The 72,089-nt window shown below is 42.4% G+C and overlaps 2 long non-coding RNA genes across 2 annotated transcripts; both read right to left on the bottom strand.

Annotated features, from left to right (window-relative positions):
- Window positions 1-37,370: 37,370 nt before the first annotated feature.
- Window positions 37,371-39,824, bottom strand: LOC139578980 (uncharacterized). The gene is made up of 3 exons (XR_011675661.1): window positions 38,400-39,824; window positions 37,650-38,291; window positions 37,371-37,504 (listed from the first exon to the last, which is right to left on the bottom strand). It is a non-coding gene; the product is annotated as an uncharacterized lncRNA (long non-coding RNA).
- Window positions 39,825-55,077: 15,253 nt separating this feature from the next.
- LOC139578979 (uncharacterized) lies at window positions 55,078-56,773 on the bottom strand. Its single transcript, XR_011675660.1, has 2 exons — window positions 56,295-56,773; window positions 55,078-55,891 (listed from the first exon to the last, which is right to left on the bottom strand). It is a non-coding gene; the product is annotated as an uncharacterized lncRNA (long non-coding RNA).
- Between the last annotated feature and the right edge of the window lie 15,316 nt (window positions 56,774-72,089).

Raw genomic sequence — 72,089 nt, 5'->3', positions numbered from 1 at the left:
ATAAAACTTTATTTTCGCTTTGTCATTATGCGGTATTTTGTGTAGATTGATGAGGAACATGTTCAATTTCATAAATTTTAGTATAAGGCTGTAAAGTAACAAAATGTGAAAAAAGTCAAGGGATCTGACGTGCACTGTCGAATGCACTGTATATCTCCATTACCCTACAGTAGGCTACATAGTGCACCCTATGTACAATGAATCTGTCACGATTGTTATAAGGAGTGGACCAAGATGCAGCGTGGTATATTTCCGTCATTTTATTATGGAAGAGAAACTCAAAAAGCAAAAACAATAAAGCGAAAAAACTAAACGTGAAGCTCAAAGTAGTACTCGCAGGCAGCTAAACCTAGACAAGATCTCACAAAGCACAATGGGGAAATGGCTGCCTAAATATGATCCCCAATCAGAGACAACGATAAACAGCTGCCTCTGATTGGGAACCATACCAAGCCAACATAGATCATTAATCACCTAGATAACCCACCCTAGTCAATGCCAACCAACATAGAGAATAAACAGCTCTCTATGGTCAGGGCGTGACAGAATCCTTCAAATTGGCAAATGCCCAAACTTGTAAAATGAGATTCTGCCAAAAACGACAGTCAAACTGCACATTAATTTTGCCTTATAAAAAGAGAAACATGTAGAATATTTGTAAACTGTCTTGCTATATCTCCATTTTACGTTTCATTGGAAAGTACAGTAAAGGCTTTAGATAGACTGCTGTTCATGCACATAGCCCCTGAAAAACCAAATGAACCACGCACAATTTTTAAGCCTAATTGAATAGGTTAATATTAAAATGATCCTCTGATTTTTTCTCCTCTCAAATAGCCTTTTTGTTGTTGATCTCTTTATTTAACCTTTATTTAACTAGGCAAGTCAGTTAAGAACACATTCTTATTTACATTGACGGCCTACCCTGGCCAAACCTGGACTGGGCCAATTGTACGCCGCCCTATGGGACTCCCAATCATGGCCGGACGTGATACAGCCTGATCTAACAGCAAGGCTGAGTACCTGGCCCCGTGCCATGATAAACACAGGTAGCACACATAGCAACTAGGATGTAATGAGAAGGTAATCAGTTGCTCACTCACTCATCCATTGTTCTTCCTTGTTTTTATTTTGTGTTGATTTTCCAATGCACACTATAGCCAATTAAAAGATTGCAGCCAAACAGGCTGACTTCCATGTCTTCAGGTGCGGGCAGCGATCGGTTGAAGAGCATGCATTGAGTTTTACTTGCATTTAAGAGCAGTTGGAGGCCAAGGAAGGAGAGTTGTATGGCATTGAAGCTTGTCTGCAGGTTAGTTAATAACACAGTGTCCAAAGAAGGGCCAGAAGTATACAGAATGGTTTTGTCTGCGTAGAGGTGGATCAGAGAATCAACAGCACCAAGAGCGACATCATTGAAATATACAGAGAAGAGTCGGCCCGAGAATTTAACCCTATGGCACCCCCATAGAGACTGCCAGAGGTCCAGACAACAGGCCCTCCGATTTGACACAGTGAACTCTATCTGAGAACCAGGCGAACCAGTCATTTGAGAAACCAAGGCTGTTGAATCTGCCAATAAGAATGTGGTGATTGACAGAGTCGAAAGCCTTGGCCAGGTCGATGAATACAGCTGCACAGTATTGTCTCTTATCGATGGAGGTTATGATATCATTTAGGACCTTGAGCGTGGCTGAGGTACACCCATGACCAGCTCGGAAACCAGATTGCATAGCGGAGAAGGTACGGTGGGATTCGAAATGGTTGGTGATCTGTTTGTTAACTTGGCTTTCGAAGACCTTAGAAAGGGAGGGTAGGATAGATATAGGTCTGTAGCAGTTTGCGTCTGGAGTGTCTCCCCCTTTGAAGAGGGGGATGACCGCGGCAGCTTTCCAATCTTTGGGGATCTCAGACGATACGAAAGAGAGGTTGAACGGGTCCAGATTGTCTAGCTCGGCTGATTTGGAGCGGTCCAGATCAGCTATCTTGATTTGGGTGAAGGAGAAATGGGGGAGGCTTGGGCAAGTTGCTGTGGTGGGTGCAGGGCTGTTGACCAGGGTATGGGTAGCCAGGTGGAAAGCATGGCCAGCTGTAGAAAAATGCTTATTGAAATTCTCAATTATTGTGGATTTATCGGTGGTGACCGTGTTTCCTAGTCTCAGTGCAGTAGGCAGCTGGAGGAGGTGCTCTTATTCTCCATGGACTTTACAGTGTCACAGAACTTTTTGAGTTTGTGCTACAGGATACAAATTTCTGTTTGAAAACCTAGCCTTTGCTTTCCTAACTGCCTGTGTATAATGGTTCCTAACTTCCCTGAAAAGTGGCATATCACGGGGGCTATTCTATGCTAATCCAGTACGCCACAGGATGTTTTAGTGCTGGTCAAGGGCAGTCAGGTCTGGAGTAAACCAAGGGCTATATCTGTTCCTGGTTCAAAATTTTTTGAATGGGGCATGCTTATTTAAGATGGTGAGGAAAGCACTTTAAAGATTAACCAGGCATCCTCTACTGATGGGATGAGGTCAATATCCTTCCAGGATACCCGGGCCAGGTCGATTAGAAAGGCCTGCTCGCTGAAGAGTTTTACGGAGTGTTTGACAGTGATGAGGGGTGGTCGCATGACCGCAGACCCATTACAGACTCAGGCAATGAGGCATTGTTCGCTGAGATCTTGGTTGAAGAAAGCAGAGGTGTATTTGGAGGGCAAGTTGGTTAGGATGATATCTATGAGGGTGCCCGTGTTTACGGATTTGGGGTTGTACCTGGTAGGTTCATTGATAGTTTGTGTGAGATTGAGGGCATCAAGCTTAGATTGTAGGATTGCCGGGGTGTTAAGCATGTCCCAGTTTAGGTAACCTAACAGCACAAGCTCTCAAATTATATGGGGGCAATAAATTCACACATGGTGTCCAGGGCACAGCTGGGGGCAGAAGGTGCTCTATAGCAAGCGGCAACGGTGAGAGACTTGTTTCTGGGAAGGTGGATTTTTAAAAGTAGAAGCTCAAATTGTTTGGGCACAGACCTGGATAGCAAAACAGAACTCTGCAGACTATCTCTGCAGTAGATTGCAACTCCGCCCCCTTTGGCAGTTCTATCTTGTCGAAAATGTTGGGGTTTTCGGTGTTCTTCCTAAGCCAGGATTCAAATACGGCTAGGACATCCGAGTTGGCAGAGTGTGCTAAAGCAGTAAATAAATCAAACTTAGAGAGGAGGCTTCTAATGTTAACATTCATGAAACCAAGGCTTTTACGGTTACAGAAGTAAACAAATGAGAGCACCTGGGGAATGGGAGTGGAGCTAGGCACTGCAGGGCCTGGATTAACCTCTACACCACCAGAGGAACAGAGGAGGAGTAGGATAAGGGTACGGCTAAAGGCTATAAGAACTGGTCGTCTAGAATGATGAGAACTGAGTGTAAAAGGAGCAGGTTTCTGGGCGCAAAGATTCAAGGCATAATGTACAGACAAAGTTATGGTAGGATGTGAATACAGTGGATGTAAACCTAGGCAATGAGTGACGATGAGAGAGATATTGTCTCTAGAAACATCATTTAAACCAGGTAAGGTCACTGCATGTGTGGGAGGTGGAACCAAAGGGTTAGCTAAGGCATATTGAGCAGGGATAGAGGCTCTACAATGAATTAAGACAATCACTAACCACAACAGCAATGGACAAGGCATATTGACATTAGGGAGACGCATGAGCAGCCGAGTGATCATTGGGGTCCAGTGAGTAGTTAGGCTGGCTGGAGACACGGCGATTCAGACAGCTAGCGGGTCGGGGAAAGCAAGCTAGCAGATGGGCCTAAGAGGGACGTCGCGATGGAAGAAGTCTGTTGAAGCCTCCTCGTTCGGTTACCACGGCAGACCAGTCATGATGGATTAGCAGGGCTCCGTGTAGTAAAGGGGTCCAGGACAGTTAGCAAAATAGGTATAGTGGCCCATGAAATTGGCTGATGGACCTCCTCAGCTAACAGTCCGATATGCTCTAGACAGCTAGCGGGTGATGGCTAGCAGGCTAGCAGCAGATGGGTATTCAGGGGACGTCGCGATGGAGGAGCCTGTTGAAAAACTCCCTCGGGCAGATAACATTGCCAGTCCAGTCATGATGGATCGGCGGGGCTCCGTATATGCAGTTAAAGGGGTCCAGGACAATTGGTAAAATAGGTATTGTAGCCCAAGGAGTGGCTGGTGGACGTCTTCAGCTACCCGGGAGATGGGCCTAGCATGGGCTAGCTCCAGACTAATTGGGGACAGAGACGTTAGCAGCTAGCTAGCTATGATGATCCAGGTGAAAAGGTTCAGAGCTTGCGGTTGGAATCCGGGGATATGGAGAAAAAAAAGTCTGGTATGCTCTTGTTTGAATTGCATTGTGCAGACTGGCATGAGTTGTCCGGGCTAAAGGTTAGCTGATGACCGCTAGCAGTGGCTAGCTGACTACTAGCTAGTAACTTGTTAACTGGCTAGCTTCTGTTGGGGTTCCCGGTTCTAAAGTTTAAAAAAATTGCAGATCTATACCACATTGGGTGAGGCGGGTTGCAGGAGAGTATTTTGAAGTTGAGATTAAGAAAAAAAATATATATATATATGCGAAGAAAAAAGATATAACAAGATATATACACGGGACACGACAAGACGAAGACAAAGACGTCTGACTGAGCCCTTTGCCTGTAACCTGGTTGCGCAAGTTTTTTTTATTTGTACTGACATTGGGTGTTTGTGAGACAATAGGGGGGCTTTTTAGGAGCATCCATCTGAACATTGTCTCTTCGCCTCTTTGGGCTGTACTCTGTGACCAGCAACCTGGGCCCTGTACGCCAGTGTGGGAACTTGCACCCTGGAACAGGCTCAGGGTTGGAGGTGGGGATAGAACAGCGCTTGGGGAGACTGCTCTCCCCTCTCGGGCGATCGGGACATCATTAGGCCATTCGCTTCTTCCTCCATACCCCCTGGGTGGGGTTAGGAGCAGGCTGGCCCCTTGGTGCCATGGGTGGGATGGGGGTCTTCTTAGACCAAGAGCCCTTAGGGTCCAAAGTTCTCTGCTGCCCTGGGTTCGCAGCCTGGGCATCTGGGGATCTTAAAGGTTGAGGGTGGTCGGCATGTTGCAGCCTGGCGAAGGTGCGGCGAGGCACGGCAGATGCACTGGGTTGTGTCTTTCTGGGCAGACAAAGCTGGAGGGCTTCACCCTCCCTCTTTTTCTACTCGCACCGTTTCTGCATCCTCTCAAAGGTGGGACAGAAAAGGCCTTTAGGGTCTACTGGAGCATCCAGGATGTTCAGCTTCTCACTATCAGACACCGAGGATAGGTTGAGCCATCAAGCTCTCTCCTTGGATATCATGAGTCCCATGGCTCTCCCTGATGCCTGGACAGCAGCTTTGAGCAGATGCAGATTAAGGTCTATGGTAATACAGATCTCATCCCATAGCCGGGCTCCGGTGTGACCGCTAGCTCCTCCTGTAGCTCAGCTTGGTATGCCGAGAGCATGGAGGCGGTACTGAGAGCCCTCACCCCTGTTGCGAGCGACCTGTAGACCTTCTCCGTCACAGAGGACTGGAAGCGCTCATACTTGGTTGGTAAGGTGGGGCCAGTCAAGGTCATGGAGGACTTCTGGCTGGGGTGTAGATGAAAAGACACCTGGGGTTCTATGGGGGAAACGTGGGCCAGCCCAATCCCCTTCATATCAACACATTCCAACATTGATCCACCTTGGACAGTTCTTGGAGGAGACAGGTGTACTCCAGGTATGGGTAACCTCCTCCAGGCATTCTGGGAAGAATGGTAGTAATGGCCTGGCTGCCCATTTTGACTTTGGGTAGCATCTTACCCTCGTAGCGGGACATGGTGGTCTCTGTTACTGCATTGGACCATGGAATCACCAGTTTTGCAGTGTATTTGCTCATGTCCTGCAGGTCCACACCGAGAGTTCGGTGTTCAGTTTTGGATTCCTCGGCAGGAGGCTTGGTGGCCTGGTCTGAGGGGATGAAGGAATATTCGTCTTCACCGATGATTCCATCTCCAATCAGGAAGCCTGGCAGGGGGGTCGCGAGGTTGTTGCTGGAATCTTCCAACAGCGGGGCAATGGCGTCGAGCTGTTCACCCCAGCTAGCGCTAGCCATCGCTCCACGTTCTCCCGTTGGGATATCCATCCCCTCTGGTGAGCCATCGGGGACGCCGGCCCCAATGTTAGGGTCCTGTAGACTGAGGCTAGCTTGGCGCACTAGCGTGCGAAGAAGGCACAGTGTGGATAGGAGCCGGGGGAGGCTAATGCTTCCTGGGTATGTAGCAGCCCAAGGCAAGTGGAGCACATCAAGTGTGTCCTTGGCCGATATCTTATTTCCACAGGAGCAGATTGAGGCCGGGAGCTTCTACTCGTTTGGGTTTGGAGATGCTTTTTTTCGCCATAGCTTGGATGCTATGTTTTTAGCTGCCAGAAAAAAACTAGCTTGGTAGGCTAGTCTGATAGCTAGCGATTAGCGTGGGTTATTTCCGACGGTGGCACTCGGTGAGTTGGCCGGATACCGTTTCCAAAAGGACAGGTTAGTAAAGATAGTTTGGTGTAGCTAGTAAAAACGTTTCTTGTCGAAGTAAAAAAAACTAAAGCTAGCTGGCGTGGTGGCTAGCTTTCCGACGACTAGTCACTGTTTGGATATAGCTAACTTGGTCGTGAACGAATTAGCCGTGTCACAGCTGTACCCGTTCCTCCCTCAAACAATTTTTCTCTAGCTATGGTGAAGGGAAAGGAAAATTGTCACCACCGCACAATCCCAAGAATAGTGCCCGGCGAGTTAGTTGTAAGCTCACGTCTGTGGACAGTTTAGCTATTTCAGGGCAGTCGTGTCAAGTAAGCTTTATGATGAAAAGCGAGAAGAGGTGTTTGAATTACTTATAGTAGCTGCGTTTGGCCCTTTATAGGGTAGGAAGGACACCCTTCCCCAATCCACACGTCTCGACATCCATGGCATAATGTAGTAATGTAATGTAGTAAGGCTTCTGATGAATACGCTGTGTAATAAGTGAAATACCAAAACTAATATTTGAAAGAGGACCTATTTCATGAAGCTCCCGACAAACAGTTATGCTTGTAGAAGCAGTTTGGAACTTGGTAGTGAGTGTTGAAGCCGATGACAGACGATTTTTACTCGCTATGCTTTAGCACTCGGCGGTCCCGTTCTGTGAGCTTGTGTGGCCTACCACTTTGTGGCTGAGCCATTGTTGCTCCTAGATGTTTCCACTATACATGTAAAAGCACTTAACAGTTAACCGGAATAGCTCTAGCAGGGCAGAAATTTGGCGAACTGATTTGTTTAGAAATCCTATGACGGTGCCACGTTGAAAGTCACTAAACTCTTCAGTACGGGACATTCTACTGCCAATGTTTGTCTATGGAGATTGCATGGCTGTGTCCTCGATTTCATACACCTGTCAGCAACCGGTGTGGCTGAAATAGACAAAACCACTAATTTGAATCGGTGTCCACATACTTTTGGTCATGCAGTGTACATTGGTGGTGGTGAAGCCATTGCGAGAATAAAAACGGAAGTGGGGGGCCAAATTAATCAAATGTCTTAGACTTAAATGAACTGCTTGAGAAAGAGAATTGTGGCATTACATTATATGGTCCATATTTATCAAATTACTAACTTGTTTTTTAAAATAACTATCTTGTGACAAATAGGACATTCCCATAGTGTATATAAGATGTTGGCTATGTTACTATAGGTAGACTATGTTACAAATGCATGGATGACTCAGGAGCTTATAATGTTCTGAACATGAATGACACTGACTCACCCCTTAATTAAAGAAGATGCTTGACAGCAGCACCATTGTACTTGTGACTGATCTTGACGGGCCGGATTCCATTAAATTCACCTACACCCCAAAATGATATTCTTCTTTCAAAAACAACATTACAATTGCATATTAATTGTGCATTGTAAAACCAGAAAAATCTACACTGAGCATACAAAACATGAAGAGGACCTGCGCTTTCCATGCCATACTGACAAGGTGAATCCAGCTGACAGCTATGATCCCTTATTGAGGTAACTTCCAATCAGTGTAGATGAAGGGGAGGAGACAGGAAAGCTAGCTGTCGACAACATCCGGTGAAATTGGAGGGCCCGCAAATTCAAATAAATAATCGTAATATTAAACATTTATGAACATTCAAGTATCTTATATCGGTTATAAGCTTAAATTCATGTTAATCTAACTGCATTGTACGATTTACAATAGGCTTTACAGCGAAAGCATACCATGCGATTGTTTGAGGACGGCGCCCCACATCAACATATTTTTCAACCAGCACAGGCTTCATAAAATCACAAATACTGATGAAATAATCACATACTTTTTGAAAATATTCCTCTGTTTGCAATCCAAAGGGTCCCAGCCACAACATGCATGGTTGTTTTGTGAGATAAAATCCTTCTTTAAATGCCAAAAAGTGAGTTTAGTTGGCGCCATCGATTTCAGTAATCCACTTGTTCAAATTGCAGACAAAGGAATCCAAAAAGCTACCGCTAAACTTTGTTAAAAGAAGTCAAACTACATTTCTATTTAGTCCTCAGGTACCCTAAAATTTAAATAAACTATAATATTTCAATAGAAAAGTTAATAGTTCAATAGAAAAGTACGATTAGCAAGTGCGCGTCCTCTTCGTCACGTGCCCACAGACTGATTTCCAACTGTGACTCTCAGTGCCAAAACTCCAAATTCTTCCTTGTTTGGGAAGAAACAAGCCTGAAACCTTGAACAAAGACTGTTGACATCTAGTTGAAGTCCTAGGAATTGCAATCTGGGAGCTGGAATTGCATAGCTTTCCATTATAAGAGTATGGGATCTCCAAAATAATTATTCTGGTTGGTTTTTCTTTGGATTTTGTCCTACCATTGTCACGTTCCTGACCTTATTTTTCCTTTGTTTAACTTTGTTTAGTTGGTCAGGACGTGAGCTGGGTGGGTAGTCTATGTTTTGTGTTTCTATGTTGGGGTTAATGTGTTGCCTGATATGGTTCTCAATTAGAGGCAGGTGTTTGATGTTTCCTCTGATTGAGAACCATATTAATGTAGGGTGTTCTCACTGTTTGTTTGTGGGTGGTTGTCTCCTGTGTCTGTATGTTCGTACCACACGGGACTGTATCGTTTGTTTGTAGTCTATACCTGTTCGTGCGTTCTTCGTTATATGTAAGTTCTCAAGTCCAGGTCTGTCTACATCGTTTATTTGTTTTGTATTTCTCTAGTGTTATTCGTGTTTCGTCGTTTTCATTTAATAAATTATGTCTACTTTCAACGCTGCGCTTTGGTCCAATCCCTACTCCTCCTCTTCAGACGAAGAGGAGGAGAACGACCGTTACAACCATATCAATTGTGTTATAGTCTCATATTTTTTTAAACATTTCTACAAACTTCAAAGTGTTTTCTATCCAATGCTACCAATTATATGCATATAATGGGCCTGAGTAACAGGCAGTTTACTTTGGGCATGTCAGTCAGGCGGAAATGGAGAAAAATAGACCCTATCCTGAAGAAATTTTAAAGAAGGATTGTTAAGCCTTAAGACAATTGAGACAATTCACACAATATTAGGAATGTGTTCCTGATGTTTGGTATACTCAGTGTATATCTCCATTTAATCACAATATAAGGCCTAGAAGTCACACCATTTAATAGCCTTTAGCCTACACTATAGGAGGCTATAGCCTACCATGTCCAATCATTTTAATTTCCCTCAGGTGGACTCCAATCAAGTAGAAACATCTCAAGGATGATCAATGGAAACAGAATGCGTACTTTGTAATTATGGGGTATTGTGTGTAGATTGACTATTTTTATTTAATCTATTTTAGAATAAGGCTGTAACGTAACAAAATAAGAAAAAAGTCAAGGGGTCTGAATACTTTCTGAATAAACTGTATATCACCAATACCCTTCAGAAGGCTACATAGTGCACCCTATGTACAATTAATCGATCAAATTGGTACAAGCCCAAGCTTGTAAAATTATATCCTGTCAAAAACAACATTACAACTGCACAATAATTGTAAATGTATTGTCCAGTACTGAAATGCTTCACTGGATCAATCTGAAACTTAACTGCAATAATACCTAAACTGCAATAATACATTATTGCCTTTCTCTTGCCTTTCAAGGAATTGTAATCAGCCAGAAGTCCTCCATTTGTTTTACCAGCTCTAATGTGTTATATTCTCCTACATTAATTTCACATTTCCACTAACTTCAAAGTGTTTCCTTTCAAATGTTATCAAGAATATGCATATCCTTGCTCCAGGTCCTGAGCTACAGCCAGTTAGATTTGGCTATGTCATTTTAGGCGAAAATTTAAAAAAAGGGTCCAATCCTTTAAAACATACACTCTACCTGAAGTGACGTCGCTCAACATTTACCCGAACCAGCAACCTCTCGGTCACGTCCCAAACTCACAACCTCCAGGCCACTAACCATCCAAGATCCCCCCACAGTTCCCCCGAGAGCTGCCACTCAACCATCCGAGACCCTACCACAGCCCCCCCCCCTCAACTCACCACCCCCAAATTCGATGCCATTAAGGGCTTTATAGAAGAGAAAGGGAATGTTATAGTCAATTATTTGAGGAACAGGAGTTTAACAAGGATAGCAGTTGATGATGTGGGTAGACTTTGTTGTTTGTGTTAGAATCTTTGCGGCACTCATTTGGATGAGCTGTAGTTTATTAATTTAATTTACAGGCAGGTGCCCAAGTACTGTGTTCCCAAAATCAATTCTGGAGAAAATGAATATATGGATTAGCTTTTCTGCATCATATTTGGTAAGAGAGGATGTTAGCCGGTAGATGTTGTTCAGGTGAAAGATTTATGTTTTACAGACCGGACTAATGTGGCCATTGAAGGAGAGATACGGAGTGGGGCTAAGGTTGGAAGATACAGTGTTCTGTCGGATGGTGTTGATTTTTAACCTTTCAAACTCGGCAAATCTGTAGGGTGGAGGAGGTGACTGATAGTGAAAAAAGTAAGGTCTTGGGTTTTCCTCGGGTCCAATTATGCCTGGCGAAAACCAAACACTGCATTCCACAGTAAGAACCTTATACTAACGGTCAAGCATGGTGGTGGATTGGTTGGTTTGTGGGATAGTTTGGGACTGCTTTGCTGCCTCAGGACCTGGACGACATGCCTTAATAGAAGGAACCATGAATTCTGCTCTGTATCAGAGTATTCTACAGGAGAATGTCAGGCCATCCGTCTGTGAGCTGAAGAGCAGCTTGGTCATGCAGCAAGACAATGATCCAAAACAAACAATCAAGTCTACATGAAAATGGTTAAAAAGCAACACATTTGAAGTTTTGGAATGGCCTAGTCAAAGTGCAGACCTAATCCCAATTGAGGTGTTGTGGCAGGACTTGAAACGAGCAGTTCATGCTTGAAAACCCACAAATGTTTTGCACAGAAGAGTGGGCCAAAATTCCTCCAGATTGATGTGAGAGACTGATCAACAACTATAGGAAGTATTTGGTTAGAGTCATTGCAGCTAAAGGTGCCACAACCAGTTATTGAGTGTAAGGGGGCAATTACTTTTTAACTTAACACAGGGGCATTGGGTGTTGCATAACTTAGTTTTTGAAAAAAATGAAATAAGTATGTAATTGTTGTGTTATTTGTTCACTCGGGTTCCCTTTTTCTAATATTAGGTTTTGGTTGAAGATCTGAAGATCACTCAGTATTTGAAATTGGGCAAATACTTTTTCACAGCACTGTATAAATAGAGATAAAGTGACTAGGCAACAGGATAGATAATAAACAGTAACAGCAGCGTATGTGAAAAGTAAAAAAAGTCCAGGTAGTTATTTGGTTAACTTTTTAACTAACTATTTAGCAGTCTTATGGCTTGGGGGTAGAAGCTGTTCAGGGTCTTGTTAATTCTAGACTTGGTGCATCAGTACCCCTTGCCATGCGGTAGCAGAGAAAACAGTCCTTGACTTGGGTGGCTGGAGTCTTTGACAGTATTTAGGGCATTCGACACTGCCTGGTATAGACGTCATGGATGGCAGGGAGCTCCGCCTCAGTGATGTGCTGAGCCATACACACCACCTTCTGTAGAGCCCTGCAATCAGAGGCCAGTCAGTTGCCATACCATAGGGGTGATGCAGCCAGTCAAAATGCTCTCAATGGTGCAGCTGGAGAACTTTTTGAAAATCTGAAGGTCGATGCCAAATTTTTCCAGCCTCCTGATGGGAAAGAGGCATTGTCATGACTTCTTGACGACTGTGTTGGTGTGTGTAATGTGGACATAGAGGAACTTGAAGCTCTTGACTGTCTCCACTACAGCCCCTTCGATGTTGATGGGGGCCTGCTCTGCCCTCCGTGTCCTTTAGTCCATGATCAGCTCTTTGTCTTGCTGACGTTAATGGAAAGGTTGTTGTCCTGGCACCACACTGCCAGGTCAATGACCTCCTCCTTATAGGGTATCTCATCGTCATTTGGGGTGGCAGCGTAGCCTAGTGTTTAGAGCATTGGACTAGTAACCGAAAGGTTGCAAGTTTGAATCCCTGAGCTGACAAGGTACAAATCCGTCGTTCTGCTCCTGAACAAGGCAGTTAACCTTGTTCCTAGGCTGTCATTGAAAAAAACGATGTGTTCTTAACTGACTTGCCTAGTTAAATAAAGGTTAAAAAAAAAAATATATATGTGATCAGGCCAACCACCATGATGTCGTCAGCAAAATTAATAATGGTGTTGGAGTCATGTGTGGCCACACAGTCGTGGGTGAACAGGGATTACAGGAAGGAATGGTTAGTGTGGCCGGGTTGATGGTCAGCGTGGCGGAGGTGATGTTGCCTACCCTCACCACATGGGGTCAGCCCGTCAGGAAGTCCCGGATACAGTTGCAGAGGTACGGGTTCAGTCCCTGATCAGCAGATCAGATCAGGTTGTAGCGAGACTTCTTGTACTCTGTTCAGTCCGAACAGGGCATACTGGACCCTGGAGGCGCACAGTAGGCCTGGTGCGTGGTGCCGGAACTGGTGGTACCGGACTGGGAACACGCACCTCTGGGCGAGTGCGCGGAGCAGGAACAGGAGGCCTGGTACGTGGTGCCGGCACCGGAGGGCTGGTGCGAGGGGCTGCCACAGAAGAGCTGGTACGTGGGGCTGCCACAGGAGAGCTGGTGCGCTGAGCTGACACAGGACGTGCAGGGCTAGGGAGGCGCACAGGAGGCCTGGTGCGTGGGGCTGGCACAGTCTTCACCAGACGGCTAGTACGCACCGCAGGACGAGTATGGAGAGCTGACTCAGGTGACATCAAATCCCCGACACGCTCCGTCGGGCGGATGTCGTGCCTCATGCACCAACACAGCACCTCCCTCATAACTCGCTCCTCCAATCTCCCCATTAACTCCTTCACTGTCTCTGCTTCGCTCACCTCCAATACCGCCCTGACCGGCTCTGGTTCCATCCTTGGCTCCTTACGGTAAGCAGGGGGAGTTGGCTCAGGTCAGATTCCTGACTCTGCCACACTCCCCGTGTGCTCCCCCTAGACATTTTTGGGGCTGCCTCTCGGGCTTCCAGCCGCGCTGCCGAGCTAGCTCCTCATAATGCCGCCTCTCGGCTTTCGCTGCCTCCAGCTCTGCCTTGGGGCGGCGATATTCACCCGGCTGTTCCCATGGTCCCTTGCCATCTAATATTTCCTCCCAAGTCCATCTCTCCAGGTATCGCTGCCTCTCCTGCTGCTGCTGCCTGTTACCACGCTGCTTGGTCCTTTGGTGGTGGATGTTTCTATAACGGCTGTCCTCCTCATCTGAGGAAGAGATGTTTGAAGGATCGGAGGACCAATGCGCAGCGTGGTAAGTGTCCATAACGTTTATTTTAAAACATAAACGGAACACTATGAACTACAAAACAATAAATGTGAACATGAACGAAACCGAAACAGTACCGTGTGGCAACAAACACTCACACGGAAACAAACACCCACAACCCCAACAGAAAACAGGCTACCTAAATATGGCTCCCAATCAGAGACAATGACAAACACCTGCCTCTGATTGAGAACCATATCAGGCCAAACGAAAACCCCACATAGAAACAGAAAACATAGATCCCACCCAACTCACGTCCTGACCAACACTAAAACAAAGAAAATACAAAAGAACTAGGGTCAGAACGTGACAATAGCTTCGTACAGTTCACTAAATTATATTTGTTATATTTCTTGTCGTGACATGGAATGTATACTACAGTCACAATAACAGCTGAAAACTCCCTTGGGAGGTATAATGTTCATCATTTGACCATTAGGTATTCCAAAATGGGTGAACAATGGTTTGAGACTACCACTGCACACTATCTGTTGTTGATGAAGAGGCAAACCCCTCCCTCTCTCACTTTCTCTGACTCTACTGCCCTGTCTTCTCGATTAATGGCGAATCAATCGAGCTGGATAGACATGGGCGGTATCTTGTCCGAAAGCCATGTTTCAGAAAAGCATTTAATATTGTAGTTATAGGGTCTTGTTGGTAGCAAATCTACGGTCGGAGGTCATCCATCAGGACTTCCCCTCTTCTGCCTCTGTGACGCCGGTGTGTCCTCTTGCATAACCAGAAAACTGGGTTGAAATTACAGAAAGAGCCCAGGGCAGGTGAGACAAAGTCTAAGTTGAAGACGGAATTGGGGTATGTAACTGATGTTCAAAAGATCTTTTTGGTTATAATAAATTATAGCAGATACATTTTGTGAAATTAAAGTATAGATAAATAAATAAATTAACCTGTTAAAGTTCTTTCTCACATTGGCTACATAAAGCGAGATCACACATTGTCCATAACAGCTGGTTTGAGATCATTCAGAACAGCTGGTGCTCTCATGCATGGTTCAGTGTCGCTTGCCTCGAAGCGAGCATTTAGCTTGTCTGCATTTAGCTTGTAATCCGTGACAGTTTGCAAGCCCTGCCACATTCGACAAGCATCCTGGCACATCCGACAAGCGTCAGAGCTGGAGCAGTAGGATTCGATCTTAGTCCTGTATTAAAGCTTTGCCTGTTTGATGGCTGGTCGTTCTGGATATTTTATAAGCTTTCAGATAAGGTTGAGCGGGCTGCTTTTAGTGCTTTGAAATAGCAAGCCAGGAGGACAGTTAGGCCAGTACTTCTCCATAATGCTCTAAATTGTGGCCATGGGTATTCATGATGCACAGCTCCTCTGTGAACCATGGGGAGGACTGTTCTACATTGTAGAATAAGAGCGAAGGCATCAAAACTCTGGAGCAGGTTTTCATCAAGGATCTCTCTGTACTTTGATCTGTTGATCTTTCCCTCGATGGTGCAAGGTTTCAAAATATTTAAATCTTGGTTTCATAAGACAAGAGAATCTTGTTTCTCATGGTCTGAGAGTCCTTTAGGTGCCTTTTGGCAAACTCCAAGCGGGCTGTCATGTGCCTTTTACTGAGGAGTGGTTTCCACCTGGCCCCTCTACCATAAAGACCTGATTGGTGGAGTGCTGCAGAGATGGTTGTCCTTCTGGAAGGTTCTCCCGTCTCCACAGAGGAACTCTGGAGCTCTGTCAGTGTGACCATTGGGATCTTCGGCACATTCCTGATCAAGGCACTTCTCCCCCAATTGCTCAGTTTGGCCGGGCGGCCAGCTCTAGAAAAATTATTGGTGGTTCCAAACTTCTTCCATTTAAGATTGCTGGAGGCCACTGTGTTTTTGGGGACCTTCAATGTGCAGAACTGTTTTGGTAACCTTCCACAGATCTTTGCCTCGACTCAATCCTATCTCGGAGCTCTAAGGACAATTCCTTCGACCTCATGGCTTGGTTTTTGCTCAGACATGCACTGTCAACTATGGGACCTTACAGTACATAGACAGGTGTGTACCTTTCAAATCATTTACCACAGGTGGACTCCAATGAAGTTGTAGAAACCAAAAGCACTCACAAACTTCTACAGATGCACAATCGAGAGCATCCTGTCGGGCTGTATCACCGCCTGGTACGGCAACTGTTCCGCCCACAACTGTAAGGCTCTCCAGAGGGTAGTGAGGTCTGCACAACGCATCACCGGGGGCAAACTACCTGCCCTCCAGGACACCTACACCACCCGATGTCACAGGAAGGCCATAAAGATCATCAAGGACAACAACCACCCGAGCCACTGCCTGTTCACCCCGCTATCATCCAGAAGGCGAGGTCAGTACAGGTGCATCAAGGCAGGGACCGAGAGACTGAAAAACAGCTTCTATCTCAAGACCATCAGACTGTTAAACAGCCACCACTAACATTTAGTGGCTGCTGCCAACATACTGACTCAACTCTAGCCACTTTAATAATGGGAATTGATGGAAATGTATGTAAAAATGTATCACTAGCCACTTTAAACAATGCCACTTAATATAATGTTTACATACCCTACATTACTCATCTCATATGTATATACTGTACTCTATACCATCTACTGCATCTTGTCTATGCCGTTCTGTACCATCACTCATTCGTATATCTTTATGTATATATTCTTTTTCCCTTTTCACTTGTGTGTATAAGGTAGTAGTTGTGGAATTGTTAGGTTAGATTACTCGTTGGTTATTACTGCATTGTCGGAACTAGAAGCACAAGCATTTCGCTACACTCGCATTAACATCTGCTAACCATGTGTATGTGACAAATAAAATTTGATTTGATTTGATCTTCTTTCATTGAAATGTGTAGGTTACCAATAGGGCTAGTCATAGCCGCGGGAAGTCGGCGCGCTGAGGGTGCTGCATCATCACACCAATTTTTTTATATTTATGGTTCTTAAAAAAACCACATTGTTTTCCTTTTTGCACAAAAGTTGTGTACTTTGCCTTTACTAGTCCTGTATTAGCGACTGATATAGCCGTCTGTAGCGCAGATATGTTATAAATGAGGCCCAGGGCCCTCTTTTGACACCCGTTATGACATGATCCTATGAACATCACATTGCTGCTCATGGGTCCTTCACAAGGAAATCCCTTTGTTATCCTGATATTTTTGCATTTTGGAAGGGAAGTAAAGGGCCATAGGCCTACTACTTATATTTTTTGTCGATTTACAAGTCGTGACAAATTAGAGGCTGAGGCTACAGTCTGAAACATAGGCAAATGTTATTCCAGAAGCTAAAGAAATAAGTACAAGGCTGGGACAAGAAAGTTGATGAACTCTTTTGCTGACTTTTTGTCCTGTCAAATAGCCTATCCAATGTAAATCTAACAGCAAGGCTGAGCCCCCATGCCATGAGACACAGGAGTAGTACGCATTGTGACTGGGATGTTATGAGATAGTAATTGCTCACTCACTCATTCCATCCAATCAATCAATCAAATGTATTTATAAAGCCCTTCTTACATCAGCTGATAAAGTGCTGTACAGAAATCCAGCCTAAAACCCCAAACAGCAAGCAATACAGGTGTAGAAGCACGATGGCTTGGAAAAGCTCCCTAGAAAGGGAAGAACCTATGAAGAAACCTAGAGAGGAACCAGGCTATGAGGGGTCCTCTTCTGGCTGTGCCGGGTGGAGATCATAAAATGACATGGCCAAGATGTTCAAATGTTCACAGGTGACCAGCAGGGTCAGATTATAATAATTACAGTAGTTTTAGAGGGTGCAACAGGTCAGCACCTCAGGAGTAAATGTCAGTTGACATTTTCATAGCCGATCATTCAGATCGAGAGTGTCTCTATCCATTGTGTCTTTTTTTCTTGTTTCTATTTTTATTTTGTGTTCATTACAAAGCACACTATAGCCAATGAAAGGATTGCCGCCAAACAGGTTGGCTTCCGTGCCTCAATGCCGCTGTCACGGAGCCTTTTTGTGTTCACAATTACAAAGGGCTTTCATAGGCTAATGACGCATTTGAAGCAGGGAAAATAGATATCATACACGCCTGCTATTGACGTTGCAGGTACAGGTTATACAATCAAATGTTATTGCAACCATGCACTTAACAGACATTAAGCTTTTGAAACTATGGTAAAAAAAATATCACAAAACGTGTTACTTACAACAAAGTTGATTGCGCTGAAACAATAATATATTATACTAAAATCTGGGTAAATAATATTTCCATTGTAGCTAGGTGTTGTTACCATGTTACGTGTAATTTAGTATTACCATGTAGTTACGACTTTGACCCATACTGTAATGTAAAGTGTTACGTCTTTTGGTCTTTACCAATAGGCTAATGTTTAAATGTGGAAGTGTGGCGAACTGTTTACATAGGGCTCTGAAGTGTACAATGAGCATAAGTAACACATTACAATAACTATCTTCAGGCTAGATCCCTGTGATTTCAATGACTTTCTGACTGCACCCTTCTGATTTGAACAAAACCTTCCAACCATGGTAGAAGTGGTGAGAAAGTGACTTTTTGGACCTGAATGCCAAAACATATAAGAGCGACGGAACACACCGATTCCTCATGTGTTTCTCTGTTGCTCATTAAGAAAAACAAGAGATCAGTCTTTGTGTTGTTTGATGTGGCAGTTAGTGATGTTTGTCCCCCATGAGACACCGTAGGATCAAAGCCAGTATCACTTCCAACAAATAATCAGAATGAATAACTAATAGTAATAGTAACTCATTTGGATATTTTTGGTTTTAGTCGCACAATTTTACATCTAGCTAAGGTGTTTGGTGCTGTATTTCTCAAGCAAAAAAATGCTCAAAGTGTTGTCTTGTGTAAAAAATGTCTGATCAGCTGTGCTGCTGGGCATTCTGTGTCACTGCCGGTGTGTTCTGCCCATACCATAATCTAACAACCACCATGGGGCACTCTGTTCACAACGTTGACATTAGCAAACCGCACGCCTACACAACACCATACACACTGTCTGCCATCTGCCCAGTACAGTTGAAACCGGGATTCATTAGGTGAAGAATACACTCAGTGTGCCAGTGGCCATCGAAGGTGAGCATTTGCCCACTGAAGTCGGTTACGATTCCGAACTGCAGTCAGGTTTAGTCCCTGGTGAAGATGATGAGCACACAGAAGAGCTTCCCTGAGACGGTTTCTGACAGTTTGTGTAGAAATTCTTTGGTTGTGCAAACCCACAGTTTCATCAGCTGTATATTTGACGATCCCGCTGGTGAAGAAGCCAAATGTGGAGGTCCTGGGCTGGCATGGTTACACGTGGTTGTGAGGCTGGTTGGATGTACTGCCAAATTCTAGAGAGAAATTCTAATTCTATTCTCTGTCAACAGCTCTGTGGGACATTGCTGCAGTCAGCATGCCAATTGCACTCTCCCTCAAAACTTGAGACATCTGTGGCATTGTGTTCTGTGACAAAACTGCACATTTAGAGTGGCCTTTAATTGTCCACAACACAAGGTGCACATGTGTAATGATCATGCTGTTTAATCAGCTTCTTGCCCCACCTATCAGGTGGATGTATTATCTGGGCAAACAAATAAATGCTCATTAACAGGGATGTAAAAATTGTGCGCACAACATTTGAAAACATTACGCTTTTTGAGGGTATGGAAAAATACTGGGATTTTCTATTTCAGCTCATGAAACATGGGACAAAAACTTTCGAAGTTGTGTTTATTTTTGTTCAGTATATTCCCACAATATGAAGTTTGAATAATACTGTGAAATTGTGGATAACGCCCTTTTAGTGTGAGAAGTAATTTAGTCATTTACCAGACGCTCTTATCCTGAGCGACTTACAGGAGCAATTAGGGTTAAAGGAACAGCGACAGACTTCTCACTTAGTCTGCTCGAGTTTCAAACCAGTGAACTTTCAGTTACTTGCCTGACGTTGTAAACTGCAAGGCTACCAGCCGTCTCTAAAAGACCGCCTGTTTAGGTGGGAGGGAGTTTTAGCTAACAGACCAATAAGAAAGAGAGTTCCAAACCTCTCAGTCAATAACAGCTAGTTTTCAGTTTTACCCTCCACACTCCCAGACAGACTTAGCAAAATTCTTCCTTGAGAAATGTCTCTTTGCTTAGTAGCTATTTTATTTTTTATTTTTTTATTTAAACAAATCAAAGTTCTTAATTGTTACACAGAATTTATTCGATGTTGAGATAAAAATGGCTGCAACTATTTTTCAAGAAATTATAAAATAGTTTGACAACCTTGTTTAAATGGCTGCAATCCCGGTAACGGGATGATATGACAACAGCCAGTGAAAGTGCAGGGCGCCAAATTCAAAACAACAGAAATCTCCTAATTAAAATTCCTCAGACATACATTTTTCTTATACCATTTTAAAGGTACTTGTTGTTAATACCACCATAGTGTCCGATTACAAATATGCTTTTCAGCGAAAGCACTACAAACGATTATGTTAGGTCACACCAAACACCAATAAGCACAGCCAATTTTCCAGCGAAAGATAGCAGTCACAAAAAGCAGAAATATAGCTAAAATTGATCACTAACCTTTGAGGATCTTCATCAGATGACACTTATAGGACTTCATGTTACACAATACATGCATGTTTTGTTTGATAAAGTTCATATTTATGTAAAAAAAATCTGAGTTTACATTGGCGCGTTACATTCACTAGTTCCAAAAACATCAAGTAATTTTGCATAGCCACATCGTTTCAACAGAAATACTAATCATAAATGTAGATGATAATAGAAGTTATACACATGGAATTATAGATATAATCTCCTTAATGCAACCGCTGTGTCAGATTTCAAAAAAACTTTACGGAAAAAGCAAACAATGCAATAATCTGAGACAGAGCTCAGAACAAGAGTCAAATTAGCCGCCATGTTGGAGTCAACAGAAACCAGAAATTACATGATAAATATTCCCTTACCTTTGATGATCTTCATCACAATGCACTCCCAGGAATCCCAGGTCCACAATAAATGCTTGATTTGTTCAATAATGTCCGTTGTTTATGTCCAATTAGCTACTTTGGTTAGCGCGTTTGGTAAACAATTCCAACTTCACAAAGCGCGTTCACTAAAACGTGACGAAATGTCCAAAGGTTCCGTAACAGTCAGTAGAAACATGTCAAACGATGTATTGAATCAATCTTTAGAATGTTGTTAACATACATCTTGAACCGGATAATTACATTGACTTCAGTTGAGCGATGGAACGGAGCTGCCTCTCACGTGAACGCGCGTGGTCAAAGCGTGGTCACCTCATGGCAGTGGTTACTCATTCCTGTCTCCTTCGGCCCCCCTTCACAGTAGAGTCATCAGACAAAAATCTATTGACTGGTGACATCTAGTGGAAGCCGTAGGAAGTGAAAACTCATCCATATCTTGCTGTAATTTCAATGGGAGCTTGGTTGAAAATCTACCAGCCTCAGAAAAAATCCAAACAGGAATTGGAACTTCTCAGGTTTTTGCCTTCCATATGAGTTCTGTTATACTCACAGACATAATTCAAACAGTTTTAGAAACTTCGGAGTGTTTTCTATCCAATACTAATAATAATATGCATATATTAGCAACTATGACTGAGGAGCAGGCCATTTACTCTGGAGACCTCTCTGCACCTTTCATCCAAGCTACTCAATACTGGCCCTGCAGCCATAAGAAGTTAAACACTTTCAAATGAAATTAAACTCAACCAAACCCAATCTTTTCAGTAATGAAGACATATATGTCTCATGGTAGGGTGGGGTGTGTAAAATGGGTGAACTTTGAATCAGTCACAATCTGACCATTTCTACCATGGGCAAACTTATTGAAGGTTACGTTCAAATCAAAAGGGGTTCAGTCAGAAAGAGATTTAATTCATATAGAACGACCATAAACAATAATACGCTTTTAAAAATAGTTATTTGTGTAAATGTTTAAATATTTGCAAACATGTATTAACCTGTCTAGCCCCCCACACATTCCACTGAAAAGGCAGCGCGCGAAATTCAAAAAATATTTTTTAGAAATATTTAACTTTCACACATTAACAAGTCCAATACAGCAAATGAAAGATAAACATCTTGTGAATCCAGCCAACATGTCCGATTCTTTAAATGTTTTACAGCGAAAACACCACGTATATTTATGTTAGCTCACCACCAAATACAAAAAAGCACAGACATTTCTTTCACAGCACAGGTAGCTTGCACAAAACCCCCAAATAGAGATAGAATTAGTCACTAACCAAGAAACAACTTCATCAGATGACAGTCTTATAACATGTTATACAATAAATCTATGTTTTGTTTGAAAAATGTGCATATTTCAGGTATAAATCATAGTTTTACATTGCAGCTACAATCACAAATATCACCAAAGCAGCTAGAATAACTACAGAGAGCAACGTGAAATACCTAAATACTCATCATAAAACATTTATGAAAAATACATGGTGTACAGCAAATGAAAGACGAACATCTTGTGAATCCAGCCAATATTTCAGATTTTTTAAGTGTTTTACAGCGAAAACACAATATAGCATTATATTAGCTTACCACAATAGCCAAAAACACAACCCATTTATCAGCAGCAAAAGTTAGCGATCGCAAAAAAACAGCAAAAGATATGTAATTTTTCACTAACCTTGACAAACCTCATCAGATGACAGTCCTATAACATCAGGTTATACAGTACACATGTGTTTTGTTCGAAAATGTGCATATTTAGAGCTGAAATCCGTGGTTATACATTGTGAAAACGTAGCAACTTTTTCCCAGAATCTCCGGATATATTTCTGACACTCACCTAATCTGACCAAATAACTCATCATAAACTTTACTAAAAAATACATGTTGTACAGCAAATGAAAGATACACTAGTTCCTAATGCAATCGCCGTGTTAGAATTCTAAAAATAACTTTAGTACGACATACAGCTTACGTTATAGCGAGACAGCGCCTGCAATGAGGGCGGAAAATAGTACTAAACATTTTCCACAGAAATACGAAATAACATCATAAATGGTTCCTACTTTTGCTGAGCTTCCATCAGAATCTTGTACAAGGGGTCCTTTGTCCAGAACAATCGTTGTTTGGTTTTAGAATGTCCTTTTCTCCTGTCGAATTAGCAACCAAAGCTAGCCAAGTGGCGCGAAGCTGTCCATCTTCACCAAACGCAGAGAACGGAGCACGCCAAAACTCCCGATAAACTTTCAATAATCTGATAAAACTATATTGAAAAAACATACTTTACGATGATATTATCACATGTATCAAATAAAATCAAAGCCGGAGATATTAGCCGTCTATAACGAAAGCTTTTCAGAAGGCAATCCAGGGTTCCTTTCCGCGCCTTGCTGAACAAAGGAAATTTGGGGTCACGTCATTCCAAGAGCTCTCGTTTGACCTCAGATCAAGCTATACACCCCATTTAATCTCTCACTGCCTGTTGACATCTAGTGGAAGGCGTATGACGTGCATGTATATCCATAGATTTCAAGCAAATGAATAGGAAGGCCCTGGAACAGGGCCTCGATTTCAGATTTTTCACTTCCTAACAGGAAGTTTGCTGCAAAATGAGTTCTGTTTTACTCACAGATATAATTCAAACGGTTTTAGAAACTTGAGAGTGTTTTCTATCCAATAGTAATAATAATATGCATATTGTACGATCTAGAATAGAGTACGAGGCCATTTAAATTGGGCACGATTTTATCCCAAAGTGAAAATAGCGCACCCTATCCCAAAGAAGTTCATTACAATTCATAAGCAACATTTTCTAAAATACATTAAACATTTATAAGTATTGATGGAAGTTTACATACACCTTAGACAAATACATTTAAAACACATTTAAACTCAGTTTTTGACAATTCCTGACATTTAATCCGAGTACAAATTCCCTGTCTTAGGTCAGTTAGGAAAACAACTTTATTTTAAGAATGTGAAATGTCAGAATAATAGTAGAGAGAATGATTTATTTCAGCTTGTATTTCTTTTATCACATTCCCAGTTGGTCAGAAGTTTACATACACTCAATTAGTATTTGTTAGCATTGCCTTTAAATTGTTTAAATTGTTTAACTTGGGTCAAACTTTTCGGGTAGTTTTCCACAAGCTTCCCACAATAAGTTGGGTGAATTTTGGCCTATTCCTTCTGACAGATCTGATGTAACTGAGTCAGTTTTGTAGGCCTCCTGTCACGCCCTGACCATAGAGAGCTCTTGGTTCTCTATGGTGTTGTAGGTCAGGGCGTGACTAGGGGGTGTTCTAGTCTTTTCATTTCTATGTTGGTGCTCTTAGTATGGTTCCCAATTAGAGGCAGCTGATGTTTGTTGTCTCTAATTGGGGATCATACTAAAGGTGTCCATGTTCCCACCTGCATTTGTGGGATATTGTTTTGTTGAGTGCTGAGGTGCGCTCTGTTGGTTCACGATCGGTGTTTGTTTAGTTTAGTGTTTGTTGTAGTTTCACTTTGGATTAAAAGTATGTGGAACTCAAATCACGATTGTGACAGAATATCCCAACCAATCAAGGACCAAGCAGCGTGTCATGGAGGAGAAGGTGAGTTGGACCTGGGAGGAGATCAGGAGTGGATGCGAGACCCTTCATTGGAGGGAGTCGCAGAAAGATCGGGAAGGACAGCGACGACGCCGGGGACCGCGTCCACAGAAACCCAAAGGTTTTGGGGGGGGGGCACATGGGGTGGTCGACTGAGCAGCGGGGAGTGCCAGAGCCTGTTTGGGAGTCGGTGGAGGAATTCAATGAAAGATACCGGAGAGAGGTGGTAGCGAGGAATATGCTGCAGCGCAGGCGTGCTGAAGAGCGTGACACCAGTCCGGTGCCATCTGCACCGGCTCCACGCACCAGGCCTCCAGTGTGCCTTCTCAGCCCGGTATGCCCTGTGCCGGTTCCTCGCACTCACCCTGAATAGCGGGTCATCAGTCCGGTGCCATCTGTGCCAATAATCTGTGCCGCAATCGCCCTGAAGAGCCAGAGACGGTCAGGGAGGAGATAGAAAAGTTGGGAGAGAGAGAGAGGAGAGAGATGTTGGTCAAGTGTTTTCTGCTCAACATTCGACCTGAAGAGACTGTCAGCACTCTGGTGAAGTCTGTGCCGGCTCCACGCATCTAGCCTCCAGTGCGCCTCCCCAGTCCAGTACGTCCTGTGCCAGTTCCCCGCACTCGCCCTGAAGTGCGTGTCACCAGTCCGGTGCCACCTGTGCCGTCTCCAAGCACCAGGCCACCAGTGCGCCTCCCCAGCCCGGTACGTCCTGTGCTTGCTCCCAGCACTCGCCCTGAAGTGTGTGTTAACAGTCCGGTGCCACCTGTGCCAGCTCCACGCACCAGGCCTCCAGTGCGCCTCCCCAGCCCGGTACATCCTGTGCCGGCTCCCCGCACTCGTCCTGAAGTGCGTGTCAATAATCTGGTGCCACCTGTACCGGTTCCACACACTAGGCCTCCAGTGCGCATCCCCAGCCCGGTACGTCCTGTGCTTGCTCCCAGCACTCGCCCTGAGGAGCGTGTCATCAGTCCGGTGCAACCTGCGCCGGTGCACAGTCCAGGCACAGCGACCAGTCCCACTCCAAGGCCGGTGCCTTCCTCTGCGCCGGTGCCCAGTCCAGGCACGGTGTCCAGTCCCGCTCCATGGCAGGATCCTTCGTCTGCAACGATGCCCAGTCCAGGAACACCGTCCAGTCCCGCTCCAAGGCCGGAGCCTTCCTCTGCGCCGGTGCCCAGTCCTGCTCCATGGCAGGAGCCTTCCTCTGCGCCGGCGCCTAGTCCAGGCACGGCGTCCAACCCAGCTCCATGGCCGGAGCCCTCCTCTGCGCCGGTGCCCGGTCCAGTTATGGCATCCAGTACCGCTCCAAGGCCGGAGCCTTCTTCTGCACCGGTGCCCAGTCCAGGCACAGCGTCCAGTCCCGCTCCATGGCAGGAGCCTTCCTCTGCGCCGGTGCCCAGTCCAGGCACGGCGTCCAGTCCCGCTCCAAGGCCAGAGCCTTCCTCTGCGCCGGTGCCCAGTCCAGGCACGGTGTTCAGTCCCGCTCCATGGCAGGATCCTTCCTCTGCGACGGTGCCCAGTCTAGGAACGGCGTCCAGTCCCGCTCCAAGGCCGGAGCCTTCCTCTGCGCCGGCGCCCAGTCCAGGCACAGCATCCAACCCAGCTCCATGGCCGGAGCCCTCCTCTGCGCCGGTGCCCAGTCCAGTTACGGCATCCAGTACCGCTCCAAGGCAGCTGGCAAACGTACAAAATCAGCAGGGGACCAAATACTTTCCCCCCTCACTGTAGTATGGTTCCCAATTAGAGGCAACTGATGTTTGTTGTCTCTAATTGGGGATCATACTTAAGGTGTCCCTGTTCCCACCTGCATTTGTGGGATATTATTTTGTTGAGTGCTGAGGTGCGCTGTCTTTGTTCACGGTCGGTGTTTGTTTATTGTTTGTTGAAGTTTCACTTTGGATTAAAAGTACGTGGAACTGCGCCTTGGTCCGTCTTTCATCACGATCGTGACACCTCCTTGCTCGCACACGCTTTTTCAGTTCTGCCTACAAATTTTCTATAGGATTGAGGTTAGGGCTTGTGATGGCCACTCCAATACCTTGACTTTATTATTTTGATTAAGCCATTTTGACACAGCTTTGGAAGTATGCTTGGGGTCATTGTTCATTTGAAAGACCCATTTGCGACCAAGCTTTAACTTCCTGACTGATGTCTTGAGATGTTGCTTCAATATATATACATAATTTTCCTGCATCATGATGCCATCTATTTTGTGAAGTGCACCAGTCCCTCCTGCAGCAAAGCACCCCCACAACATGATGCTGCCACCCCCGTGCCACCCCGTGCTTCACGGTTGGGATGGTGTTCTTTGGCTTGCAAGCCTCCCTCTTTATCCTCCAAACATGACGATGGTCATTAAGGCCAAACAGTTCTATTTTTGTTTCATCAGACCAGAGGACATTTCTCCAAAAAGTACGATCTTTGTCCCCATTTTCAGTTGCAAACCATAGTCTGGCTTTCTTATGGCAGTTTTGGAGCAGTGGCTTCTTCCTTGCTCAGAGGACTTTCAGGTTATGTCGATATGGGACTCGTTTTACTGTGGATATAGATGTTTTATACCTGTTTCCTCCAGCATCTTCACAAGGTCTTTTGCTGTTGTTCTGGGATTGATTTGCACTTTTCGCACCAAAGTGCGTTCATCTCTAGGAGACTGAACACGTCTCCTTCCTGAGCGGTATGATGGCTGCGTGATCCCATGGTATTTATACATGCGTACTATTGTTTGTACAGATAAACGTGGTACCTTCAGGTATTTGGATATTTCTCCCAAGGGTGAACCAGACTTGTGGAGGTCTACACTTTCTTTTCTGAGGTCTTGGCTAATTTCTTTTGATTTTCCCATGATGTCAAGCAAAGAGGCACTGCGTTTGAAGGTGGGCCTTGAAATACATCCACAGGTACACCTCCAATTGACTGAAATGATGTCAATTAGCCTATCAGAAGCTTCTAATGCCATGACATAATTTTCTGGAATTTTCCAAGCTGTTTAAAGGCACAGTCAATTTAGTGTATGTAAACTTTACATGTAACATGTAATGTGTAGGTCCTATGTTTCATGAGCTGAAATAAAAGATCCCAAAAATGTTCCATATGTACTTCTCTCAAATTGTGTGCACAAATGTGTTTACATCCCTGTTAGTGAGCATTTCTCTTTTGCCAAGATATTCTATGCACCTGACAGGTGTGACATATCAATAAGATGATTAAACAGCATGATTATTACACAGGTACACCTTGTGCTGGGGACAATATGCCACTTTAAAATGTGCAGTTTTGTCACACAACACATTGTCTCAAGTATTAAGGGAGTGTGCAGTTGGCTTGCTGACTGCAGGAATGTCCACCAGAGCTGTTGCCAGATCATTTCATATTACTTTCTCTACCATAAGCCGCTTCCAACATTGTTGCAGAGAATGCACAGCTCGTTATGTAAGGATCTGTAAACAATTCCTGGAAGCTGAAAATGTTGGGGGCCAAGACTAAGGTGGAGTGGGGTGTACGTCCCGCACCAGAGCCGCCACCGCGGTGAAATGCCCACCCAGACCCTCCCCTATTGGTTCAGGTTTTGCGGCCGGAGTCCGCACCTTTGGGGGGGGGGGTACTTTCACGCCCTGACCGTAGATTGCTTTGTATGTTTTTGGTCAGGGTGTGATGTGGGTGGGTATTCTATGTTGTAGGTCTAGGTTTTCTGTTTCTATGTGTTTGGCCTGGTATGGTTCTCAATCAGACGCAGCTGTCTATCGTTGTCTCTGATTGAGAGCCATACTTAGGTAGCCTGTTTTCCCACTTGTGTTTGTGGGTGGTTATTTTCTGGTTAGTGTTTGTTGCACCTGTCAGAACTGTTCATTGGTGGTTTTGTTGTTTTTTGTTCGTGTATTCATTTTTGATTGAATGTATTATGGATACGTACCACGCTGCACTTTGGTGCTCTCCTTCTCCCGACGACTTTCGTTACAGTAGGCCTTACTCAGGTTTGGTTAACAAAGGATTTTATGTCTTTTCATATTAAAATGCGGGATTATAATATCATAGATTGTACCTTTTTTAAATGCAGATTAAACACACAGTAGTTCACAGATATTTGAAGTAATTTCAGTGAAACTGAATAATCTTAGGTTTTGATTGAACTGGGAACTGGGACAGATCCAGGAATTGTGTACAGATCCTTGTGACATGGGGCTGTGCATCATCATGCTGAACCATGAGATGATGGGACAAATTGCACGATAAGATTTTGTCACGGTATCTCTGCACATTAAAATTACCATTGATAAAATGCAATTGTGTTCATTGACCGTAGCTTTTGCCTGCCCATACCATAACCCCACCACAATGGGGCACTCTGTTTACAATGTTGACATTAGCCACCCGTCTGCCCCACGACGCCATAAACATGGTCTGCATTTATGAGACCCAGTTGGACGTATTGCCAAATTCTCTAATTTTGACACAGATTATGGAAGAGAAATTAACATTACATTCTCTGGCAACAGCTCTGGTGGACATTCCTGCAGTCAGAATGCCAAATGCACGCTCCCTCAAAACTTGAGACATCTGTGGCATTGTGTTGTGTGACAAAACCGCATATTTTAGATTGGCCTTTTATTGTCCCCAGCACAAGGTGCATCTGTGGAATGATCATGCTGTTTAATCAGCTTCTTGATATGCCACACCTGTCAGGTGCATGGATTATACTTGTTAAGGAGAAATGCTCACTAACAGGGATGTAAACACATTTCTGCACACAACAAGGGAAATAAGCTTTTTGTGCTTATGGAACATTTCTGGGATCTTTTAGACGGGGGACGCAAAAATCATCATACCATTCAGCATATCGGGACAAGAATCCAAGAAAGACGGTGACGACAAAAGCAAGCCAGCACAACAGAATACGTTGCTATGGTGATTCAGTAAAAAAAACTGTGCATATCAACATCCTGTGCAAATCAATGCTTTGGCAAGATGGCAAAAGTTTAAATATTTGAACTCTGGCGGCAAGTCAGAGTTTACAATTGGCTCATTCATCCCCCTCCTCTCCCCTGTAACTATTCCCCAGGTCGTTGCTGCAAATGAGAACGTGTTCTCAGTCAACTTACCTGGTAAAATAACGGTAAAAAAAAAAAAAAAAAAAAAAGAAAAGTCCAGTCTTCCGTGGTGGCTGACGGCATTTACCGTTGTGCTCTCATTTTTCTGTCTAGCATCTACCTCGTAACTCTCAAAATAAATAAAGTCACACAGTCCACGTATAATCTCCAAGCAATTTAATGGGTATTTACCCATTAAATTGCAGGGAGATAATACATGTGCGACTTTCTATATTTTGATAGTTTATTGTTTATTCGCCGTTAGTCAGCACCTCCACACAAACTATTATTCTGGGTGTGCGCCAGCTTATGTTTTTTTACCATCTACCACGTACATGTCAACGCAGCATGTCTACTGCTGCACTTTGACCTGCTGTCTGTTCTGCCCTCTCCACCTCATTCACTGCTTTCTGCTAACGCTCAACCTGCTCAACCTGCTCTCTTTTTGGAATATGTTCTGAATGTCCATATTTGGTCTGTGTTATGCTTCAGGCTCTGTCTAAGTGTTAGGAGAGAATTATATGTTAATTGAATGATTAGAATATTCAGTATAACATGAATTGTTTTGTATTCTTGACTTTAGAACGTTCCCGTGAATAAACCTTTTTGACTATTTAGCTGGGACTCCGTCTGTTTCATTCGACCAGGATCTTACAAATCCTGGTTTGCAGATTGAGTAATATAATTAAATTGGGTTATGAACCTGGAGAACAAAATTCTCTTATCACTAAGTGGCAGGCGTTTTGCTGAGTGATGACATTGACATCTAACTAGCGCTGTAGGAGTGGGGGAGGGGCCAAGGGACATTGACATGTCCAGTGCGTTGTGAAATCTCGACAAATCACAGCAGGCACCGCATTACTCCATGGGCTTCTTGCAGTGCCTGCTACTGCCTAGCGCAGGATAGTGTACTGTTACATTTTGTGATAAAAATGTGTCAACAACATTTTTTTTTTTTAAAGTGCATCATGCAAGTGACTGAAATTAATAAAATAAAATGTACTGTATTCTTTTTTATTGTACCATCAAAAGGTTTGGGGCTGACACCCAGGAAATCCAGGCCTAGTGACACCATTTCATTTTTGAAACCCACAAGTTATCTAATGCAACAACTATGCTGTGACTACTTAAAAGGAAAATTAAGCAACTAGGTAATGCTAAAATAACGTATCTTGGAAACCTGTGGTGATTATGAACATGCAATTACAGCACCCTTATGGGTTATGAGAACTAATAGGTAAAGTGTATGTACAATATGCATGACTATAAGTCGTTTTGGATAAAAGCATTTGCTAAATCTCATATGTTACACAACATATCAAAAGTATGTGGACACCTGCTCGTCAAACATCTCATTCCAAAATCATGGGCATTAATATGGAGTTTGTCCCCCCCTTTTTGCTATAACAGCCTCCATTCTTCTGGGAAGGGTTTCCACCAGTTGTTGGGACATCGATGCGGGGATTGGCTTCCATTCATCCACAAGAGCATTAGTGAGGTCGAGCACTGATGTTGTGCAATTAGGACTTGCTCGCAGTTGGCATTCCAATTCATCCCAAAGGTGTTCGATGGGGTTGAGGTCAGGGCTCTGTGCATACCAGTCAAGTTCTTCCACACCGATCTCGACAAAGCATTTCTGTATGGACTTTGCTTTGTGCATGTGGGCATTGTCATGCTGAAACAGGAAAGGTCCTTCCCCAAACTGTTGCCACAGAGTTGGAAGCACACAATCGTCTAGAATCTCATTGTATGCTGTAGCATTAAGATTTCCCTTCACTTGAACTAAGAGGCTTAGACCAAACCATGAAAAACAGCCCCAGACCATTATCCTTCTTCACCAAACTTTACAGTTGGCTCTAAGCATTCAGGCAGGTAGCGTTCTCCTGGCCTCTGCCAAACCAAGATTAGTCTGTTGGACTGCCAGATGTTGAAGTGAGATCATCACTCCAGAGAAACACGTTTCCACTGCTCCAGAGTCCAATGGTGGCATGCTTTACACCATTCCAGCCGACGCCAGGCATTGCACATGGTGATATTAGGCTTGTGTGTGGCTGCTCGGCCATGGAAACCCATTTCATAAAGCTCCCGACGAACAGTTATTGTGCTGACGTTGCTTCGAAAGGCAGTTTGGAACTCTGCAGTGAGCGTTGCAATCGAGGACAGATGATTTTTTCACACTACTCACTTTAGCACTCGACGGTTCCGTTCTGTGAGGTTCTGTGGCCTACCACTTTGCGGCTGAGCCGTTGTTGCTCCTAGATGTTTCCACTTCACAATAACAGCACTTACAGTTGACCGGGGCAGCTCTAGCTGGGGAGAAATTTGACGAACTGACTTGTTGGAAAGGTGACATTCTATGACATTGTCATGTTGAAAGTCACTGATCTCTTCAGTAAGGCCATTCTGCTGCCAATGTTTGTCTATGGAGACTGCAAGGGTGTGGCTTAAATAGGCAAATCTACTAACTTGAATGGGTGTCAAAATACTTTTGAATATATATTGTATTTTATTATATTGTATGAAAGAATGCATTGTGTACTCCTCTGCATGATACATTTGCACACGTGTCTCTGAGAAAACAATTATCTGTGACTTGTGGTATAACCGGCAAGGTAAATCATTCTGATACCTCTTTTGCAATCAGACAATGAACAAAAACAACATTTAGGCGGATGGCACTGATGATGTATTTGCACATTGGGGCAGGGTAAATTAATTTTCCGGGGTGGAGTAATGTTTAGAACATTCTAAAAACACAAAAGGGCTGACATTGAGGCCACCCAACCAGTGGATCAGCAATTGCAATATTAAGGCTGTAAATAAATAAATATATAAATATGATCTGAGATTCATATTGAGCATACCTGTGTTCTCCTGCCATACTGACAATAACAATCGTGAGGTGAAAGAGTGAGGAGTTGCGCTGCTTTTTGGACCTGTATACCTGGCTGACAATAACTTTGTGACCCTTTGGGAGTATAATTTTAAGTGGACTTTATTTATTATTTCAAGAAGTTCAGGTGAGTGGAAATTGGCATGCAAGATACAGAATTTTTTTTATGATTTAGATTTTATAGCATTACTTTATAGAGTTATCTATCATTATCCAACTAATTTCATTGTCATGATAGTATTTGTGCATTTCATCATTTTAAACGCAATTGTTTTTTAAGTGCAAACTTTATATACACAAATCTGAACTTCAAAACTAACAGTTTCACATTTCAAATCCATCCAACACAAAATATTAACACAATTAAACGATATGTACAAAATTCTTTATATCAATATATTTTGTAATATTGTCTTCAATATAGATATTTGACAATTTCATGTGAAATTACAAAACAGTAATAAAGACTCAAGCATCATATTCCTCTCCAAAAAACGGTGTTAATCCACCAGTTTAGAGAAATGTTTCCTAATCCAATAATATCACATTAAATGATCTTGTCACCAAGTTATCTTGTAACCAGAATATCCTTGATGTTTATCTACCAAATCAATCAAGAAGGCTACCAAGTGAAAGCAAGAAAGGACATCAGACAGCAGGATTCTTTAATTACAGAATGCCAAGAATGTCTTCACACCCTTTGCAAGCTTTGACATTGTGCAGCCTTAAATTAACGTCTTAAAAATCAATTAATCAAATGAACCTACGCCACACTTTGTAAGTAAAATAAAATGTGCTTTAATAAAAAATATAAAATCAATATAGTTATATATTGATTGTGTAGGTATGCACACCCTTGATGTGGCACATCTAAGTAGGTCTACTGGCCTGTATGACTCTGGCCTCCATTCCAAATCATCATTTTTGTTTGCAACAAGGCCATTGTGTATTACTGTATTATACAACGGTGGGTCTTGTCCTGAATGCCGATTGGTTAAAATCTCATTCCAGACAGTGTCTATTCCACAAATTACCGCTGGCTAAATCTATAACCTTAAAATGCCTATTTACTCTGTTCCATCTGACTGCGCCATCCACTGTCTCTTCAGTCCAGCCAAGCAATTGACAAACTTGATCTCCACTATAAAAAAACATCTAGACATTATCTCACATTTCTTTTAGACTACCATTTCGTTTTCAACAGCGGAGATTTGTATAAACCTTGCTCTCTGTCTCTCCGACATTTGCAACATTGTTTCAATATTCAAATTCGATCTCCAGCTGTCCAATAATAATGAACGTGTCGGGAGTAGGGACGAGACGGACAGACAGGCAGCGTTTCTCAGCCAGTCAAAATCATTTTATGGATATATATACCAAGAAATGTCAATTGAAAAAGGTAAAACGAAACTAAGTGCAGCTAGTTTGCAGTCTGTCCAGCTTCAGTTTGAAGTGATTATGTTAGCTGTGTTGTTCAATAGCTCCTCTGAACAACAGTGTCCTAACGACTAAGCACATTTTCTTTGCCAGGCAAAATCACACCTCATTAGCTCATTGTTATGAATGTCTGCAAATAAATGTCAGTAGAAAAACAATTTAAACAAATGTAAATACTTTGCTGGTATTCTGTCTGCACTTTTTGACGTGACTGTAGGTTAGCCATAGTTGGCTAGCTAGCAAGCAAGGGATAAGAACGTTGTCAGCGAGTATAACAATGGAACATTTAGAATGAATGACTGGGTTGTGTCTATACACTTCACAAAATCCCAATTTTGTTTATTGTTAGATTTTAATTTAAGAGAGAACATTTTTTAAACTGTGCGAAGGGTGTGAAAACATTCACTAGGCACCGTACAACGCATATTCTTTCATATCTTCTTCGGGATCGGTGTCCCATCCACAGGACGGTTGAGCTAACGTAGGCTAATGCGATTAGCATGAGGTTGTAAGTTAGAAGAACATTTCCCAGGACAAATACATATCTGATATTGGGAGAAAGCTTAAATTATTGTTAATCTATTTGCACTTTCCAATTTACAGTAGCTATTACAGTGAAAGAATAGCATGCTATTGTCTTCATAAGGCTCCTATTTTCTCCACTTCCTGTCTGGATATGCATATAATTGGTAGCATTGGATAGAAAACACTTTGAAGTTTGTAGAAGTGTTAAAATAATGCATGAGACTATAACACAATTGATATGGTAGGACAAAATCCAAAGAAAAACCAACCGGAATGTTTTTGTTGTTGAGATCCTATACTCTTCCATTAGAACATATAGGGACACTGTTAAATCCGGCTCCCAGATTGCAATTCCTATGGCACCCACTAGATGTCAACAGTCTTTGTTCAAGGTTTCAGGCTTGTTTCTTCCCAAACGAGGCAGAATTGAGTTTTGGCACTGGGAGTCACAGTTGGAAATCAGTCTGTGGGCGCTTGACGAAGAGAACGCGCACTTGCTAATTTTACTTTCCTATTGAACATACTTCTTTCAGTACGAAATATTATAGTTTAATTACATTTTAGGGTACATGAGGATTAAATAGAAACGTAGTTTGACTTGTTTTAACAAAGTTTAGCGGTAGTTGTTTAGATTCCTTTGTCTGCATGTTGAACGAGAGGATTACTCAAATCGATGGCTTCCAACTAAACAGACTTTTTGGGATCTAACAAAATGACCATGCATGTTGTAGCTGGGAACCTTTGGATTGCAAACAGAGGAAGATTTTCAAAAAAGAACGTGATTATTTAATCGCTGTTTGTGATTTTATGAAGCCTGTGCTGGTTGAAAAATATGTTGATGTGGGGCGCCGTCCTCAAACAATCGCATGGTATGCTTTCGCTGTAAAGCCTATTGTAATCGGACAATGCCTTTAGATTAAATACATATGAGAATTCACAAAATATTGTTTTACATCTCTCTTATTCAACTTGTGTATCATAATATCAATGTTGCTTAAGTAATGCTATTGGAGTATAGGTGCAGAGTTATGCAATTACTAGTAACTTACGAGAATTGAATGATCCTACACCTTAGGTAGTTTATTATTATGTATACACGATTTACCTGAAATAAAAAAAGTACATTAGTGTCAATAATTCCATCCTTTATTTCAACTGTGAAACCACAGACACATTCTTGTTCAAAGAAGGAAGGGTTGCTCACCTCTTCGGTCACATTTGCTGCCAATTCCTGAAATGCGATTGTGGACTAGTCCAAATAGTCACTTAGGAATGTACGGATCATTCTGAATCGTGATCCCAGTGACCCCTCATTTGCTGTCATTGCTGCTGTTGAGTCTGTAGTTGTGGTTGTGGTGGTTGTGGGAGAAAATGTAGATGTTGTTGCGACTGTTGTAGGAGCAGCTGTTGTGGTAGTGGAACCAGCTAAGGTCGTCGTAGCAGCAGCTGTGTTTGTTGTTGCTGCAGCTGTGGTTGTTGTGTGTACAGCTGTGGTTTTTGTGTTTGATTTGGCAGTAGCTGTTGTTGTGGCAGCAGTTGTGGTTTTTGTAGGTGCAGCTGTGTTTTTTTTGGGCCGCAGCTGTGGTTGCTGTAGCTTCAGCTGAGGTTGTTGTAGGGGCAGCTGTTGTTGTTATAGCTGCCGCTCTGGTTGTTGTGGGTGCAGCTGTGTTTGTCATAGCAGCGCCTGTGGTTGTTGTGGGTGCAGCTGTGGTTGTATTTGGTGCAGCTGTAGTTATTGTGGGAGAAGCTGTGGTTAATGTGGGTGTAGCTATTGTTGTCCTGTCAGCCACTGTGTTTGTTGTAGGTGCAGATTTGGTTGTTGTGGTAGCAGCTATAGTTGTGGGAGCCACTGTGGTTGTTGTGGGAAAAGCTTTTGTTGTCATACCTGCAGCTGTAGTTGTTCTAGCTTGTGTTTTGGATGTTATGTGGGTGCATCTGTATTTGTTGTAGCTGTGCCTGTGGTTGTTGTGGGTGCAGCTGTGATTGCAATTGGTGCAGCTGTAGTTATTGTGGGTGCATCTGTGGATGATGTGGTAGTAGCTGTTGTAGTCGTGGCAGCAGCTGTAGTTGTTGTAGGTGCAGCTGTGGATGTCATGACAGCAGCTGTGGATGTTGTAGCTGCGGTTCTGGTTGTTGTGGGTGCAGCTGTGGTTGTTGTGGGTGCAGCTGTGGTTGTTGTTGAAACAGCTGTGGTTGTTGTAGGTGCAGCTGTAGTTGTCGTGGCAGCAACTATTGTTGTGGGGCCCAATGTGGTTGTTGTAGCGGAGGTTGTGGTTATTGTGTTTGTTGTAGCAGCAGCTGCTGTTTTTTGTTGTTGTTGTTGTTGTAGCAGCCCCTATAGTTGTGGTTGCAGTTGTTTTAGCTGTTGTTATTGTGGGAGCAGCTATGGTTGATGTGGGAGTATGTGTATTTATTGTGGGAGCTGCTGTGGTTGGTGTGGGAGTAGCTGATGTTGTGGGAGCCACTGTGGTTGTTGTGGCAGAGGTAGTTGTTGTTGTAGCAGTAGCAGCTGACGTTGTTGTTTTTGTTGTGGTAGCCACACCTGTAGTTTTTTTGGTGGTTGTCTTGGCGGCAGCAGTGGTAGTTGGAATTGCCACTGTGGATGTTGTAACCGTTGCTGTTGTTGTTTTGGCAGCTAATGTTGTTGTGGGGGCAGCTGTGACTGTTTTGGGTGCTGTTGTGGTTGTTGTACCTTCAGCTGTGGTTGTTGTAGGTGCAGCTGCAGTTGTTGTTGGTCCAGCTGTAGTTGTGACAGCAGCTGTGGTTGTTGTGGGAGCCAATGACTTTGTTGTTGCGGCAGCTGTGGTTGTGGGATCAGCTGTTGTTGTCGTGGTGGAAGCTGTGGTTGTTGTTGGAGCATCTGTTGTTTTGGGGGTGGCTGTGGTAGTTGTGGCAGCTGTAGCTGTAGTCCCTGTAACACCACAGAAGTTAACTCGTAAAAATCTACTCTATATAAGAGTGTCATGTGTCAATGTTGAAAGTGATGACATTGACAACAGGGTTATCAATTTATTAATTTATTTGCAGTAATAGAGGTTTTATCAACAGCGAGGAAGGTGTTCCCCTGAGACAGATAATCACGTTTTCCCTGTTCTGCCCTGGTTGCATTTGGTACCACAGTCTGATTCTTGAAAATAAGTGTCGTGTTGACAATCACTGAGCAACTCCTGTAGGAAAAGATACAGACAAAGGGATGTAGTATTCATTTTCAGGTGAGCTGCTTTAACAGTTATTTCTGAAACTTTTTTTAAATTTGATGATTTTATTCTTATTCATATGAGATACACATTTTTACAATCACTAGTAACTTACGAGAATTGAATGATCCAACACCTTTTGTAGGTCAAAGGATATATTTTTCTGTATCCACAATTCACCTGAAACAAAAAAACGAAATTACTGTCAATAATTCCATCATATTTTTCAAATGTGAAACCACTGACACATTCTTGTTCAAAGAAGGAAGGGTTGCTCACCTCTGTGGTCACATTTGCGGCAAATTCCTGATATGCTGTTGTAGAAGGGTCCAAATAGTCACTTAGGAATGTATGGATTAATCTGAATGTTAAACCCAGTGATCCCTCATTTGTTGTCAGTGCTGCTGTTGAGTCTGTAGTTGTGATTGTGGCAGCTGTGGTGGTTGTGGGATTCATTGTGGTTGTTATCGGTGTGACTGTGGTTGTTGTAGGAGCAACAGTGGTAATTGTCACAGCAGCTGTGTTCATCATAGCCTGAATTGTGGTATTGTGGGTGCAGCTGTGGTTGTAGTTGTAGTGGTTGTTGTAGCTTTGCATGTGGTTGTTGTAGCTTCAGCTAATGTGGAAAATGTTGTGGTTGTTGTGGGGGTAGCTGTGGTTGTTGAAGCAGAAGCTGTTGTTGTCGTAGCATTAGCTGTTGTTCTTGTGGGAGCAGCTGTGGCTGTTGTGGCAGAAGCTGCTGTTATCGTGGGAGCCACTATAGTTGTCGTAGGAGCAGAATTGGAAGTTGTAGTTAGTGTTGTTGCAGCAGCTGTTGTTGTTGTGGCAATTGTGTTTTTTGTAGCGGCAACTGTTGTTGTCTTACCTGTGGCGGTGGTTGTCGTTGGTGCAGCTGTGGTTGTTGTGGGTGCAGCTGGGGTTGTTTTGGCAGCAGCTGTTGTTTTCATAGCAACAGATGTGTTTGTTGTTGAAGCAGCTGTGATTGCTGTGGTTGCAGCTGTGGTTGTCATACCTGCGGCTGTGGTTGTCACTGGTTGTTGGGGTGCACTTATGCTTGTTCTAGCTGCGGCTGTGGTTGTTGTTGCTGTAGTTGTGGTTGTCTTTGGTGTAGTTGTTGTGGGATGAGCTGTGGTTGTTGTGGGAACGTCTGTGATTGTTGTGGGAGTAGCTGTTGTTGTCACACCTGAAACTGTGGTTGTTGTTGGTGCAGCTGTGGTTGTCATGGCAGCAGCTGTTGTTGTTGTTGTTGTGGGAGCCACTGTGGTTGTTGTGGCAGAGGTTGTGGTTGTTGTTGTAGCAGCATCTGTTGTTGTTGTTGTTGTTGTAGCAGCACCTGTTGTTGTTGTGGGTGAAGGTGTGGTTGTAGTTGAGGCTGTGGTTGTCATTGATGTAGCTTCGGACGTTGTATTGGCTGCTGTGGTTGTTATGAGAGCAAATGTTTTTGTTGCCTCAGCAGCGGTAGTCGTAAGTGTCGCTGTGGTTGTTGTAGCCACAGCTGTTGTTGTTTTGGCAGCTAATGTGGTTGTTGTGGGGGTAGCTGTGGTTGACGTTGCGATAACTGTGGTTTCTGTGGCTGCAGCTGTGGTTGTTGTACCTGCAGCTGTGGTTGTTATAGGTGCAGCAGTGGTTGTTGTGGCAGCAGCTTTTGTTGTCTTGGGGGCCACTGTGGTTGTCGTGGGAGTAGCAGTGGTAGTCATTGATGCAGCTGTGGTTGTTGTAGCTACAGCTGTTGTTGTGGCAGCGAATGTGGTTCTTCTAGGAGCAGCTGTTATCTGCGGCGGTGGTTGTTGTGGGTTCGGCCATGGTTGTCGTTGGTATAGCTGTAGTTGTTGTGGGAGCAGCTGGGGTTGTTGTTAGAGTAGCTGTGGTTGTTGTGGGAGTAACTGTTTTTATACCTGCGACTGTGGTTGTTGTAGCTTTGGCTGTGGTAGTTGTGTATGCAGCTGTGGTTGTTGTTAGTGCAGCTGTAGTTGTTGTGGGAGTAGCAGTTGTTGTTTTTGGATACACTTTAGTTGTTGTGGAAGCGGCTGTGATTGTTTTGTTGGAGGCTGTGGTTGTTGTAGCCGCAGCTGTTGTTGTCGATGAAGCTGTCCTAACTGCAGCCTTGGTAGTTGTGGCAGCTGTGGGGGTTGTAGCAGCTGAAATTGTAGTTTTTGTCCCTGTAAGACCACAGAAGATAACTAATAAAAATGTACCCAATATTAATGTGCCATGTGTCAATGTTGAAAGTGATGATAATGACAACAAGGTCAGCAATGATGGCTTAACTTGCAGTCAGTGAAATAATCTGTCTAAACAATTGTTGGAAAAATTACTTGTCATGTCAAACTAGATGTCCTAACCGACTTGCCAAAATTTGTGGAGTGGTTGAAAAACGAGCTTTAACGACTCAAACCTAAGTGTATGTAAACTACCGACTTCAACTGTATGTGCAGAGAACATATCTTTTCATGACACTGATGACAATGACAAAACAATGTGGCTTACTTGCTCTGATGGATGCTGTTTCAACTGAAAGGTAGGCGCTCCCCTTGGACTGAACTTTAGTAAATGCCTGCTCAACACTGGTTGTATTGGGAGGCGCTGTGTTGTTGTTGAGTATAAGAGTCATGTTGACTATACAGGACTGCCCGTTCCATGATCTCGCCATCACGGTTGACAACTCCATTGTGTCCTCCTCCCAGAGTGCTAAGAACCTTGGCGTGATCCTGGACAACACCCTGTCGTTCTCAACTAACATCAAGGCGGTGACCCGTTCCTGTAGGTTCATGCTCTACAACATTCGCAGAGTACGACCCTGCCTCACGCAGGAAGCGGCGCAGGTCCTAATCCAGGCACTTGTCATCTCCCGTCTGGATTACTGCAACTCGCTGTTGGCTGGGCTCCCTGCCTGTGCCATTAAACCCCTACAACTCATCCAGAACGCCGCAGCCCGTCTGGTGTTCAACTTTCCCAAGTTCTCTCACGTCACCCCGCTCCTCCGCTCTCTCCACTGGCTTCCAGTTGAAGCTCGCATCCGCTACAAGACCATGGTGCTTGCCTACGGAGCTGTGAGGGGAACGGCACCTCCGTACCTTCAGGCTCTGATCAGGCCCTACACCCAAACAAGGGCACTGCGTTCATCCACCTCTGGCCTGCTCGCCTCCCTACCTCTGAGGAAGTACAGTTCCCGCTCAGCCCAGTCAAAACTGTTCGCTGCTCTGGCACCCCAATGGTGGAACAAACTCCCTCACGACGCCAGGTCAGCGGAGTCAATCACCACCTTCCGGAGACACCTGAAACCCCACCTCTTTAAGGAATACCTAGGATAGGATAAAGTAATCCTTCTAACCCCCCCCCCCCCCCCTTAAAAGAGTTAGATGCACTATTGTAAAGTGGTTGTTCCACTGGATATCATAAGGTGAATGCACCAATTTGTAAGTCGCTCTGGATAAGAGCGTCTGCTAAATGACTTAAATGTAAATGTAATGTAAATGTAATGTAAATGACTATCACTGAACCGCTCCTGTATTGGTAAAATCAAATTAATTTTCACGGGTAAAGTATAACAGCATTGTAAATGCTTTATGTAAAAGAGTCATGCATATCAGATTAAAATTAGAAACACGTTTGTACTTATGAGAATGTATTGACACGACATCTTTTGTATGTAATGGGATAGATTGGTCATTATGACAGATGATTCACCTGACAGAAGAACAATACAAATAAGGTTTAAATAATGAAGAGTAAGCTGGTATTTAAAAACAAACAGCTGAGGGATGGAACTGAAGAAATATAACAACTCTCAAATTCATAGACAGAGCTATGGACGCAAGGACTGACCATCCACAAGATCAACATTATAGTTATAATCACGTTTTGAAGTTATACAGTGCTTATTTACAATAATGTTATTTACAAACAATAGAGTAAAACAAGCTTTTATGTTGGTTTCTGATGGGTTAAGACAGTTGGACGTGAGACATTTATGAGTTATATTCTTCAAGATACAATGGCTATATAAAATTCCTTCATGTCCAAAAATGTAGGTACCAATGTCATATTGACCTTTTAACTCAATGGAGCCAATGAAACTATCTTGTCCAAATTTACCAAGAAATACAAATATCATACCTCTGCAGAAACATTTGCTGCCAGATTCTTGAATGCTGCAGTGGAAGAGTCTGAATAGTCACTTATGAAGGGAAGCGCCATTCTGAATCCTAATTTCAGTGACCCCTCTTCTCCAGTGGGCTCTGCTGTTGAGTCTACCAGCGTAATTAAAGCGGTTAAAGTTGTAGCAGGAGATATTGCAGTGGAAGCAGCCTTTGTTGCGGCTGAACTAACATGGGTTGTAGTTATTTTAGTAATGGCTGCCGACGCACCGGTTGTTGTAGTGGATGGTGCATTTGATGCTGTGGAACCGGTTGCTGTAGTCTACAGGATTTGTTGTTGATACTGAACTTGTTCCAGAAGATGTCACTGTTGAACCAGTAAGTGAGTTGGTAGAACCAAATAATGTTGACCCAGACGTGGAAGCTGATTGTGTTTCTGTAATTGCCGTGGGAGTTTTGGTTGTGGCTCCGCTAATTCGAGTGAGGACTGAAATAAAGACATGATTTGAGTTATGAAAAAAAAAGAGAAACCAAAATAGTACAATGTCACTGTCCTCCCTGATATAATATTAAAACAGGCTTGCTGTTTCATCATCAGCCGAGAATACCCGATTCTTCAAATTCCTGACCAAATCTATGTTGATGTTGTTAATTTGAAATCATCTCATCTTTTGACTATAGTGGCACAAAGGCATTTTGAAAAGTATACTATATTAAATGATAGAATCATACATGCATATGAAACATTATCAAATACTGTTTCAAATCATAGCCACACTGTAAGTTGCCATGATTTACATAATTTGAAGATATACAGTTGAAGTCGGAAATTTACAAATACTTACTTCGGAGTCATTAAAACTCATTTTTCAACCACTCCACAAACTTCTTGTTAACAAACTATAGTTTTGGCAAGTCGGTATAGGCATCTACTTTGTGCATGACACAAGTAATTTTTACAACAATTGTTTACAGACAGACTATTTCACTTATAATTCACTGTATCACAATTCCAGTGGGTCAGAAGTTTACATTCACTAAATTGACTGTGCCTTTAAACAGCTTGGAAAATTCCAGAAACTGATGGCATGGCTTTAGAAGCTTCTGATAGGCTAATTGACATAATTTCAGTCAATTGGAGGTTGACCTGTGGATGTATTTCAAGGCCTACCTTCAAACTCAGTGCCTCTTTGCTTGACATCTTGGGAAAATCAAAAGAAATCAGTCAAGACCTCAGAAAAAAAATTGTAGACCTCCACAAGTCTGGTTCATCCTTGGGAGCAATTTCCAAATGCCTGAAGGTACCACGTTCATCTGTGCAAACAATAGTACACCAGTATAAACACCATGGGACCACGCAGCCTTCATACCGCTCAGGAGGAGACGCGTTCTGTCTCCTAGAGATGAACGTACTTTGGTGCTAAAAGTACAAATCAATCCCAGAACCACAGCAAAGGACCTTGTGAAGATGCTGGAGGAAACAGGTACAAAAGTATCTATTTTCACAGTAAAACGAGTCCTATATCGGCATAACCTGAAAGGCCGCTCAGCAAGGAAGAAGCCACTGCAACAAAACTGCCATAAAAAAGCCAGACTACGGTTTGCAACTGCACATGGGGACAAAGATCGTACTTTTTGGAGAAATGTCCTCTGGTCTGATGAAACAAAAATAGAACTGTTTGGCCGTTTTGACCATCGTTATGTTTGGAGGAAAAAGGGGGAGGCTTGCAACCCGAAGAACACCATCCCAACCGTGAAGCACGGGGGTGGCAGCATCATGTTGTGGAGGTGCTTTGCTGCAGGAGGGGCTGGTGCACTGCACAAAATAGAAGGCATCATGAGGCTGGAAAATTATGTGGATATATTGAAGCAACATCTCAAGACATCATTCAGGAAGTTAAAGCTTGGTCGCAAGTGGGTCTTCCAAATGGAGAATGACCCCAAGCATACTTCCAAAGTTGTGGCAAAATGGCTTAAGGACAACAAGTCAAGGTATTGGAGTGCCCATCACAAAGCGCTGACATCAGTCCAATAGAAAATTTGAGGGTAGAACTAAAAAAGCGTGTGCGAGCAAGGGGACATTACAAACCTGACTCAGTTACACCAGCTCTGTCAGGAGGAGTGGGCCAAAATTCACAAAACCTATTGTTGGAAGCTTGTGGAAGGCTACTCGAAATGTTTGGCCCAAGTTAAACAATTTAAAAGCCATGCTACCAAATACTAATTGAGTTTATGTAAACTTCTTACCCACTGGGAATGTGATGAAAGAAATAAAAGCTGAAATAAATCATTCTCTCTGCTATCATACTGACATTTCACAATCTTAAAATAAATTGGTGATTGTAACTGACCTAAAACAGGGAAATTTTACTAGGATTACATGTCAGGAATATTGAAAAACTGAGTTTAAATGTATTTGGCTAAGGTGTATGTAATCTTCTGACTTCAACTGTATATACTGTATTTTATACCATCTATTGCACATTGCCTATGCCGCTCGGCCATCGCTCATCCATATATTTATATGTACATATTCTCATTCACCCCTTTAGATTTGTGTGTATTAGGTAGTTTTTGATACATTTTTAGATTGCTTGTTAGATATTACCGCGCTGTCGGAACTAGACACGCAAGCATTTCGCTACACTTGCATTAACATTTGCTAACCATGTGTATGTGACCAATAAAATGTTATTTTATTTGAAGCCATAAGACTCCTGAACAGCTAATCAAAGGGCTACCCAGACCCCTCTTTTACGCTGCTGCTTCTCTCTGTTTATTATCTATGCGTAGTCACTTTAACTCTACCTACATGCCCCCGCACATTGACTCTGTACCGATTCCCCCTGTACAGTATACAGCCTCATTATTGTTATTTTCCTGCTGCTGTTTAATTGTTGTTACTTATTTTTTATTTTTTACTCAACACTTTCTTTTCTTAACTTCTTAAAGCATTGTTGGCTAAGTGCATGTAAGTAAGCATTTCAATGCCTGTTGTATTCGGCGCATATGACAAATACAATTTGTTTTGATTTAATTTGAATGAGTAGGTGTGTCCAAACTTTTGACTGGTACTGTATGTCTGTTACCCAAATAAATTCATTTCAAATTAAATTAAATGGTAATTTAACAATTTGATTTTGAATTGTAGGACCCCTTTAGTTTTACCAAAAATATATAAAATATATTTGATAGAATATTGAATTTGGCCTTCACGACTATAGCCCATAGGAACACATCGAATAACACCTTCAGTAATCATAAGGAATGAGGTTTTAAAGTGACTGTCCTAATATCTATGAGATATTAGATATTTTAGTTTTTTTGTACAAATATATAACCCCTTATTTTTGTTGAATCTAAACTAGCTCTAAACTGCTTCCATTTGTTTGTATGTGTTTCCTTCAGACTAGTCCTGAGACAGTTGTGGGGGTCGTAGAGCAAAACGGAGAACTTAGTTATAGATTGACAAACGGGTCCATCAATCAACTCTTAAGGATTTTAAACACTATTATTGCATTCAGAGTGAATCCATGCAAGGTCATATGGGACTTGTTAACCCTTATGTAGTTTTAACATTCTGTATACTCCCCTTGTCCTAACGGTAAAAAAATGACCCTCCTTCACTATACCTCTAAAATGAAGCAGCTTAATTTTATTTTAAACCCTAAATCTATTTTGCATGTCGTTCATCACAAACTTTGTGAATATCTGGGTTTTCCCTATTCACAACGCAGGAAGACTGCATTTAATCAGTGGACACCACTCGTTTTTACAGATTTTTATATTGTGTTATTGACTGCACGTTTGTTTATCCAATGTGTAACTCTGTTGTAACTCTGTTGTTTTTGTCGCGCTGCTTTGCTTTATCTTGGCCAGGTCGCAGTTGTAAATGAGAACTTGTTCTCAACTGGCCTACCTGGTTAAATAAAGGTGAAATTAAAAATTTATAAATAAAAAATTACAACAAACCTGTCAATATTGTTTTCTTTACTAAGGTAGCGGTTTATTAGTATTATTGCTAAAGGTACTCTATAGGTGTAAACATACGCATTTTGTAGCAAGAGATAGCACTTGTATTTTCTAAGAAAGTAGCAGAAATGTGCAGAAAGTAGTTTTGATGCATTTTATTGAACGGAAACAATAACAATCTTTTACTTATTTGGCAACATAGTGATATATTCATATACTGTACAGTGAGGAATTCAAAACCCATTTTTTTAACCATTGCCCCCACCCACAAGGTGTATAAACAACAACAATAATTAAGAATAAAATTGTCAGGATTTGGCCAGGATTATCCCGTTTTTGGTCACTAGATGCCCCCATTGGGCTTTTGTGACCCTTTTGTTTTCTCTTATTTCCAGTTATTATTTTCACCTGTTCCTCGTTTCCCTTGTATGTATTTAAACCCTTAGTTTTCCTCAGTTCTTTGCTCTGTGTTTGAATGTTAGCACCCAGCCCCAGCCATGCTGTGAACTTTTGTTACTCCAGCCGGTTTCTCTTGAGGTACTCTGTTATTGTTCTCGTTTATTTATTTTCTTAGATTTTTCTTTTGAGGTTTTTTCCCTGCTGTGCTTATCACTTTTGTGGATTTACCTTATGACTTGGAGGATATACCTTTTTTCTCTTGGAATTACTTTTGGGTTAGGGACGTTGTGGATTTATATTTTTTGCCTGAAGTACTTTCCTTTTTACTTTATTAAAACACCGTCTCAAGTACTGCTATGTCTGCCTCATCTTCTGGGTTCTGCCGACTATTAGTGGCTCAGTTTGATAAGTAACTGTTTCTCTCATCGGAGACCCGAGTTCGTAACCGGGTCCTGACAAAAATAAGATGATAGATACAAAACAAAAACGTGCAGAACATAAATCAACCAACTCTAATTAGCACATGTAGGACAGTATGCAAATGTGTGTGCATGGACTTTGTAGATGTATTTCTCACATGTACAGCACACAGTATTTGTTTTACAGTCCTTTGTGTTGCAGAATTGGCATTTCCTCCTCTTGCCTGCCCCAGCTGCAGCCTCAGGTGGATCAGGACAAGATTGAGCCACCCGAACAGCTTTCACAGGCGCAGGAGAGGCTGCTGTGCGCTCCCTTCTTTGAATGTGTGGGGTTACAAGTGCCTTTCCCAGCTGCTCCCGGAACAACCTTCTCTTGTTCCGCTTATCAGGCGTTCAGGTAGGGTTGACCTTGTTCCATATCATGAAGGCATTGTATGAGGACACATCAACCTTACTTTTCTACCTGACAACTTTACGGTTTTTACTTTTTAATTACCGTTTATATTTTTAGTTTTTCCCTCACTCAACATTATTTTATTAAACTTTTTCACTCCGAACGTTTTATCTGGACTTGGTTCGTCAGGACTTCCAACAGCCGAAGCTAAGTAGTAACATTAACATGATGCCTTCTAATTGCAGTCGCTGTACTCATAATATACAGGAGAACGATTGCCTTGCTGCAAGCCCAGCTTCAGACGCAATCGTTAGGCAAGGGTAATTTCAGTGTAGGAAAGGATGAAACAGCGTCTGTGCCACCAGTAAGTACAGATAGTAACGTTTAGTATAAGTCCCCTCGCACGGTCCCCGCAGCCGGACAACTTTCTCATGGCTTCTGGAGGGAAATACTGTAGGAATGCTCAACCGGTGTCGCCCATTCAGCCGACAGAAACTTTCAACCAGTTCTCCCCATTAAGCAGCGAGTCGGAGTCAGAGGCCGAGCCCTCTCTGGTCTCTACTCCTCCCGTTACGGGATCTGAGACGCCGAAGCTTCCCACCATTTGCTCTGACAAATTGAAAACCCTTGTCATTGGCGACTCCATTACCCACAGTATTAGACTTAAAACGAATCATCCAGCGATAATACACTGTTTACCAGGGGGCAGGGCTACCGATGTTAAGGCTAATCTGAAGATGGTGCTGGCTAAAACTGGCGAGTGTAGAGCGTATAGAGATATTGTTATCCACGTCGGCACCAACGATGTTAGGATGAAACAGTCAGAGGTCACCAAGCGCAACACAGCTTCAGCGTGTAAATCAGCTAGAAAGATGTGTCGGCATCGAGTAATTGTCTCTGGGCCCCTCCGGGTTAGGGTGAATGATGAGCTCTACAGCAGAGTCTCAACTCAATCGCTGGTTGAAAACTGTTTTCTGCCCCTCCCAAAATATAGAATTTGTAGATAATTGACCCTCTTTCTGGGACTCACCCACAAACAGGACCAAGCCTGGCCTGCTGAGGAGTGACAGACTCCATCCTAGCTGGAGGGGTGCTCATCTTATCTACCAACACAGGCAGGGATCTAACTCCCCTAGCTCCACAATGAAATAGGGTGCAGGCCAGAGGCCGGAGTCTGCCACTAGCACAGTCAGTGTAGTCAGCTCAGCTATCCCCATTGAGACCGTGTCTGTGCCTCGACCTAGGTTGGGCAAAACTAAACATGGCGGTGTTCGCCTTAGCAATCTCACTAGAATAAAGACCTCCTCCATTCCTGCCATTATTGAAAGAGATCGTGATACCTCACATCTCAAAATAGGGCTACTTAATGTTAGATCCCTCACTTCAACGGCAGTTATAGTCAATTAACTAATCACTGATCATAATCTTGATGTGATTGGCCTGACTGAAACATGGCTTAAGCCTGATGAATTTACTGTGTTAAATGAGGCCTCACCTCCTGGTTACACTAGTGACCATATCCCCCGTGCATCCCGCAAAGGCGGAGGTGTTGCTAACATTTACGATAGCAAATTTCAATTTCAAAAAAGCCCCCGGCATTTTCGTCTTTTGAGCTTGTAGTCATGAAATCTATGCAGCCTACTCAATCACTTTTTATAGCTACTGTTTACAGGCCTCCTGGGCTATATACAGCATTCCTCACTGAGTTCCCTGAATTCCTATCGGACCTTGTAGTCATAGCAGATAATATTCCAATTTTTGGTGACTTTAATATTAACATGGAAAAGTCCACAGACCCACTCCAAAAGGCTTTCGGAGCCATCATCGACTCAGTGGGTTTTGTCCAACATGTCTCTGGACCTACTCACTGCCACAGTCATACTCTGGACCTAGTTTTGTCCCATGGAATAAATGTTGTGGATCTTAATGTTTTTCCCCATAACCCTGGACTATCAGACCACCATTTTATTACGTTTGCAATCGCAACAAATAATCTGCTCAGACCCCAACCAATGAGCATCAAAAGTCGTGCTATAAATTCTCAGACAACCTAAAGATTCCTTGATGCCATTCCATACTCCCTCTGCCTACCCAAGGACATCAGAGGGCAAAAATCTGTTAACCACCTAACTGAGGAACTCAATTTAACCTTGCGCAATACCCTAGATGTAGTTGCACCCCTAAAAAAAATTTTGAACGGAAATGGCGCCACACCAAACTGGAAGTCTTCCGACTAGCTTGGAAAGATACGACCGTGCAGTATCGAAGAGCCCTCAGTGCTGCTCCATCATCCTATTTTTCTAACTTAATTGAGGGAAATAAGAACAATCCAAAATGTATTTTTGAAACTGTTGCAAAGCTAACTAAAAAGCAGCATTCCCCAAGTGAGACAATGATGAAAATAGTCATGGCCTCTAAACCTTCAAGCTGGATACTGGACCCTTCTCCAACTAAACTACTGAAAGAGCTGCTTCCTGTGCTTTGCCCTCCTATGTTGAACATAATACATGGCTCTCTATCCACCGGATGTGTACCAAACTCACTAAAAGTGGCAGTAATAAAGCCTCTCTTGAAAAAGCCAAACCTTGACGCAGAAAATATAAAAAACTATCGGCCTATATCGAATCTTCCATTCCTCTCAAAAAAAAAAAAAAAAGCTGTTGCGCAGCAACTCACTGTCTTCCTGAAGACAAACAATGTATACGAAATGCTTCAGTCTGGTTTTAGACCCCATCATAGCACTGAGACTGCACTTGTGAAGGTGGTAAATTACCTTTTAATGGCGTCAGACCGAGGCTCTGCATCTGTCTTCGTGCTCCTAGACCTTAGTGCTGCTTTTGATACCATCGATTCCACATTCTTTTGGAGAGATTGGAAACCCAAATTGGTCTACACGGACAAGTTCTGGCCTGGTTTAGATCTTATCTGTCGGAAAGATATCGATTTGTCTCTGTGAATGGTTTGTCCTCTGACAAATCAACTGTAAATCGCGGTGTCCCTCAAGGTTCCGTTTTAGGACCACTATTGTTTTCACTATATATTTTACCTCTTGGGGATGTCATTCGAAAACATAATGTTAACTTTCACTGCTTTGCGGATGACACACAGCTGTACATTTCAATGAAACATGGTGAAGCCCCAAATTGCTCTCCCTAGAAGCCAGTGTTTCAGACACAAGGAAGTGGATGGCTGCAAACTTTCTACTTTTAAACTCGGACAAAACAGAGATGCTTGTTCTAGGTCCCAAGAAACAAAGAGATCTTCTGTTGAATCTGACATTTAATCTTGATGGTTGTACAGTCGTCTCAAATAAAACTGTGAAGGACCTCGGCGTTACTCTGGACCCTGATCTCTCTTTTGACGAACATATCAAGACTGTTTCAAGGACAGCTTTTTTCCATCTACGTAACATTGCAAAAATCTGAAACTTTCTGTCCAAAAATGATACAGAATAATTAATCCATGCTTTTTTTACTTCTAGGTTAGACTTCTGCAATGCTCTACTCTCCGGCTACCCGGATAAAGCACTAAATAAACTTCAGTTAGTGCTAAATACGGCTGCTAGAATCCTGACTAGAACCAAAAAAATGTATCATATTACTCCAGTGCTAGCCACCATACACTGGCGTCTTGTTAAGGCAAGGGCTGATTTCAAGGTTTTACTGCTAACCTACAAAGCATTACATGGGCTTGCTCCTACCTTTCTTTCCGATTTGGTCCTGCCGTACACACCTACACGTATGCTACGGTCAAAAGACTTAGACCTCCTAATTGTCCCTAGAATTTCTAAGCAAACAGCTAGAGGCAAGGCTTTCTCCTATAGAGCTCCATTTATATGGAATGGTGTGCCTACCAATGTGAGAGACGCAGACTCGGTCTCAACCTTTAAGTCTTTACTGAAGACTAATCTCTTCAGTAGGTCATATGATTGAGTGTAGTCTGGCCCAGGAGTGTGAAGGTGAACGGAAAGGCTCTGGAGCAACGAAACGCCCTTGCTGTCTCTGCCTGGCCGGTTCCCCTCTCTCCACTGGGATTCTCTGCCTCTAACCCTATTACAGGGGCTGAGTCACTGGCTTACTGGTGCTCTTCCATGCTGTCCCTAGGAGTGGTGCGTCATTTGAGTGGGTTGAGTTGCTGACGTGGTCTTCCTGTCTGGGTTGGCGCCCCCCTTGGGTTGTGCCGTGGAGGAGATCTTTGTGGGATATACTTGGCCTTGTCTCAGGATGGTAAGTTGGTGGTTGAAGTTATCCCTCTAGTGGTGTGGGGGTTGTGCTTTGGCAAAGTGGGTGGGGTTATATCCTGCGTGTTTGGCCCTGTCTGGGGGTATCATCGGATGGGGCCACAGTGTCTCCTGTTTGGGGTTTTTTTCCGCTAGCGGAACACCCACAACATTCCGCTGCCTTCGCAGAGCGCGAAATTCAAATTTTTTAAAATAAATATTTAACTTCCACACATTAACAAGTCCAATACAGCAAATGAAAGATAAACATCTTGTGAATCCAGCCAACATGTCCGATTTTTTTAAGTGTTTTACAGCGAAAACACAATATAGAAATATATTAGCTTACCACAATAGCCAAACACACAACCGCATTTATTCACTGCAAAGATAGCTTTAGCAAAAACCAGCAATAAATATAAAATAAATCACTAACCTTTGGACAACTTCATCAGATGACAGTCTTATAACATCATGTTACACAAAACATTTATGTTTTGTTCGAAAATGTGCATATTTAGAGCTGAAAACCGTGGTTATACATTGTGAAAATGTAGCAACTTTTTCCCAGAATGTCCGGATATATTTCTGACACTCACCTAATCTGACCAAATAACTTGAGGATAGGGTGCAGAGTTTTCACTTAGGGAAAAATAGCGTGCGCAATTTCAACTTCGTGCTACTCATCCCCAGAATATAAGATATGCATATTATTAGTAGATTTGGATAGGAAACACTCTGAAGTTTCATATCTGTAAGTATAAATCATATCTGTAAGTATAACAGAACTTATATAGCAGTCAAAACCCTGAGTATACACGTAGTTCCTACTGCTTCCACTGGATGTCGCCATTGTATGGAAAAAGGTTAAGGTTTTTCCTTAGTTAACAGAGAAAGATATTGACCCGGAAGTGGAGTGACGTCGTTTGTTTATGTTTGAGAGTTGAGCAAGACTTGAAAAGTACCGTGAGTTTGTTGATATCCTGTATTGAAAACAGATTGACCAGTCTTCAATTTGATCGATTATTAACGTTTACAAATAACTTAAGTTGTATTACAAAAGTACTTTGAAATGTTTTGGCAAAGTTTAGAGGTAATTTTTTAGATATTTTGTCGTGATTTTGCGCAAATTGAACGCTGTTTTTCCTGGTACAACGGCGCCAAATAAATGGACAATTTGGATATATATGGACGGAATTAATCGAACTAAAGGACCATTTGTGATGTTTATGGGACATATTGGAGTGCCAACAAAAGAATCTCGTCAAAGGTAATGCATGTTTTATATTTTATTTCTGCGTTTTGAGTAGCGCCGGCATGGTTGAAATTGTCAAAAAAGAGAGTGTAGCTTCTGTACTATCATCAGATAATAGCATCTTATGCTTTCGCCGAAAAGCCTTTTTGAAATCTGACATGTTGGCTGGATTCACAACGAGTGTAGCCTTAATTTGGTATCTTATATGTGTAATTTAATAAAGTTTGATTTTATAGATTTTTTTTTGAATCTGGCGCTCTACATTTTAACAGGCTGTTGGGACGCTAGCGTCCCGCTATCCCAGAGAGGTTAATGCAACCACTGTGTTAGATTTTTAAAAATAACTTTAGTACGACATACAGCTTGTGTTATTGCGAGACAGCGCACGCTAAAAGGGCGGAGAATAGGACTAAACATTTCACACAGAAATACGAAATAACATCATAAATGGTTCTTACTTTTGCTGAGCTTCCATCAGAATCTGTACAAGGAGTCCTTGGTCTAGAATAAATCGTTGTTTGGTTTTAGAATGTTCTTTTCTCCTGTCGAATTAGCTAGCCAAGTGGCGCGAACATGTCCATCTTCTCTCAACGCAAACAACGGAAAACTCCAAAAGTCCCGATAAACGTTGAATAATCTGATAAAACTTGGTTGAAAAAACAGACTTTACGATGATATTATCACATGTATCAAATAAAATCAGAGCCGGAGATATTAGCCGTGTATACCGAACGCTTTTCAGAAGGCAATCTGGGATTCCTTTTCGCGCCTTCGAAGACAATGAAATTTCCAGACCTGTCACTCCAAAAGCTCTTGTTCGACCTCAGATCAAGCTAGACACCCCATTTCACCTCCCACTGCCTGTTGACATCTAGTGGAAGGCATATGAAGTGCATGTATATCGATAGATATAAGCCAGTTGAATAGGCAGGCCTGGAACAGAGCCTCGCTTTCAGATTTTTCACTTCCTATCTGGAAGTTTGCTGCAAAATTAGTTATGTTTTACTCACAGATATAATTCAAACAGTTTTAGAAACTTGAGTGATTTCTATCCAATAGTAATAACAATATGCATATTGTACGATCTAGAACAGAGTACAAGGCCGTTTCATTTGGGCACGATTTTTTCCCAAAGTGAAAATAGCGCCTCCTACACACTAACAGGTTAACAAAAGAGATTACTATTAGTAATTAGTATCCGTGTCACAAAAAACAATCACATTAATCAATGATATTACAGCAATACATAGTAGAATTAACAGTGAAAATTACTTACATTACAGATATGAAAATAAACATTTATCTCTGAATGTAACCAGTTGCTCATCCACTGTTACTTCAGATCCAGGGTTGTAGAGGTATGGCAGACGCTCCACCCACTTCTCCCAGACCTCTAATATGGCCACCAGTTTGCCTCTCACACGTCTTGCAGGTCTTTTATTTTTAATTTCTTTTCACCTTTATTTTATTTAACCAAGTAGGCTAGTTGAGAACAAGTTCTCATTTACAACTGCGACGTGGCCAAGATAAAGTAAAGCTGTGCGACACAAACAACAACACAGAGTTACACATGGAAGAATCAAACATACAGTCAATAATACAATAGAAAAAGTCTATATACAGTGTGTGCAAATGAGGTAGGATAAGGGAGGTAAGGCAATAAATAGGCCATAGTGGCAAAATAATTACAATATAGCAATTAAACACTGGAGTGATAGATGTGCAGAAGATGAATGTGCAAGTAGAGATACTGGGGTGCAAGGAGCAAAATAAATAAAATAAATAACAGTATGGGGATTAGGTAGTTGGATGGGCTATGTACAGGTGCAGTGATCTGTGAGCTGCTCTGACAGCTGGTGCTTAACCCTTTCACACGTACCATCACACGGGTGTGATCGTTCTACAGTGGTCCCTGAAGCGTACGATCACACCCGTGTGATTAGAACACTCATTTAGAACGCTCGTTTAGAACGGCCAGTTTCGAATGATGCAACAATCAGCGTTTGAGCTGGCCACACTTTTTTCAGAAACTATTTACACAAACACAGTCCTTACAAAGTTATGTCCAGAATGTGAGCAGTTTATTTTTGGATTCAATGTTCAGATATTCACAGAAGAATATATAGCATAACACAATCATCCTAACTGGAAAAATGTAGGCTACATTTGTCCTAGAGCTGAGGAAAGATTGACCCAACACAAGCAGTCATATTTTCTAACTCTCGGCTGACATAAACTACAATATGAATTAGCTAATAGCAATTACTATGTATAATTAATCACATCACGGGTGAGCACACCATTGATCGAAATAATTAGGTAAAGCACTTTTTAGAAATCGAAAGTAATCCGAAGATTAGTTTCAGCGCGCAGCCATGCATTTTTTTTTCTCACAGAAACCGAAGATAATAAGAGAAGACGAGATGAGTTTGGTCTGTTTATAGTATGCATGTTGAAGGGGTGTGTCGTCTACCGTCGTTCACATCCCACCATTCATTTCCGGAAGTCCTCAAAAAACGAGTGAACTCTTAGTCACCTCATTTTGTTATAACATCTTTGGTCAAACAGACGATTACGTGAACCCAGAATGCATTGAATGTCAACAAACATGACTACACAGCTGGAATTAGCTTAGCTCATCATAATCAGTACAACCTTCAAAAAAGTATTTTACACACATAATATGTGCCCATTACAATCTGTGCAAGAATCGGAATGCATGATTTGTCACCTAGATTTGAAAACATGTGAATAAAACCGTAAATACACAAATAATTGCCACACAAAACATTTTCTGATAGTGATTTATTGATACAAGTGGCGCGTGCCGGCAGTCAACCACGTACCCTCTCACTCTAAACCATTCAGTGTTGTTGTTTATGTATGTAGCTAGTGAGATGAGCTGAAGCATTAGCAATGTCTTTCAAAAGGAGACAACAAACAAATGTGGAAATTCTGGAGATTTTTTAAAATTCTGACAATGAGTCTGAGTATGAAAGTCAGGAATCAGATTCTGACAGTGACAGTGAGGAGCTGCCCCCCAACCTTGTAGCCATTGAGAACCCTGAATCTGAATTTCCCTTGTCCACTGACAAAGTCCCAGTTCCCTTTGAAGATGCTGGTGGTGATGGAGGCATACCAACAGTGGATGAAGTACAGGAGTTCTGTGGTAGCTGGAAGGCCACCAGTCATTTCACCCCTCCTGGCCCTGGTGTTTGCTTTGATGAGTCCCAGTCTGGAGTGCAACGCCCCTTGCCATTTCCAACTGAGGCAGAGTGCTTCAAGTTGTTTCTGACAGAGGAGCTGGTGGGAGACATAGTAGAGATCAATCGCTATGCCTTGGAGCTACAGGATAAGAGAGAGCCAGGAGTGGTGGACAACCACAATTAGTGAAATGTATACATTCCTGGTGACAGTAAAGACTGCTTTCTAGTTCTGCTGCTATGACTGCATTTCATCAACGCTACTACCATCCTAAATGACCCGTTATACAAAATAAGAAATGTTAACAGCTGGCAGTAAAGTGGCATGACAAACGAGACGTCCATGTCCTCTCCACTGTCCATACAGCAACCATGTCGGCCACAGGGAAGGTGGACCACCTGACGGGAGAGAAACAAACCAGACAGAGAAACATGAAACCAGACTGCGTGCTTGACTATTACCTCAAAATGGGGGCAGTGGATGATAAACAGCTTTGTGGAATGCACTCAGAAAACGACCAAGTGGTATAAGATATTTTTCAATTTTTCCAGGGTAGCGTCAAAATACAACATGCCAATACTTCTGACGCATTTAGCATTGTTTTACAGAACTAATAGAATAATGTAACTAGCTACATAAGCACGATTGAATATAACACCATAAAAGGTGAGTAACATGAGTAACGTTACATCGTGTGTCTGCGGTTATAAGGAATATATACAAATATATTATGCTCCATTCACACAGTGAGCTATAGGAGAAACGGTATAACACGACACAATAACGCAATTAGGCACTTACTTTGATAGAAACGCAGTCTTGATTTGAAGATGGGTGTCTGGAGTGACGCCTCTAGCACTGAGACGCTGTGCCACTTGGGAGTCATAAGGCCAGGGTAGCTTCAAAATACAACACATGCTAATACTTCCCTGACGCAATTAGCATTGTTTTCCAGAGCTAATAGGAGAATGTAGCTAGCTACCTAAGCATTGAGTATAACACCATAAATGTTATGAAATGAGTAACGTTACATCGCGTGTCCGCGGTTATAAGGAATATACACAAAAACACGATGCTACAGTAGAAACGACATAACACGACATGCAGAAACTATTATAACGAAATAAGGCACTTTGATAGAAACGCACACATTTCCAAAGGTATTATTGGTAACGAAAACAACGTTGATTTCGATGCAGGCGACAGGTGGAATAATATGAACACGTGTATGCAGGACGGCAGATGAGTAAATGTCCTGCACAAACAATTGAGAAGTGTTTGGGGAATTGTGTCCGGGTCAGAAATGTCAAAAAAATTAATTGGTCTGCAAAAGTAAAAATGACTACTTTTATGTGAATGAATGAGGCGGAACACACCTCATTTCAAACTGTTATTAGAAAATAAAAAACTTGTTAGAAAATAATTTAAAATTGACAAATAAAAACAGGCTGCGTGCTTTTGTTTGAGGGCAGCGCGGATGAAATGTACTGTTACATAACAAACACATTCTGGAATGGAGAGAACTTTCTAATATCACGTGCATAAAAAAACTCACGCTGGGGCGACCGTTAGAGATATTTGGAACTCACGCATGAAAGGGTTAAAGCTAGTGAGGGAGATATGAGTCTCCAGCTCAGTGATTTTTGCAGTTTGTTCCAGTCATTGGCAGCAGAGAACTGGAAGGAAAGGCGGCCGAAGGAGGAATTGGCTTTAGGGGTGACCAGTGAAATATACCTGCTGAAGCGCGTGCTATGGGTGGGTGCTGCTATGGTGACCAGTGAATTGAGATCAGGCGAGGCTTTACCTAGCAAAGACTTATAGATGACCTGGAACCAGTGGGTTTGGCAACGAATTTGAAGTGAGGGCCAGCCAATGAGAGCATTCAGGTCGCAGTGGTAGGTAGTATATGGGGCTTTGGTGACAAAACGGACGGCACTGTGATAGACTGCATCCAATTTGCTCAGTAGAGTGTTAGAGGCTATTTTGTAAATGACATCGCCGAAGCCAAGGATCGGTAGGATAGTCAGTTTTACGAGGGTATGTTTGGCAGCATAAGTGAAGGATGCTTTGTTGCGAAATAGGACGCTGATTCTAGATTTAATTTTGGATTGGAGATCCTTAATGTGAGTCTGGAAGGAGAGTTTGCAGTCCATCCAGACACCTAGGTATTTGTAGTTGTCCACATATTCTAAGTCAGAACCGTCCAGAGTAGTGATGCTGGACTGGCGGGCAGGTGTGGGCAGCGATCGGTTGAAGAGCATGCATTTAGTTTTACTTGCATTTAGGAGCAGTTGTAGGCCACTGAATGAGAGCTGTATGGCATTGAAGCTCGTTTGGAGGTTAGTTAACACAGTGGCCAAAGAAGGGCCAGAAGTATACAGAATGGTGTCGTCTGCGTAGAGGTGGATCAGTGAATTTCCAGCAGCAAGAGCGACATCATTGATGTATACAGAGAGAAGAGTCAGCCCGAGGATTGAACCCTGTGGCACCCCCATAGAGACTGACAGAGGTCCGGACAACAGGCCCTTCGATTTGACACACTGAACTCTGTCTGAGAAGTAGTTGGTGAACCAGGAGAGGCAGTCATTTGAGAAACCAAGGCTGTTGAGTCTGCCGTTGGGTCTTGACTCGCTGTTCTCAAATCGTGGCATTCTTGAGAAAGTGTGAAAGACTTTCAGTGGAATCGTGGCACGGAAAATCTCCCTTCCACTCTCTGCATCCCAGAGTCTACATGTAGCCTTGCCTCGGGACCTATACACACCCACTAAGTGTAGCAGCCCTATGTAGGCACGCAGGTCAATCTTATCTATCCTGTTCCGGTTGTCTCCATATTTACGGAAATATGTAATCTCCAGGATGATTTTTTCAATGGCTTTTGTGATGAACATGTAGAATGTTGAGGCTATGTCCTCGGCATGGGCAACTGCATGTCTTGTGGGCCCTGGGGTCATCCTTATGACATTTTGTGCTGCCATCCTGCCCTGGTTGTCATATGGTGACAAGGACCATGTTATTGTGCTGTTCTTCGACAAAAATGTTTCTCTTTCAGTTTGGGGGATTTCTTCTTCATCTGAAGATGATGCATCGTGCTCTGGGTTGTATTCTTCCCCATCTTCTTCTCCAGATACCCCCTCTTCTAAATCATTGTTCTCTTGTTCCTCCTGGACATCTGAAAAAAATCAGGCACTGAGACGTGCACTCATGGCTTCAGGCAAGAGAAAACTGGGGGGACTGTCATCTGCAGCACCTTTAAACCCTCTGATTGCATTCCCCATTAATAAACAATGCTTTTAAGAAATGTTTATTTTGTCTGAAACTATTTTTTATTTGTCTGAAATTGTTTTTATTTTGTCTGTGAACTGGAGTCATGTGTGGGGTCGTGGAGGGGAGATGTGGCACATGCACAATAACATTTTAGTTTGTCTGTGTTCAATCAGTAGCGCACATAATCTCAATTTCTCATTGTGTGCGCATGTGTGTGTCTTTGTGGTTATTGTGGTGTGTAAATTATTTTATAACTGGGGGTCAAAAATGACCCTAAGACAATCTTTGGTGGTGTACAGCTTTCATGGAAATATGAACATAGGCAATGTTTCACTTTTTCTGATGCTGGGGTCACTCTAGGAAAAGTCATACAATTTCAAGTTGAAAACATTTAGGGGGTTTTCTCTGCTTTTAAACATAGTGGCTTAAGGGTAATTTTTGACACTTAAGACAACACAAGGGTAGAGCAGATTTGTACTCTTTAGTGTCATGCCCTGACCTTAGTTCCTTTTTTATGTCTCTATTTTGGTTTGGTCAGGGCGTGAGTTGGGGTGGGCATTCTATGTTTTGTTCTATGTTTTGTATTTCTAGGTGTTTGGCCTGGTGTGGTTCTCAATCAGAGGCAGCTGTCTATCGGTGTCTGTGATTGAGAACCACACTTAGGTAGCCTCATTCCCACCTGTGCTTGGTGGGTAGTTGTTTCCTGTTGTGTGTCTGCACCAGCCAGAACTGTTTCGGTCGTTATCTTTGTTATTTTTGTTATTTCAGTGTTCATTTAATAAATATGGACACGTACCACGCTGCACCTTGGTCCTCTCCTTCCAACAGCCGTTACATTTAAGCTTGCCATAACAACATGGCAAGCTTGGGAGTAGGTTTACGACAGTCATAAATACCTCTTTCCCTCTTTTTCTCTCTCCCCACTATAACTGATGTGACATAAGGAAACCCATGGGTTAACATAGAGATTCTGGGTAACATCAGAAGTTGGGGGAAATGAACTATATTCTGGTAATCCAACCAACTGTACATATGCGGTGGTACTTAAGGTATATTATGTCAGTTCGGTTGCCCTCTGACACATTCTCATCAATGATAGAATGACATAAACTCTATTGTAGAAAGTCTAAACGTCAGAGGTATCGGATTCACATGGAATTGTTGTTTAATTAAAATGTTTGAATATGACATTATTTGTGAAGAGGTGAAATGTAATTTTAGCTTCCAAATGAGAGATCTGTGCTTTCATAAGTTTTCCTCTGCTCACAGTGGCCCGCCCCTGTGAAGAGGCATGGGTTAGAAACTTTTCAGACACACTCCTCTACCTCCACTATATAAAGCCAGTGACAAAAATGTAACTTCCTGTTCCGGGTACACCAGGATGACGATCCGATGTCAGAATGGTTCAGACAATAATTACAGAACTAGGCCAACATCAGCATGGACTTTGATTGTGAATGGTATGAACTTTGAACTCGTATTCACTACAGAAGTGATATCTCCTAACCGTTGAGTTGGCAACAGCTAAACGCAGGTTAGGAAGGACAGTCCGAGTACCCCTTCTACTACACACAACGTTACTACAACATATCCCGTGACAACCAGAGACATTCTTCAAAGGACAGAGGACTCGGGTTGGCGACACGGTCCATCTACCACCAACCTACTGAAGCGCAGCTCAGAGTAAATATGTATTGCATTTTCTTTTTCAAATGGGCGGTAATTTAGAATGCATCAGATACTTTATGTACGACAGCACAGCTCGCCTATGTTCCAGTCTCCCGCTCTTTCACTAAAATCCCGCCCCTTCCCTTTGTGTAACAAGCTGTCATATCTATTCCGCCCGCTAGGGACGTTTTCTGTATGACGTAATTTGTGATCAAGTTATGATTTAATTGTATATGTGTGATTCTGTGTGATTAGTTAGGTATTTAGTAAATAAATAATTAAACCCAATTTTGTATTGCTGATTCAACTTGTTAGCCAGGATTCTTGCAGATAATCAAGGACTTACAACTTTCAGATGAGACTGAATAAAATGACGATTAATGTGACGGCTATTTAGTAAAATATTACAAAATCTTTAAGAGTTTATTCGAAAGAAAACAGCTCTATAAATATTCTTTCGTGGTGTCCCTCTCTAGTTAATTAATATTTACATGATTAGTTCAATCAGGTAATATTAATTACGGAGAAATTATTTTATAGAATAGCATGTCATAGCAATCAATCTGGCATAGTCAAAGACACGACATATTGGTGCCCCGTGTGAGGAGTCTAAGATAGAATGAGGCTTTCATTCTGATTCAGCCTGTATAAAATTTAAAAGCAGATTCCATAATATACCAAATTTATTATACACATTTTTGGAGTGATAGACAAGCATTGTTGGATGTGTGTGCGCGGAGATTCCCCGCCCCACGTTGTTCTCTGACGTAGTCAGTGGACAACATAAGCGAATACATTTCTACCAAAGGCTGAGAAAGCTAATTATAGAAATCTGAGAAATAGTGCGTTTGGCCAAACGCAGGGCTATTTCTGCCTGGCGCGTCTCATACGCGGGTAGGCCAGGTCATTATTAATTTCTCGAGCGAGGACAGAGAGCCAGCCGATTGAAATTCAGGAGATATAGCTCGACCAGCGATAAAATTATATCTCTCTCTCCCTCGCGAGGAGACCACGGTGCATTTCGTGTTTACCGCGTGTTCCGGTTAAAACATCGTCAAAAAAACGCCGAAAAGGGTTTGAACATAATACGTTATAAGTAAAACCTTTTCCCTGCCAAGGGAATCCTACGTGCTACATTTTCAGGCACAAAGGAGGGTTAGCTGGCACGAGGTGCTAAAGCTAACAAGGAAAATAGCATTTTTTCCTGGTGCCACGCTGAAATTCCTCCGCCTCGCGGAACGGAAGTCCCGCACGCGGGTAGTTCCGTTTGATTTCAGCGTGTTAAATCATTGGCCGCTGAATGTGCCCAGTATATTCGTTCATGAAGAATTATTCAGGTCACACTCAAGTCATTACTTATGATTTCCAGACGAATATCAATGTCTTATCCAATTGAACTAATAAGTGTAAATCTGGCCATTTACATTCTGAAATAGATATTTTAAATAATATCCAAATTGTTGAGTTCTCTAAATAAGACATTGCAAACTTTTTCCAAACTAACCTAGATTAAGCACTTCTCAGGTTAATTAAAGTTTAATTCACAAATTGCCTATACAGGTTTGATTTATCATTAAATTGATCAATCAGTAAAATTTCGGTTTTTCAAAACCCTTTCAGTAATCCAGTATTGACAGAAGCCCCGCCCCAGCGGGAATCCCATGTGGTTTCGGCCTTAGGGAGAAGTGCCACAGTGTTGAATGTTCCAAACATTTGGTCTACTGTTTACGCTTATGATATCCAATCAACAGAGATTGTATGGAGTATAGTCTCATTCAATTTAATAAGTTAAATTGTTGAACATATTTTAATGTTCTTCCAATCAAATGAGACACTTTTAAACTTCTCATATTAACCTAGATGAAGCCACATCTCATGTTAATTAAAGTTTAATACCCAGATAGCCTACACAGGTAGGATTAATCATTGGCATTGATTAATTAATTCAATTTGCTTTTGTAAATTCATTCACGTCCAACTTCCACATTACTGGTACAGTACTGGTAGTTTGTCAAAATCTATAAATAGATTAAACTTGTCTTTGCAGCTTCCAATTAATTCCAAATCCAAACTTTGAATAAATTTAGTGAAGAATTTCCTCTAAATTTTTCTAATAATGTGCAAGCTATCAAAGGAGGTGGTCACCACTCCTCCGCTATGTAGTGAACCTCCACCCATAAAAGGATTGATCTCTGACCTCAGCAGCAATACCAACCCTAATTATGCCATTAGCAAAAAAACAGCCGAAATTGCGAACGCTCTCCAAAATCAACCATCAAACACAGGCTTTGTGACGGTTCTCCCCACTTTTGCACTGATGTATCGCCATAAAAATGTGGCATCGGTCCAATACCACCGTGTACAGCTAAAGCACGTGCCAGTCATGGCTAGCATGAGGGTACAGGTGGAGAGAACTGAGCAACTATTGACAAAAGCAGGAAATGAAAACATTCTGCTAGTCGAGGAACTGCGTTTGAAATCTGAACAATTGAAAGTAATTGCAAATACTTATGACGATGAACGAGCACAAACTCTTCAACAAAATCGTTGTCTCCAGGAACAACTCGATTTAGCCAAAACTAAATACGAGGTGGTCCACTCCAAACTAGAGAAATCTGTTGAGTTGTCTACAAATAGGAGCGCGCAATTTGATAACATGCAGGCAGTTTTGTTGAACGTTACTCAGAGTAACACGGCGCTACTCAAAATTCTGCAGACCAAAGACGATCAGTTGATGAACACAATGACGAAGTTGGATGACAAATCAGCAGAACTCATTGAAGTCGCTGACCAAATGAATGATGAGAGAACTCGGGTGATGAAGATGGAAATCTTGATTTCTAAGCAAGCAGAAGAAATCTCATCACTGAATCTCTCGCTCCGTACTCAAGACCTCTATTTGCAAACCATGACAGATAAGTTTGAGACCGAAAGGAGCAAGTGCGACACTCACGTGTCCAAAATCAGTACTCTAAGCGCTCAAGTGGACTCTGCAATGCAGCAGAATACCACCCTTAGGTACCATCTGGAGGAAGTCCAGAAGGGTCACGCTCTACAGCGTGACTATCCATCCAAGCAACCGGAGCCCGGTACTCAAAGGAGTGAAGACGATAGGTTTCAGACATTGCCTCCGTCAGGTGTCCCCCAGTCTTCTCCGCTTGGCCATTCGGCACTGAGTAATATGGCGCCTCTTGGCCAACAAAGCCAAAGCTTGGCTTCTCCTCTTGGCCTTTTGGCCCCACCTTCCCCACAGGATAAAGCCCGCCCGCTTGACGCGGAATACCTTGACAAACTCGTCAAGTATTTCCCCACCTTTGACCCCGTTCCAGGTCAGCCAAACGATACTGAGACGTTCCTAGCTGACATAGAGGACGCGTTGGATGGCTACCCGAACGCTACGGGTTCTGACAGGGTTTACCTGTTGAAGCGAACGTCGAATAGACACGTGACAAGGTTCATTCGCCTACAACAGCAACACGTGCTAAATGACTACGCTAAACTTGCCACAGCTTTGAAATTAGAATTCAGTGGTTCTGCAACTCGCAAACACGATAGCTCACTGGCTAACACGGTCAAACAAGCTCGGAATGAGCACCCACAAGCTTACTATCATAGGCTTCGTTCAGCTTACTTTGGCCTACTCACTGAAACAGGCATGGAAGACCTGTTACCATTTAAACAAATGTTCCTGTCGAACATGTATCCCACCTTCATTACCTACTTGGGCACTGCAGCCCACATTGGCTTGCCTATCTTACAACTCAGAGAGCTTGCAAGCACAGCTTTCGAGGCATCAAAAGCTCGCAACGCCAAGAGCCCTGACCACTCGGTTTTGAAGTTTGACCAGGAGCACTCACTCCAGTCAGAGGGTGCATTATCAGATATTGGAGCGTTAAGAGATGACGCACAACAACAGTTTCTACCACGAAACCATGATTCCAATAACCTCCGCGGTCGAAATAACTGTAAAGCACGTCGCCATCAAAACGACTACCGCTACAATCGACCTGTTCACTACGTTCCTGCACCCAACCCACACAAAGTGTCAGAGCACAAGGGTAACAAAGGGTTGAAGGATGATCAAAACGTAGACCAATGTTCTCCAGAAGTTCCACTACGTGAAGAACTGAAGCGAGAAACATTTGAGAAAAGGGTAAAAGATAAGTCACAAGAACTAGACAGGGAATTACCGGACTCCAGGTCCGCAGGAATTAACACTCATAGCAAGGACGTTAAAATTCAAATCCCTCCTGCTTTCACTCGAGACCCTATCCAGGGCCCGATTGAACAAGAAACAAGCCCACGGGCTTTGTCTATAAACTCTGATACAAAGGTTGCGAAGAAAAAGGTCAAACGCTTCGTTAAAGCCAAGCCCACTCAAAATCGTAAAAGTCAATCTGCTTCCACCTTGAACAGAATTGACACATCACGTTGTTGTGAAAGACCACTTCACTTTGTGGGGAATATGTCCACTAAACACGAATCGAAACGACCATACCTGGAAACAGTCCTGGAGGACTGCTTAACTTGTCATGCGCTAATTGATTCGGGTGCGACAATATCACTCATCTCTCAAACATTGTTTGATGATCTAAAAAGGGCTTTGAAGCCAACTAAACGTTGGTTAAAAGTGGAACGATGCGACACTACACTTCGAGGGGTCACTCAGACTTCCTCGCCTCTCACATTGAGAGTCATGCTGAAACTACACTTCAAGGACATATCGCTCGTCCACCCTGTGTATGTCACTAGCCTCGAAACCTTACCCTTGCTACTTGGAGCAGACTTGATGGATCGGTTACTCCCATTGATGGATTGGAAAACCAACCAGGTATGGTCACAGGCTACCGTGCCTTCTCCACCGACCACACTGTCTTTCCCTAACGCTAGCTGCAACGCAGTCAGTCACGAGGGGTATCTGTCGGAAGCACCCCTTGGGAAAAAGACATTTAAAAAAACTTGGTGCAGAATCCGATCCAAGGAGATATTACGATATCTCAACACATTCCATCAGCCAATCTGATTGACAATTCTTTTCACGTTTTCGAGCCAGCTGTCTCTGTGAATGAGCTACTTCCCTCCTCCTTGCAGTCATGCAATACGGTAGTTGAGATGAACTTCTCTTGCCCTTCGGACACTTCCGCAAGCACTGCGGCCGTCTCAGCAAGAAAAACATCGATGCGCAGAGTATACTCTGCTTCCGATGACACACCTTCCGCTTTGTGGGGGACTGTCAACCCTTACAATGACACTAATGGCGTCAGTCCAGCAACTGACCCGATGATTCCCACTGGTGAAACACTTTGCGATATCACAGACCGATATCCTCGTCTCAGTTCGCAGGTACTGAAGAGGTTGCCACGCGCGGACGCGGTGGTGACTGACAGACCTCGACAGCCACTGAGGGTGTTGAAGCACAAACACCAGGAGATTTGGTTGAAAGGTTGCAGCCATTCTCATAATAACGCGGCCACTGACAACTCAAACCTTTCGTTTGCGCCTCGGATACCAACACCACATGCTGGTGGGGGGGTCCCGAGACGCAAAGGGGGGGAATAGTAGCCCAGACCCATGATGAGCCTTATCGAGGCCGGTGGGGGGGTCGAGAATACGGACAACACCGTACGAGGCCGCCAGAGCATAAACCAAATCTAGTTGTAAACTCCCATTTGAGAACAGTGAGGAGCAGACAGGCCCCTAGACGGGGATTATCTTAGAACACATCTAAGATATTATTGAGGTGTACCACACTGGTCATAAAGGAAGTCCAGTGGACTTGTCCACCTACAAAACAAATGGCAACAATAATCATTCCTTGCCATGTGTAGTAGTCAATACAAAACAACTAGTAAAATGCTCTAATCATGTATTCCTGTAGGATAACATTTCAGAATAAATCGGTAGGACGACTGGACCCCTTGAGTACCAGTACCAATACCACAGTCAGCCCAGCAACACTCAGTAAGAGGATTAGTAACCTCACAAGTTAAATTGCTATTGATAATAGCAACATAGGAGTCACTCAGATTGCAACGCGGGGAAGGGAATCTCCATTGCACTCTTCCAATGGTTACACACGCCACTAATAAATAGAACCCTCCGTTCAGGAGAAAAGTTATTAGAAGGCAGGAACCACGATCACACCATGTACGACTGGTCTAATACTTACAGTACTTCCGTCATGAGGTTAGCTCCTCCGTGGATAACATAGCTATGAAGAATACTTCTTCATACCTACTGCCACTACAATATTGGAAGACAGTGACTGGTAGTAAAACCACTACAGACTCCTTCGACACCAATTCTGACTGACCTCCAGGCATTGACCTGAAAATTACCTGACTACGTCAGACTCATTCTGAACAAGTTGTAATCTGCCAGGATACTTGGTTTCCTTCCCTTGACATGTGTGCTTGCGTACGCATAAACGCACATGTACAACGGAACATCCAATTAGGATTTATGCTAGGATCACTTAAGGGTCCGAGCAAAATACCAGCCTTAGTAAAGTTGAACATTTATTTTGAGGCCTTTAACTCTACAGCTACAGCACTCACCAGTTTTCTTCTCAGAAGTCCATAGGTCATCCCTGTAGACCGCCCAAAACTAGTGCCTTACAGCTGTAGACGTATCATATAGTTATCAACTTAGGATAGTACCCTAACCAACACCCCGCAAATTAGAAGAGCCCTAGATTTGACATTAGACAATGCCATGATAGGGTCACTCATCTGGACAGAGGACACCTTCTTCAACCTTCTGATGAAAGATCAGCCAAAGTAAGACTCATTTTATGATGTTATTTCATATATCTGTCGTGCATGTGAACGGGTCGTGGGCGCCCAAATGTGTCTCTCTATTGTGGCTACGCTAATATAGCGATACATTTTGTTTTCGCTGTAAAACATTTTATAAATCGGAAATATTGTTTGGAATCACAAGTTGCCTATCTTTCAATTGCTGCAAACTATATATTTTTCGGAAATGTTTTATGATGAGTAATTAGCTATTTGACGTTGGTGTCTGTAAATATTATGGCTGCTTTCGGTGCACTTTCTGAGTGTAGCTGAAATGTAAAATATGATTTATACCTGAAATATGCAAATTTTTTGAAAAAAAATATGCTATACAATAAATATGTTATCAGACTGTCATCTGATGAATTTGTTTCATGGTTAGTGGCTATTTATATCTTTATTTGGTCGAATTTGTGATAGCACCTGATGGAGTAAGAAACTGATGGAGTTGGAAAAGTGGTGTCATTTGCTAACGTGGTTAGCTAATAGATTTACATATTTTGTCTTCCCTGTAAACCATTTAAAAAATCGGACATGTTGGTTTGATTCACAAGAAGTTTATCTTTCATCTGGTGTCTTGGACTTGTTAATGTGTGAAAGTTAAATATTTAAAAAAAATAGCTTTTGAATTTCGCGCCCTGCACTTGAGCTGGATGTTGTCATAAGTGTACCGGTGTCGGGCTGCACCCCAAACAGGTTAATTGAAATGTTTGAATATGACATTATTTGTGAAAAGGTGAAATGTAATTTTAGCTTCCAAATGAGAGATCTGTACTTTCATAAGTTTTCCTCTGCTCACAGTGGCCCGCCCCTGTGAAGAGGCATAGGTTAGAAACTTTTCAGACACGCTCCTCTACCTCCACTATATAAAGCCAGTGACAAAAATGTAACTTCCTGTTCCGGGTACACCAGGATGACGATCCGATGTCAGAATGGTTCAGACAATAACTACAGAACTAGGCCAACATCAGCATGGACTTTGATTGTGAATGGTATGAACTTTGAACTCGTATTCACTACAGAAGTGATATCTCCTAACCGTTGAGTTGGCAACAGCTAAACGCAGGTTAGGAAGGACAGTCCGAGTACCCCTTCTACTACACACAACGTTACTACAACATATCCCGTGACAACCAGAGACATTCTTCAAAGGACAGAGGACTCGGGTTGGCGACACGGTCCATCTACCACCAACCTACTGAAGCGCAGCTCAGAGTAAATATGTATTGCATTTTCTTTTTCAAATGGGCGGTAATTTAGAATGCATCAGATACTTTATGTACGACAGCACAGCTCGCCTATGTTCCAGTCTCCCGCTCTTTCACTAAAATCCCGCCCCTTCCCTTTGTGTAACAAGCTGTCATATCTATTCCGCCCGCTAGGGACGTTTTCTGTATGACGTAATTTGTGATCAAGTTATGATTTAATTGTATATGTGTGATTCTGTGTGATTAGTTAGGTATTTAGTAAATAAATAATTAAACCCAATTTTGTATTGCTGATTCAACTTGTTAGCCAGGATTCTTGCAGATAATCAAGGACTTACAACTTTCAGATGAGACTGAATAAAATGACGATTAATGTGACGGCTATTTAGTAAAATATTACAAAATCTTTAAGAGTTTATTCGAAAGATAACAGCTCTATAAATATTATTTCGTGGTGTCCCTCTCTAGTTAATTAATATTTACATGATTAGTTCAATCAGGTAATATTAATTACGGAGAAATTATTTTATAGAATAGCATGTCATAGCAATCAATCTGGCATAGTCAAAGACACGACAATGTATAAAATATAAAAACGTAATTTGTCTATGACATCATGGGGTATTGTGTGTAAACCACTGACACCAAATCTTATTTAATCAATTTAATATAGTCTGTAACATTTTCTTTCTGAAAAAGTCAAGGGGTGTGAGTACTTCCTGAAGTGTATGATATCTGTTATGAGATCTCACTTGCTATACTTCCTCCAGCCAACATTTTGTTTGTCAGGCATTTCGGGAAATATACAATTCAGTGATTTACAGCCTGTTGAACATTTTCAAGTTCATGGCACTCAATATCTCAGATGAGTACGGTCTGTATCATGTATTATGTAGACCACAACAACATTGATAAGATCCATTTTTGTTTATTTCAGTGTTATTACAATACATATATCTAAAGGGTATTTGTTAATACATGTTTATTGGTGTATGGTTTTATATGGCATTATTTATTCAAAGGTTTTCAAAGTAATTTCCAAAGATTACGACGTATGGATAGAGTTGGGTTACAATAAGGAAAAATATAGATGACAGAATAGACAATTAGGTTTACATGCTTATTTTATAATTGAATTAGTTAATTTCATTTATATGATATTATATGATTCATAAGCTATTGCAATATACTAAAACAAAATGTAAATATTAAATAGCAAAACATCACACAATTTCACAATGATACATTTTCTGGTATTGTGGCAGAATCATCTTCATTACATTATCAGCATTATTTTGTGAATTATTTTCTATTGAGGCCAATTTTGTTTAAATAAATTAGACAAACATTTTTATGCTTCAAGACAGTATTAGTTGGTTCTTCACATCTCTTAATCTTAATAGCAGAAGTTACATATGCCTTTATTGTGGAATATCTTATACTTAATGGGTTTAATTGAGTCCTAGAGTTATTCTGTTCAGAAGAAATAGATCAGCATTAAAGCAAGTAGTAAAGTGACCATTTCTTGAGGTCTGTTTCTTCCCATAGCGCTGCTGCAGTTATGTGAACCCTCCGTAGTTTTTGTGGCTGCTGCTGGTGTCATTGTCCTGGTGGTTGCAGTAGTCGTAGCAGTGGTCGTAGCAGTGGTCGTAGCAGTTGTCGTAGCACTAGTTGTAGCAGTAGTCGTAGCATTAGTCGGCGAGTTCCGGAGTTCTGTTAAAAAAAATCAGATTTGGACAATTTAAAAGCCTCTGCAAAGCCTTCCCCAAAGTCTATCTTCTTGCAAAAATATAAAAGATGTAGGCTTTATAACGATTCATCCTAATCAGGGATGATCAACTGGCGGCCAGCAGCCTCCTTTTAGTATATTTATACAGTACATTCGGAAAGTATTCAGACCCCTTGACATTTTCCCCATTTTGTTACATTACAGGCTTATTCTAAAATGTATTTAACAGTTTTTTCCCCCTCATCAATCTACTCACAATACATCATGATGACAAAGCAAAAACAGGTTTTTAGACATTGAATGTAAAAATAAAAAACAGAAATACCTTATTTACATAAGTATTCAAACCCTTTGCTATGAGACTTGAAATTAAGCTCAGTGATCATCCTTGAGATGTTTCTAAAACTTGATTTTAGTCCACCTGTGGTAAATTCAATTGATTGGACATGATTTGTAAATACACACACCTGTCTATATAAGGTCCCACAGTTGAAAGGGCATGTCAAAGCAAAAACCAAGCCATGAGGTCGAACGAATTGTCTGTAGAGCTCTGAGACAGGGATGTGTCTAGGCACAACTCTGGGGAAGGGTACCAAAACATTTCTGCAGCATTGAAGGTCCCTAAGAACACAGTGGCCTCCATCATTCTTAAATGGAAGAAGTTTGGAACAACAAGCCTCTTCCTAGAGCTGTTTGCCTGGCCAAACTGAGTAATAAGGGGAAAAAGGCCTTGGTCAGGGAGGAGACCAAGAACATGATTGTCACCCTGACAGAGCTTTATACGTTCCTCTGTGGAGATGGGGGAACCTTCCAGAAGGACAACCATCTCTGCAGCTTTCCACCAATCAGGCCTTCATGGTAGTGTGGCCAGAAGGAAGCAACTCCTCAGTAAAACAGCCCGCTTGGAGTTAGTCAAAAGGCACCTAAAGACTCTCAAACCATGAGAAACAAGATTATCTGGTCTGATGAAACCAAGATTGTATTCTTTGGCCTAAATGCCAAGCGTCTTGTCTGCAGGAATCCTGACACCATCCCTATGGTGAAGCATGGTGGTGGCAGCATCATGCTGTGGGGATGTTTTTCAGCAGCAGCGGGAACTCTCCAAATACAGGTGTGCCAAGTTTGTAGAGTCATACCCAAGTAGACACGAGGCTATAATTGCTGCCAAAGGTGCTTCAACAACTTATGTCTGGGTCCCAGACATAAAATGTAGCATAGTTTTGTTTGATAAAATCCCTTTTTATATTCAGATGAAGGAACTGGGTTCTACAGTTTTACCCCACTGCTGTCATTTTAGAATAAGGCTGTAGCGTAACAAAATTTGGAAAACGTCAAGGGGTCTGAATACTTTCTGAATGCACTGTAGATATATACACAGTATATTTAGGGACTCAGTCAGGGTCTCAACTTACTGTTGAGCATTACAATAATAGAATATACAAGGTGTAAAACGTCACATTTATTTATCTCCGTCCCATGGCAAAATGTGTAGATTTGCAGCAAACTTGCTTTAAAACAGCAACAATTTTGTTACGCCCCATGGCAAATGTGGGATGTGGGTATGAAGACCCACCAGCCACTGCAACCTCACGTTTTGTTGTGGCCCCCAACTCAATCAAAGTTGCCCATTCCTGATTCAAATAATCAGTGATATAAACCAGAGAACCAGAATCATTTTTGCTCACATCTATGGGTAAAGATAGTCTTATAAGAGACTACCATGATTGAAATGGTTTTTGAAATGAAAAGATAGACCTTTAAATGAGGTACAGTATTTTAAGTGTGATGTAATGTGGTCACAACTGATGAAACCAGGGCTGGTAAATAAGCTTTGGGCATACAAAACAACAACAACAACATGGTGTCCCAGATGAAAATATTGCTTCAAACAATCATTAGTACTGTATGAATTTTCATAAATATTGTGTTA

This window comes from Salvelinus alpinus, chromosome 6, assembly GCF_045679555.1.
Source record: "Salvelinus alpinus chromosome 6, SLU_Salpinus.1, whole genome shotgun sequence".
Lineage (NCBI taxonomy): Eukaryota > Metazoa > Chordata > Actinopteri > Salmoniformes > Salmonidae > Salvelinus > Salvelinus alpinus.
This window is presented reverse-complemented; position numbering and strand designations above follow the sequence as displayed.